Below are 72,089 nucleotides of genomic sequence, written 5' to 3'. Positions count from 1 at the left end.
TGACATTAACAGTGCTGAAGTAGAGCCTTGCAGGGCTTTGCGTTTCAGTTCCATGTTCACAGAATCATAGAATCACCAAGGTTGGAAGAGACCTCAAAGATCATCAAGTCCAACCTGTCACCACAGTCCTCAAGACTAAACCATGGCACCAAGTGCCACGTCCAATCCCCTCTTGAACACCTCCAGGGATGGTGACTCCACTGCCTCCCTGGGCAGCACATTCCAATGGCTAATGGCTCTCTCAGTGAAGAACTTTCTTCTCACCTCGAGCCTAAACTTCCTCTGGCACAGCTCGAGACTGTGTCCTCTTGTTCTGGAGCTGGTTGCCTGGGAGAAGAGACCAACCCCCACCTGGCTACAACCACCTGAAACCCCAAAGTAAATCGAGTCAAACAGTATAGACTCATAACATTTAAACTCGTCTGAATCATTAGTTGTTAGAAGTTGGGATTTCCCTTTCCCCCCCTCTTTTAAAATGATCTTTTAATGTAACATCCATCAAGAATCCTCCTCAGCTGAGCACAAAATTTGAAGTCTACTACTGAAATGAAATGCAAATAAAACATTCAACCAGGTCCAATGCAGCAAAGGGCTTAAGTATGTGTTTATCTTTAAACACACCTGGAGCCCCATTGGCTTTGACAGGACTACTCATATGCTTAAAGATAAGCCTGCTTTTGTTGGATTGTGAGGATGTAAGTGCTGGGGGAATCATTTTCATGCCCTCCACAAAGGGCTTTAAATCACTTCTGTTTAAGGAGAGCTAACTGGTTGGACCTAAACACAGTATCACAGTATCACTAGGGTTGGAAGAGACCTCAAAGATCATCGAGTCCAACCTGTCACCACAGACCTCATGACTAGACCATGGCACCAAGTGCCACGTCCAATCTCCTCTTGAACACCTCCAGGGATGGTGACTCCACCTCCCAAGGCAGCACATTCCAATGACGAACGACACTCTTGGTGAAGAGCTTTCTCCTCACCTCAAGCCTAAACTTCCCCTGGTGCAGCTTGAGACTGTGTCCTCTTGTTCTGGTGCTGCTTGCCTGGGAGAAGAGACCAACCCCTTCCTGGCTACAACCACCTTTCAGGTAGTTGTAGAGAGCAATGAGGTCACCCCTGAGCCTCCTCTTCTCCAGGCTAAACAATCCCAGCCCCCTCAGCCTCTCCTCATAGGGCTGTGCTCAAGGCCTCTCCCCAGCCTTGTTGCCCTTCTCTGGACACGCTCAAGTGTCTCGATGTCCTTTTTAAACTGAGGGGCCCTGAACTGGACACAGGACTCAAGGTGTGGCCTAACCAATGCAGAGTCCAGGGGCACAATGACTTCCCTACTCCTGCTGACCACACTATTCCTAATGCAGGCCAGGATGCTGTTGGCCTTCTTGGCCACCTGGGCACACTGCTGGCTCATGTTTAGGCGGCTGTCAATCAGCACCCCCAGGTCCCTCTCTGGTAGCTCTCCAGCCACTCCAACCCCAGCCTGTAGCTCTGCATGGGGTTGCTGTGGCCAAAGTGCAGCACCTGGCTGCAACACACCTAACAAACCAACAGACCAAGAATAACCTTTATGCTGAGCCACTTGACATCTCTAGAAATTGCTTACTGTTGAAGTTCCATTCTTAAAGAAAATAACAATCTAATTGTTTTTAAAATGAAATAGAGCTGTAGGGAAAGTGTGTTACTTCCATGTGGGAATTAAAAAGGAAAAAAAAATGGAGAAGAGAGACATAGCCAAGTTTAAGGGAACACAGTGTGCATGTCAGAAGGGCAGGAGAGTTAGGTTGATTATTAGATTTCAGCACTTGGAAGGAGAAGCAATGTGGTACATAATAGAACTCAGATTGCTGTTGGCTTTGCTGTTTTGCTGATGCTCCTCCGAGACTGACAAAACAGGCAGGTAGCAGAGCAATGTGGCCCTGCAAAATAACAATTGGCTGTAACACAGTGTATTTTGTCTGTGGATGTGAAAGAGCCTAAGACGAACTTCCTGAAATCAGTGGAAATGCTCTCACTGACTTTCAAGGAGCTTTGCCTCAGGCCCTGCACCGCTCATCTTGTCATACTCCACAGGCACTTGGGTCTGCTCAGACCTGCAGACCTGACAGGATCAGTACTGCACATCCCCTTGGAAGGCACACAGGCACTAGGTTTGGGATCTTATCCCTGCCCTTGGCATACACACCTGTGCCCTTAAAAAGGGGAAAAGCACTTCTGTCCCAGAGTCCTTGCATGTTTTCACTTCTTCCTGGTCCACGGTGGGCTGTGGGGACTCTGTGGACTCTGCCACACTGGTGTGGTCCCCATAAGTGGAGCAGTGGTGCTGCCTCTTCCTTTCTCTCCACGACCTCTCACAGTCCCCATGTGCCACTGGTGCTGGGGGCACCATGGGGATTTGCTTTCCAGTCAGTCTCAGGACTGCAGTGCAGGTGCAGCCCGTGCACGTCAACTTAATTCCTTCCCAATGGGGCTTGAAATCATAATAATAAAGAGCAATTGTTGTTGGTGGCTTTTTTAAAGTAAACCCAGAATTGCTAATACTTCACAAAAATATGGCTTTTTAAGCATCCCCACCTCTTTTCTGTGCCTCCTTAGGAGTCTAGGTTGGAAAAGCAATGGGAAATACAAGATAAGAAAGCCCTACCATCTAGGCCAAGCACAGCAATATAACATCTCTTCAGCGGTAATGACAATGGAGAAGGAACAGAATGCTGTCAGGGGATAATGGTGTCCCGCTGACAGCTAAATATGAAAGCCAAAGCAGAGACATTTATAAAATAAACAAGCATCAGGGAAGATGAGACATTTATTACAGAGCAGGAAATAGTGATTTTTAACAGTGGTCCATTCTGGTTTCTCTCATTGTTACAGAAATAAAGTGGTGTAAACGAATGCTTTGTCTCATGGATGTTTTATTGTTTCTCAGGCAATTACCACACTCTATTCAGTTTATTCCATGGGAGGGGATGGCAGTTTATGGGAGCTAGCAGGCCAGGAGGAGACGTGCTGCTTGTTTTGTGGCTAAATCTGTGCAGCCTTCTGACCACCACCAAAAGCAATGGCCAGGCTGTATCCCGGTGATGGATGATGTAAGCAGCTTTACATGATGCCAGAAAGATGTGCTGCAGCGGGGTGACGTCATTTTGGCAGCAGAGTCCGGCTGAAGCATTTTCTCCACCCCACCCCTGCACACGGTCATGATGTGGCTGCTTCTCCCAGTGATGCCAGCCACAGCAGTAAGTATGCACATGATGAAGAGAGGGGCTAAAACAACCACCAGAAAATGGCTGGTTTCTCACACAGTCCTCTGCCTTGTACCAGCTGCTCAGATGAGGGCTGTGCTGGAGGGACAACTGCAGGAGGGTTACAGTGAGGATGGAGACAAGGGTTTAAGATGCCTGTATCAGGAGGAGTTTCTGCCAAGAGGAGGGTAAGGAGGACCATACCTTTGGCCAGAGGGTAAAATGGCATTGAGACCATGACATAAAACAACACAGAAAGCCCTCATACGCTGTCATACCACATGTTTGCTCTCTGCAGGGTACCAGCCCTGCACGAAGGCTTCACAGACAAAAACATAGCAGCAAATGTAGAATAGGGCCAAACCAAAGAAAATTCCAGTTTTGCCTTACTGTAGTGAAAAAATCCTGCAAGAAAAGTTATGCTTCTTGCCATCAATATGCCAAACAGGGGACAAAAAAGAAAGGAGGAAGAATTTGGACATAATTAAGCAGTCAAGTTCATGTCTGGAATGAGGCCCATGCTGAACTCACACCCTTTTATTAACCTTATGGGGGTGGGGGGTGGGGGGTGCAAAATGCATTTAAAACATGGTAGAGTCATGGTGACAGGTGTATAGATGAAGAAGAGAGAACACATATTTAAGTTGTCAGAGGGGTGTGTGATTTAAAGCTATGGGATAAAATAAAACCTAAAATAATAACAAAAAGGAAAAAAAAAAGGAGAAAACACAGTTGACCACCAGAAAAACATTTTCCATGCTCATTTTCTGAGCTGTCTGGTGGTGTAACAACCTCTCAAGACTGCAGAGTATTTCTCATGGATTGTTTTGAAATTAAAAGCTGGACTGAAAAATGCAAGAAAATACTACTGAGTGAGAATAGATTAGATAGCATAATAGACCATTTCCCTCTCTAATTTCCATTAAGGTGATTAGTTGGAATGTTGCTTGCAGCATATTAGTGAGAAAACACTGGAAGCACAGTCATATAGTGGATCCAATATCTCAACATAATGTTTGCAGTAATAACAGTGACATAAAAATCCATCTCAGGTAGTTTATAACTCTAATTAGTGCCTGAGTGAATCACAATCTTTAATGTATGCATCTTGCAACACTCCCCAGGAGAAGAGATTTCTATCAACTGCTTAAAAGAAGAGGAGCAGTTCTAAACAGGGATTTGGTTGTGTGGTGTGCAAGGGCAATCAGGAAAATTAATCTGAATTAACTGAAGCATGAATTAAATTTGGATCCTTCTGCCAAGTTCCATTTTGCACATAATCCTCATTTGGAAGGAAAGTGTCTTTTGCTGAGTGCAGAGTATTTTGGCTCTCACTACATACCTGTTGACATTGATAGCCATGACCAGTTTAGAATGGATCAGCAGCATTGTCCAGGGACTATTAAACAGAGAATGTGTTTGCATTTTTCTGTGCTCATGGTTTGATGGGCAAGCTGCCAAGAATCTTAGCATTAACCACACAAAAACATCACCTCCTCTATGGTGGGAAAAAACCAGAATTGGCAGGGCTTGGTTTGGTTATTCATTCTGATCCTGAGGAACCATAACTCACATAGCGTAGCTAGGATGGCACAACAGGACCACGGGGCAGAGCAAAGACCATCTAGCCCCCAAACTGGTGTTGTCTCAGTGTGTTAAATAGATCACAGATGGAAAAATGATGGCTAACTATCTTGGGAAGATGGGAAGAGGTACTCTCCAATAGCATCAGTTTTTAAGATAACATTTGCATACTTTTAGAGTTTCTGCAGAAACATCTCCTCGTGTCCCTGCACCCAGCAGACACCAGCCAAAGGCTGGAGGGGTTATTTTAAGAAAGTGGTTATTTGGGAAAGTAGTGCTCACTGCTTAGTGTCTCTAGCTCTATTTTATACTGTAGTAAATTAACACCAGGAAAAGCAACCAACTAACCAACCAAAAAACCACCAGTAAAACCAAACAACCAAACAACCAAACCCAAACCAAATAGAAACCAACCAACCAACAACAAAACCCCCGGATGTACTGAGAGGGAAAACAAACCAACCAACCCTCAACATAACCCAAAACCCACCACTACCACCAACCCAACCAACCAAAAAAAACCCCAAACAAACTACCAGACAAAAAAATCAGCCAAACAACCAACGGGGAGAAGCAGGGGGAGGGAAAAAAAAAAAAAAAAAAAAAAGAAGAAAGAAAAAAAGAAGAAAGAAAAAAAGGAAAGAAAAATATTTAAAAAAAAAAAAAAGAAGAAAAAAAAAAGAAAAAGCAAATCCTAAACCGTACAAAAGCCTCTCCTGAGATGTGGATTATGCCAACGCCCAAGCTAGCGTCGCTGCCTCCCATGCTGCTCTCCGGACAGCGAGAGTTTTCCTCTCCCCGCTCCCTTCCACCCCCTCCCCGCCCCAGTTAAAGGTGTAGTGGAAATCTGGGGAGCGACTGTGGCTTCCCCCGACCCTGGGCCAGGGTCCTGAGCCACCGGTCCGGGCCGCGTGTCCTGCCTTCCTGCTCCCGGCTCCCCGGTACACGCAGGCCGGGAAACCCCGCCGGGGCTCCCGGGCAGCAATCCCGGCGGAGGGAGAGCGGCGCGATTCCAGGGGCTTCCGAGATGCCCTCGACCAGGACGGCTGAGTGGGCCCTGCACCGGAACCCCAGCTGGCACAGGCATCCTGGAGATGCCCTGACCGTCTCCGAGCCCACGTTGCCGAGGTGGGGAGGCTGCGGGCAGAGAGAGACAGCAGAGATCGACTCCACCAGCAGCAGCTCCGCTGACCCACCTCCCCGGACCGTAGACTTCACCGGGAGCAAGTAATGGAAGCTGATACCCTGCCGGGACCCATGCCCACCCCATGGCCGCCCTCCTCATCCTCCCTCTCTTCCTCCCACGCGGGACCGGCCGTGGTCCCGGACGGACACCGGGCAGCCCCCTTCGCGCCCTGCCGGTAGAGCCTCGCCGGCTCAGCGTTCTGGAGTGCGGCCCGGGAATAGGCCCCGGCCCGCGGAATTCTGCCCCGACGGCGTCCACCGGGATCCATCCCAGGGACCGCGGAGGGGAAATTGGGCGGGGCGGGCACCTCCCGGCCCTCCCCAGAGGGCTGTCCCGGCCTTCGAAGACCCGCCCATGAGCACTCCGCTCTCCCCACGCGGGATCGTCCCACGCGTGTTCATCCCTCTGTGATCGGGGAACACACGCTCCAATCTTGTCTTTCCGAGAGGGCAAGCGCGGGTCCCCACCGGCCCCAGCGCGGACGGAGGAAGCCACCGACTCCGGGATTTCCTGGCCCCCGGTGCCCGGGTGTGCCTTCCGCCCGGCAGTCCGGGGGACAACCGGGAGGCACCAGGCCAAGCCCGACCCCCGCCCTCGTCTCCCTTGGCCCAGATGCTCCCGGGGCGGGCGGAGAGCCGCAGAGGTTTCTATTCAGGACACAGACACAATGGGGATACAAAACCCCTTTATTTTCCTTTTTTTTTTTTTTTTTTTTTTTGTTTTTCCCGTGCGTGCCACCTCCCACGATGGGGCTGCAAGTCCCAGGCACACAGGGTAATTGGCTCGGTGCCTCTTCCCGGCCCCAGCACCCACGGTGATGGGCTCATGCCTCTCCCCGGCTAGGTTCCCTCCCAGCACCCACGGTGATGGGCTCATGCCTCTCCCCGGCCGGGCTCGACCGCAGCCCAGGACCTCTCACTGTCCCGCAGCAACGGCTAGAAACAGCTGAGGACAGAGAGGAACACAACTCACAGCGCCTGGGAAAAAGCGTGATCCTGGGTTTTGTTCAGCTAGGGGGAAACCGGGGGAGAAAATATAAATGTCAGGCTGAGTTCGTATTTTTTTCCTTTCTCTGCTATAGAAAAAGAGTGTAAAGCATATATATTTATTGTTATTATTTTTAAACGGGAAAAATAAAGAGAGGGAGAAGGAAAAAAACAACAACCCTAAGACAAGAAAAAACCAAGAAATCCGACAAATGCTGCTTTAACGTGCTCTTTGACATCCGAAACGAATTAATTTATCTCGAGTAAACACAATTGTGGGGAGATCAGTGAACCTCCAGAACACGTTTTATGGACTCAATGATGTGCCTCGCATGTGGGAGCACAACTAAAATGGCTTTAGGTGACGGTATTCTGTTCGTTGAAAGTATTGCCTCGCGTCTAGAAACTCACTTCGATACCAAACAGCTTAGAAACACTGAACAATTAAACGGAGAGGTGAATCATTTTAATAAACTGGGACATTTGACAGTTCTCCAACTGCTTTAAACTATCTCTTCGTAATGGCACGGTCGAATTTTATCTTCAACGAGAGACGATTTTGCGAGATTTGCGTTTGTCTTTTTTTTTTTGCACAGTCGATGCCAGGGCTTCTTTCTGAAAAATAAAAATCACTGAAATATTATTTTTCCCTCGGTTTGTCCGTAATTTTTTTGTTTGTTTGGTTGGTTTGGTTTGAGGTTTTGTTTGCTTGTTTGTTTTGGGTTTGTTTGTTTGTTTGTTTGGTGGTTTGGGTTTTTTTTTTTCTGTCATCGACAATCTTTGGACACCATAGCAGCTCAGGGCTACGCGAACGGAATAACCAAGTATCTTTCAGGTAAAGGAAGGAAAGCTCAAATACAGTGAATCAAATCGCACCGTCAGATGTTGTAGACGTTTTATTTGTGCCAATTCAAGAGATCGATGGCGGCGGGGATGCCCCGTTGCCGGGCGGGAGCGCAGCCGCACAGCCCGGCCGCTTCCACTGCGGCTGGGCCGGCCAGTCCCCAGCGCCGGCTGGAGCCTGGAAACGGCCTTTTGTTCCCAGGATCTCACGCCGGACCTTCGCCGATATTATGTGGTATTTTACGGCTGCTTTGGAAACCCAGATGAAAACGGTAGTGCCACACTCGAGAGGCGCTGGACCGCAGCCTCTCCCCAAACGTTGTTCGTGACTTCTTCCACGGGCAGGCAGTCGCTACAACGACAGAACCAGCGAAAGGACATCCGCACCAGCCCCGCACCTGCCCGCTCCTATCTTTCCGTCTTCCCTGCGCCGCGGGGATGGAGCTAGGCGGCCAGCGGCCGACAGCCGGCGGGCGGGCGCGGCGGGGAGGTGGGGGCACAGTCAAGCAGGGTGCTTGGCTTTGACTTATTTTCTTCTTTTTCTCCCCAGGCTCGGGCAGGCATCCTCTGGGTTTGCGGGTCAAATCGCTGGTGCCCTCGCTTTGCGAGGGGAGCATCCCTCGGTGCCAGTGTCGCCTACGGACATCTGTCGATAAAACCAGCAGCAACGCCGAGAGGCAGCAAACCCACCCCTGTTCCCTTTCCAACCCCCAAAACTGGAAAACTCAGACTGGGGAGCCCAAATTCGGGGACCCCAGACCCTACGAATAGGTAGCAGCTCCGTCCCAGAGCTGTACCACCCCCGGGGCAGCGGGCAGGCGCCCAGGCACAGAGCACTCCGAGGGGCTGAAGCCCGTCTGTCCCACCCCAGGCAGCGGCGAAAGGGGCTGCGAGTCTCCCGGGGCTGGCTAGGGCTCAGGGGTCTCCCCCTCGGTGTGTGCTTAGACTTGTCAGCGGCCCCGTCTCCCGGGCTCCGCGGGGGTGCCGGGCGAGAGCTGAGGAGCCGGAACTTCGCTTGGTTCCCCTTCACACGTCGCCATCACTCCCGCCGCAAGGGTGACAATCTTGCTGTTACTACCTGCTCTCACCCTCTCTGCTTCTTCCTACTTGCTCTCACTCTCTCTGCTTCTTCCTTCGACGACCCTCCGAGACCTGCTGGTCCCAGGCGGTGGCTGCTCGCTCGGGGCCAGCGGATGGGCAGCGCCCGGTGCCGCCGCCGCAGCCAGGCCGGCGATGGGCCGGCCCCCCGGCGGTGTCTGCGGAATGCGGACGGCAGTGGCACCTTTACCTCCCCCAACCGCAGCGGCGGGCAGCGGGGCACGGGGCAAGTGGTACTACAGCATGCCCCAGGTTGCATCCTTCACCTCTGGCTTTCAGGGGTCCTTTGAGATCTGCTTGGTCGGCCATGGTGGTGAGTTTTTACTTTATCCGCACAACTGCCTCTCCTCGGGGCAGAACGAGGGTCCTTCCCTCACCAGTCAGGTCGGCATCTCTAGGTAGCCAGTTGCTGGGAACAACTTAACACAGGAAAAGCCTCTTTTTCCCCATCAAATGCACACTGGGGGTGAGGGAAGGAGGATCTTCCAGGAGGCATGAAGATTGTGGAGGCCAAGGATCCAGCAGTCAGTCCCTTGAGTAGAGCACAGCCTTTTTGCCTCAGCCAGCCCTCACCCCCAGCAATCAGGGTACCACGCTGCACTCTGACCTGATCAGAGGGGTGAATTTGCTGCCTCACTCCCTGTAGCAGAAGCAGTGTCCTCATCCTCCTGCAGCCAGGCTTGGCTTTCCCTGGCATAGACCCTTGATCATGATAGTTTTGCTCCTGGTAAAGGCACAACTATCTGAGAAGTGGAACATTCCCATCAAACCTTCATGGAGGCACTGGTGAAATTTGGCAACAGCTTGGAGGAGATGGAGCTCTTGTCCCCACCCAAGAGGACACAGAGATGAAAGCACAGTCACGGACAGCTTGGCAGCTGTGGTTCCCCAACTCATCCATTGGGCTTTGCAGGGAAAGAGTGGGTTTCCTCCCAGGAGGCAGCACTGCCCTGCCTTGCACATCTCAGTGTGGGTATGTGTGTGGGGAAGACTTCAGATCTCCAAATAACTTTCCCTTCTTGGCCCTGTCCCATCCCAGTCATTGGCATGTCCTGGTGTCTTCCAGCCTGGATACTCTCTGCTCCACATTTGCTCAGGCCAAGACTGCAAGCTTGAATGCTACACAGTAACTTCATCTGTTGGGGTCTGTGGGAAAGACCAATGATGAAGGGTGGTACCTGCTGTGGCTGCCCATTGCTTGGACCTCTGTATCCCAAGTCCCTGTCAGAAAATCTCTGAGACCTTCACTTCATTCACTACCAAGAGGGGCATCTCCCTCCCTTCCTTCCTTCCCCCACGGGTGCTAAGTGACAACACCAAGGATGAAAGGAGGAATTGGGTTAATTCTCTCCGCCCCCCCCCCCCCCCCCCCCCCCCGTCAAAACATCCACAACCCTTGCTTGCCTTTCCCACTATTGTGACATAGTTTGGTGCTTCACTTCCTGGAGCTGTGCCTGGCTCTGGGAGGAGCTCCAAAGGATTTAGTGGCAATCCTGAGTGTGCATCTGATGGTTTCCATACCCAGCAGTTAAGCCACCATGAACCACCTCACTGAGTGAGTGCTTGAGGAAGCTGGATAAAAGCCTGTGCTGGGTGTTTCTGTGCACAGTGAGCACACAACTGTGCTCAAGCTTAAAAGAAAGCTTGGAAGGAAAAATGAGGTTGAGAAGCAGCTTATGAAGTCAGGCAATCTTCCACCATAGCAATTTTTTACTGTGACCCCCTCTGCCCTCATAGGTGAGGGAGGATACTGCAGGCACACTAAACACAGAGCTGCAAAGACTTTTAGCCATCCAATATGCAGCAGTTCCTGGGAACTGCTGCTGCTGCTCACAACGCTTGGCTCAGGCATCTCTGCTTTGCTTGCATTTAGCATTCATAAAGACAGAGGAAAGAAAAGGGCTTAGGAAGGCATGGAATTAGATGACTGCCTCAGTCACTGACTTAGTTCATATGAAGTCACTGTATGTGGATTCAATCAACCCTGCTGCATACACAAAGCACCCTACAAAACCCCTTCTCACATGGGGTGATGAACCAGAACCCTTGTAAAAGATGCCAAAGCACAGAAAACATTTCAGGAAAAGAAGAGACTAAGGAGAACTACCAATGTAAGAGGGAATTGTTAAGGTGCCATTCCCAGAAGAGCCTGGGTTACTGCCCAAACAGCTGAGAAACCAAACCCAACTGCCTTTCCCCTCCACGCCAAAAGCCCATGAGCTCTCACCAGTCTTACCTAAGGGAAAATGTCTTATTCCTCCTCTAGTGAGTTTGCAGGCATGAAAGCATGGCGTAAAATGCATCAGTCATGGTTGTTCTTAGTGTTATCCATGCTGTTAGTGCTCATTCCTAAACATATCCAAAGGAACACAAGTAGGGGAAAGAGAGATTTCTCAAGCTAACCTCTACCTGCTCTATGAGGCAAACTGGTACTTACTTTTTTTTTTTTTACCAAGCATCAACAGGTTAAGAAATAAAATGCATATCAGTGAAGGCTTTAGAGAGCTGTATTTAGATTTACAAACAACATTGTAACTGGATCAACAGGCTATAATTAGAATTTAATAATCCAAATGCAGGAGTAACACACCTGCTGCTTGAAAAATTGGAGCCTTTCTTTTGCAGTTCTGAACATTCAGCTCTGCAGATTGGACTCCAACTTGCCTGACACAATTACTGTCCTAGTGAGGCAAACAAGTTACAAATAAGAACAATAAGATCAACAATAGTCTAAGTCTAATACCATAAACAAAGGGAATAATCAGAACACCTCCTGCCCCGGTGCAGTCTGCACGACTGGGATAACCAATTAGCATGGTTATTGGGGGGAAAAAAATATATGCAAGAAAATGTTGTATTTGACAGACTTTCAAAAAGGCTTAAAGGCTGGCAAATAAATTACAGGCAATGCTATGAGATGCATCCATGACTATCAGAATCAGTCCTTGCATTTATTTCTAAAGTCCACCTGAGCCAGACATGACACTCAGCAGAACTCATGACAGGGGGGAAAAAAAACCCCACCCATGTAAAGCAGATTCTCCTCACATTGTATTAAAAGTATTTAGCATGAAGTGTGTAACAAAACCAAAAGGTTGATCCAAGGGATTCAACAAAGGGATTAAACACACGTGCGCCAAAATGGATACAGGCCCTGGGCTGTGTTGGTACCACAACCACCTCTGGCAGAACATGGGCACAAAGCAGACCCCTGGCAAAGCTTCTCCCATGGACTGAATGATGAATGCTGTGGCTCAGGCAAGTTTCCCGTCCCAGATATTAAAAAGGAGACCTCACCACTCATTTTGCTTGCTAAGCACACATTGAAAGAGGTTGACCACCCTGCTTGAGGCAGGCCCTCTTTTAAGCCATTGGCCAAGCTGGAGGAAGGCAGTCCTGCTTCCCAGCAGTGATGCTGTGGTGCTGCCATCTGTGACATTTCTGGTTTCCTGAGTGCATCTGGGATCTCTTTTCAATGAATGAAATAGTGGCTCAAGGGAAAGAGAGTACAGGGATCAGCAGCTCTGATCCCTGAGCGAGGGGAGTGACTACAGAAAGGAAAGCGATGCTTAGAGGAAATTTTCCTCCTCCATGCTCTTCTTTTTCTACAATGAGCATAATATATTCCCATTTTACTTGGAGCAAGCTAAGAATCCTATTTTAAAACTCATGCCAAAATTCAAACAGTAGTTCTGAAGGCATTGCATCTGTCTGAAAATAAACTGTGTGCTATTAGCTTTCATTTCCCATGGGTTTATTTCCACAGGGCAGGAATAATCTGGAACAGGATCTGGTGGAAAGTGATCAGCAGGGATGCCTCAAGTCAAAAGTTCAGTTGAGAGGATGTCATCAGTTAGTCTTTCAAGAAACCCCTGTCAGAAATTGTACCTTCTCCAGTCTGTTTTAAAACTGTATCTGGACTGCTTTACGTGCACAGACTCTTGTTTGGTTTCTTGAAGTGCCTGGAGATTGCTGTGACAAGTAATGGTGATGGGGAATGTTTACAGAGTCTTCAAGGTGAAAGGCTATGTGTATCCTATTAGCCAGAGGTGACTAATCCAGGGATGTTATGGGGATGAATGTAATTCATTGGTAGGACTCTGAGCCCTTCAAGTGTGTCAGGAACACCCATGCTCTCCTTGGGTGCTGGTACATACCCTCAGCCTGCTGAGCTGGCTGAAAGTGTGTAAAAATCAGTCCGTATGAAGAAAGCCAATTCCCTGTTGAGAGTGTTCCTGAAGAAATTCAGGTGTGTTGCTTATTCCAGCAAGCACACCCTGTAGTTCTGAAACAGGCCCAGGAGCTGGCATTTCAGTGTGAGGTGAGAGAATTTGAAGGGACCAGGTGTGCCTGTTTAGCTCTTTCCTCCTGGGGAAATCAGGATTGCAACAGCTCTCATGCATCATTTGGGAGACAGCCACAGTCCCGTTTAGGTACCTGGTGATGAAGATCCCCTAGAGAAAACCACCGAAAGTGCAGAGTTGAAACCTTCCCCCGAAGGGTGTCCTGGCTTTCACTGTTGGAGTATGCTGGCATGACACACCATAACAGTGTGTTCCAGCAGCTGCCAGCTCCTTTCCCTGTTGAAACAGAAGTTGAGAGGCTCTTCATCGCTGGCACTAATGCAGGGCCTGCATGGAGGCAGCTTGGGGAGGTTGGCTAGCATGCTATCATGTTTTCATCCTGTTATCATCTCATACCAGCCTAGAGATCAGAGAAGAGTGAGTGGGATCCAGATGAGATTCAGAGGAGAGATGAATGTTATCTCAGGTTCTAGGCTTTTATGGTTAAAACAACACTCCTCAAACTAGCTTCAGGCTGGCCAAGGGATGAGCCTGCAAGTATTTGCCATAGTTGCACTTGTAAAATGCAGTATGTCTGAAGATTTCCTCCCTTGCCTGCAAAACCAGGGACTGCTCTTTTAGTGCTATGTTATTAAAAAAAGGGCTCTCAAAAAGGAGGCAGAGTGCCTGGGAAAGCAATGGCAAGCACACACATGGCACAGTGTGCAGCAGTATACCTGACAGTAATTTTGGGCTCCTCTGTGTGTTGTCTTCTTGCTACAGTTCACAGCAGCTGACAATCCAGTCCCTAGGAACACACATCTGGTCAACTGACCGAGCATGGTCATCTCTTTAAGTGTTATTATAAATATTATAGGTTAGACTCGATGATCTCAAAGGTCTTTTCCAACCTGGTTAATTCTGTATTCTGTATATTCTGTATTAAGGCATCAGGCTACACGTTAAGAGGAGGCTGTGCATGACTGTGGATATGTTTGCCTGCATCTGGCGCCAGCAAATCACCAGCAAAGTCGCAGGAGCCCGCTGGTGACACCCCTGCTGCATTTACAGGCTTGGTTTCCAAAGAAGGCCTTTTACACCAAGTCGCTGCTGGCGAGCATGTGTCTGCGGGCAACGCAGGCTGCAGAGGCTGAGCGATCTGCGGGGCAGCTGCCAAACCTTCCCCGCAAAGCGCCGGCTCCCTCACGGCAGCCTGGCTTCCTAGCCCTTCCGAATCCGCCGGTTCGCGCAGACGATCGCTTTGGGTTATTCAAGCACTCAGCGGAGGCAAAGGGGCCATGGGCAGCCTCCTCCGGCGGCTGCAGCCGGGGACCTCCCGCGGCCGCTCCGCTCCTGCCGGCCCCCGCTGCGGGCCCGCGGCCGGCCCGCGGGCTTTGAGCCCCCTCTGGCGGCAGCTCGCCGCTAGTTAGGGCCGGCTGGGTGCCCCGCGGCCGGGCACGGCCACATCGCCTCCGCCCGGCCCCTGCCCTGGTGCCTGGAGCTTGGGACCTGGAGCCTGGGGCTGGAGGCGGCTGCAGGCACCCCATCTCCCTGCCTCCTGCTCCTAGGAGCTCTCGCCTTGGCTGATGTGCTGTTTCCTTTGCAAACTCCAAGAATCTCTCCTGGAAACCAGTTCAGAAGGTGGATAAAACTCGGAAGAGCCAACCCCAGCCTGGAGGCAGGTTTTCCCAGCAGATGCCTCCTCTCGATGAACTCTTGTTTCTTTCAAGGGCTTGCAAATACTTGAAATGATTTCCTTGTCACAGAGATACCATCTTTGGTTCAGGAAGTCCATGAACTGCAGATTGCTTGAGGCTAAAAGACCGTTCTGGGAAAATATCGCTCCACGCTTGCCCTGTTCTTGTACTCTTCCCTAAGCAACTGCTGGTGGAGACAGAGAAGGAGGAGGGGAGATGCCTGGCTGGGTGGATCTTACCCTGTTGTAGCTGTTCCCATGCTGCCCTGGGCAGGGCTGCCAGCACTGGCTGACGTGCTCTTTAGGAACCACTTTGCGATGGGGTTCTGCAGCCAGAGGTAGCTGTTGCCAAGGGGTCTCTTTTCACACAGTTGTTTGTGTTTTTTTTCAAAGCTGTGAATCCAGTGCCCTGGCTTTGCCACAATTCCCCACTTCTGCGACCCGGTGCAACTGTTTGCAGAAACCTGATGTAACCCCAGCTTCTTCAGCAAAGCACAGACTTCCTCTTAAAACAGACATGAGTCTCACTGTCTTGGTTTTCTACATGTCCCAGCCTTACAGCTCCTCACAAGGCCACCTTACACTTGCTGTTCATAAGAATCTGCATTCTGTTGCTTGCAGTAAGAAAATTCAACCAGGTTTTGCTGCACAGACTTTCTCCAAGCACAGCAGGGCCATGTAGCTGTTACTCATTCTTAACAGGGTTAATGCTTGCCTCTGTGAATATCCTGGGTATGTGTCATGCAGGGGACATGCTTAGCTGAATCTGTGCATCCATGAATCCATGCAGCGAGCTTGAAGTTACTCTGGAAAAAGAGTTTGGGTAAGAATGATTTGCTGTTGCGTGAACAGCTTGGATGTCCTGATCCTGACTGATTTATTTTCTGAGGTCCACAACAAAGCTTCAGCTTTGTTGCTCTGAACCTTCCTTTAGGAGTGTCCTGGGAAAAGGTGGTGGCCAGAAGTATCCCCAAGGAGAAGCAGACTCTGGGGTTTTTTTAATTCTAGAAGAGTGCTCACAGTTCAAACATTTGGGTTTAAATCTTCCATATCCTATAACTGCTGCAGGACTTGCTTTTGATAAATAGACCTAAAGGTAAAATAAATGTTGCATAGATGTTCACTAAGTGGACTGTAGCCTTTTTGCACTCTGATTGAGGCTGTGGCCATGGCAAGGACATTGGATGACTTCATGTAAATTGAAGACATTAATTCCATACAAAGGCTTAATGGGGTGGGTCCAGGTTACAGCCTTAACACAGCCTTTGTAATTTTTAGTACTCAGCTGAGCCCTCTTAAACATTTCTTTAAGGCACAGTATAGTTCTACCCTGGTCTGAGATTTCCCTCTGTAGTATGGGATGTTGTATATGCTACATGTTTCTCCTACAAGTCAGCAGAGAGCAGCAAATTCTGGGAGAGAAGCTAAGTGAGAGACAGGAGTATGGTTTGAGTGGTGAGTCTCCACAGCTAGAATATCTGCAATGGCTTATTAAAGGGGGGAAAAAAAAAAAGCTAATTCTGCTTTCATATCCATTAAACTGGGTTAGATGAGTTTAAATGAAAGCATGGTCTGACCAAATTCTGCTACAAATCAGCTATATAAAAGCATTAAGTTGCACGCTTAATTGGTATAAATGGCTTATTTCTGCTATTAGTGTTGGACTGCCAACAACCTCACTCTCAAATTACTGAACAAAAATGACGATCATTTCAGAAGGCTGAAAAGGTCCAGAACTACAAAGGGCACTTCCCAAGATAATTTGCTTTTACTTGCACAAACATCTGAGGACAAGGATGAAGACAGGGTCTCTGGACTGCTGGAAGGGAATTTCAGGAAGGAGGGTCTCGAGGGTCTCTGACCTTTGGCAACCCTCTTCTTATGCATTTGAAAAGAAATTTCAGCTACATGCAAAGCTCCTGGTTTCCAGATGCCTCCTCCATCCTGCAACATTTTGCAGGTTATAGCAAATCCCTCATTCAGTTTGGAAATGTGTTTTCAAATAGTGACCTGTAGTAAACCTTGGCAGCCCTCCACTTCCTACCCAGGTGAACTGGGAGAGGAATCAGTAAATGCCAAAAAAATGATTGTTTGCCTGAGAGTAGTATTCAGAGAGCCACATCAGCAGGTCAGGCACCAGACATGACTGTGTACCTCCTAAGCACCTAGGAGAGGATCTGTTCCCCTCTGGATGAAAGAGGGGTTTGAGCAGCTCAGGCATTAGCAGTGCAAATATCCCATTTGCTGGGTTGCAGCATCTTGGGTAGAGCAGTAGGATCCAAAATCTGTGCTCCAGCACCAGGGAGCAAGCAGCTAGGGGTGAGAGCTATGGGTCTTTTCCTCCCAACCAGATCTGGATTCTTCATCACAAGAAAGACATTTTGGGGTGGGTGCAGAGGGCCACAAAAATGATCAGAGGGCTGGAACAGAGGACTGAGATTTTACAGCCTCTCTGGGCCCCTCTTCTGATCTGTAACCACCAACTTTGTGATTTTATTTTTCCCCCTCATATCTAATTGGCTTTTTCCTTATCCTTGCCTCTTGTCCTTTTTCTGTCCACCTCTGAGAAAACTTTCACTCAGTATTCCCTGCATTCCTCTTCACATAGTTAAAGGTAGCAATTAATTTACCCCATAAAGCTTCTTTTCTCTGCACTAACCCATCCTGGCTTCTTCAAGGAATCTTCAGGGTTTCTTCAGGGAATCTTCTCCAGAGTGACCTTGACAGGCTGGACAGATGCGTAGAGTCCAAGGGCATGAGATTTAACACATCCAAGTGCTGGGTTCTACACATTGGCCACAACAACCCCATGCAGAGCTACAGGCTGGGGTCAGAGTGGCTGGAGAGCAGCCAGGCAGAAAGGGAGCTGGGGGTACTGGTTGATAGCAGGCTGAACATGAGCCAGCAGTGTGCCCAGGTGACCAAGAAGGCCAATGGTATCCTGGCCTGCATTAGGAATAGTGTGGCCAGAAGGAGCAGGGAGGTCATTCTGCCCTGTATTCAGCACTGGTTAGGCCACACCTTGAATCCTGTGTCCAGTTCTGGGCTCCTTAATTTAAGAAGGACATTGAGACACTTGGATGTGTCCAGAGAAGGGCAACAAAGCTGGGGAGGGATTTGGAGCACAGCCCTGCGAGGAGAGGCTGAGGGAGCTGGGGTTGCTTAGCCTGGAGAAGAGGAGGCTCAGGGGAGACCTTATTGCTGTCTACAACTCCCTGAGGGGAGGTTGTAGCCAGGTGGGGGTTGGTCTCTTCTCCCAGCCAACCAGCAGCAGAACAAGAGGACACAGTCTCAAGCTGCACCAGGGGAGGTTTGGGCTGGATGTTAGGAAGAAGTTCTTCCCAGAAAAAGAGATTGCCCATTGGAATGTGCTGCCCAGGGAGGTGCTGGAGTCATCATCACTGGAGGTGTTTAAGAAGAGACTGGCTGAGGCACTTGGTGCCATGGTTTAGTTGATTAGATGGTGTTGGGTGATAGGTTGGACTCGATGATCTCAAAGGTCTCTTCCAACCTGGTCTATTCTATTCTATTAATTAGTTATATTCTCCAGATGCCCAAATATCTTAGCAGACCTCTGCTGGAATCACTGCAGATAGAATAGAATAGAATAGAATAGAATAGAATAGAATAGAATAGAATAGAATAGAATAGAATAGAATAGAATAGAATAGAATAGAATAGACCAGACCAGGCTGGAAGGTAGTTGATAAGGAAGTGCATCTATCTCAATTTAATGAGTTGTAGCAAGCAGGAAAATTGTTAATTTAATTTTTTTTCCCCCACATAGTGTTCTTAAAGACTAGCTCATAGTTCAACTGATACATTTTGGTACAAGCCCCCCAAATAACTGCTAAACTGAGAAGCTAGATTGTAACATCATCAACAGGTAAAGCACATGAAGGTTAGCTGGTAAATCTGAGGAAGAAATGTGTCTGTCCCTAAAATACAGCAGTTACTGCTGCTGTTTATAGAATAAGAGATGGATGAGACACAAATACTCCCATTGGGGAGAGATAAGAGGCTGAGCAATAACCTCTTGAAGAGCACATAAGAGAGCAGCACGACAATGGCTGCTGCTGCAGTTCTCCTTTCTCAGCAGTTAGCCTGAATAAAAGAGATAAAGGCAACAATATCCAAAAGGCAGCATTCCAATAGTCCTCTCTTGCTCCATGCTGAGGGCTTCTGGAAGCTCTGTTGTGTGTGAGACACTTATTCTTCATCCAGACTTCTAGACTCAGCTATACTGTTGAGTGAAATAAGGCTCTCCTCAACTTGCAGCTTGAAGAGAGCAGTGGCAAAGCAAAAGGTGCCCTGTGCTGTATGATTCAGGAGGCTGTGCTTCTCCTCATGACCTGCTCTGCCAATACACAGCACTGCACAGGGACATACAGTCCCCTCCAGCCCTGCCTCCTCCCTCCAGTGTGTGGGCAGGACCTTTAGGGTTCATCTGAAATCTCCAGCAAGGAATCTATACAAATGTTTCTTCTATACAGATGTTTCTTCCAACTGCTCAGCCTTTCGGATATGTTTGTTGTATCTTCTCATTTAGAATCGTTTTGGTTGCAAAAGGCTTTTAAGACCATTGAGTTTAACTTTTAATCCAACACCACCATGCCCACTAAACCATGTCCCTGAGTGCCATGTCCACATGGTTTTTGAACACCCCCAGGGATGGTGATTCCACCACCTCCCTAGGCAGCCTGTTTCAATGCTTGAGCACACTTTCAGTAGAGAATTTCCCCCTAATATCTAATCTAAGCCTTCCCTGGTGCCATTTAAGGCCCTTTCCTTTTGTCCTATTGCTAGTTACTTCGGAAAGGAGATCAACATCCACCTCACTACAACCTCCTTTCATGTAGTTGCAGAGAGCAATAAGGTCCCTCCTCAGCTTCCTCTTCTCCAGACTAAACAAACCCAGTTCTCTTGGTCACTCCTCATAAGACTTGTTCTCCAAAGCCTTCCCCAGCTTTATTGCCTTCCTCTGGGCATGCATTAGATAAAAGATAAATCCCTTACTTTCCAGGCCAAACCTGCACTAGCTATTGCTCTACCCTGAAGTCTCATTTCTTAGAATGTAATACATGGTGAGGGGTCTGGAGCACAGCCCTGTGAGGAGAGGCTGAGGGAGCTGGGGTTGTTTAGCCTGGAGAAGAGGAGGCTCAGGGGAGACCTTATTGCTCTCTACAACTACCTGAAGGGAGGCTGGAGCCAGGTGGGGGTCAGTCTCTTCTCTGGGCGACCAGCAACAGAACCAGAGGACACAGTCTCAAGCTGTGCAGGTGAAAGTTTAGGCTTGATCTTAGGAAGCTCTTCACAGAGAGAGAGATTGCCCATTGGAATGGGCTGCCCAGGGAGGTGGTGGGGTCCATGTTCCTGGAGGTGTTTAAGAAGAGACTGGATGAAGCACTTAGTACCATGGTCTAGTTGACTGGACAGGGTTAGGTGATTGGTTGGACTTGATGATTTTGGAGGTTTCTTTCAACCTGGTTGATTCTGTGATTCTGTGTTTCTGTAACTAGCTGCCTTCAGCTGCCTGGTAGGATTCAAGAAATAACCCTCTTGAATTTAGATTCATCCTGCAAGTGAGCTGCTCCACCCTTATATCTCAGATTCCCAAGTGACTGTGGGGAAGGTCAGTGCCATTTAGATGGCTTTTTGCATGCAGCCCGAGCAGCAGGCAGCAGCATTGTTTGTCACTGGTGATGGGCAGCCTGGGTGCCAGTCAGTCTCGGGAAGAGCCACACAGCCCCTGGGTGCAGCCTGGTCTTTCTGAATCTGCTGGGTTCGTTACACATGGGGTCTGTGGCCTGGATGACTCACTCAGAGGTGGTACAAGGTTTTTATTTCTCTCTTGAGAAGAGTGGAAGAAAAGACATCATCCCACACTCAATTTTCATCAGAAATTCCTCAGAAAAGATGGGCAATTTTGCCTGCTTTCCTTTCTAACCCAAAGCATTTTGCAGAAGACACTTTCATAATGCAATCTTACTGTCATCAACCCAGAAAGGATCACACCACCAAGGAACTGTGGCTTAAACTGATTAAAAGTGTGAAGCTACACTTGATGGGTCTAGAGCTCGAAAGAGTTCTTCACTAAGGTGGCAAAATGTTGTTTACTGAATCACTCAAATGCACTTAGGAGCTATTCCCATGACTACTATAAACATTTAAAGGGGCAGCATTGCAAAGGGCAAGCTAATTAATGGTGTATTAGCTGAAATGGGTGGGAGAGGGTTTGAAAACTTCATCTGTGCCTGCTTAGAGGAAATCAGCAGAACTAAAAGAAATCTGAAGACAAGTGTCAATAAAAATGATGCCTCAAGGCATCTGTGAAAGTATCTTCCACCCTTTGACTCCACCATAGCTAATGTGTTGTAGGATAATGGAGTTAAAAATATTGTAAGAGTGCTTCATGCAAAAGGGGAAGAGAAATTATTTAGAGTGTCATTAGGAGAATTGGGATGAGAAAAAAAAGTGATGTTCAAGAGCCTCTGAGCCACCAACATTCATCCTTGTTCAGTCCAATTGCCAGTGATGGGAAGCAGAAAGAGGTGTCAGCACCCTACAGACTCCTGCTTGTGGTTTATAAAGTGCTGAGGGTAGAAAATACTGTAAGCAGTGTGCTTGGGGGATTAATAGTTCTTGATGACCTCAGAGCTGTTCCAAATACACGTTTGACCTTGTTGTTACCAGCAATATTTGCCCAGTTCCTACAGCCCACATAGGATGACTGCTTGTCTGTGTTGTGTTTAACTGGATGTGTATATGACACTGGAAATAAGATCAGCAGACATTTTCTTTTGTTAGTACTTTGCATAATGAGGATCAAGAGGGTTTGTGCCACTCACCCAGAAAGTCTCAGGTGTGTGCTGGTAGATATGCACCCAGATATGGCTGAGATTCCTGGGGCTTTTTAGTCTGGAGAAGGGAAGACTGAGAGGGGATTTAATAAATACCTATAAATATCTGAGGGCTGGGGGTCAAGAGGGAGGGGACAGGCTCTGCTCAGTTGCACCCTGTGATGCGACAAGGGGCAATGGATATAAACTACAGCACAGGAGGTTCCACCTCAACATGAAGATGAACTTCTTCACTGTGAGGGTCACAGAGCACTGGGACAGGCTCCACAACCAGAGAGGTTGTGGAGTCTCCTTCTCTGGAGACTTTCAAGACCCATCTGGATGTGTTCCTGTGTGGTCTGTGCTGGATTCTGTGGTCCTGCTCTGGCAGTGGGGTTGGACTCAATGACCTCCGGAGGTCCCTTCCAACCCCTAACATCCTGTGAGCCTGAGATCTTTACAGCTAAAAACTTATTACTGTATTTGAGAATTTTAGATTCCCTTCTTTTAAAGTGTTTATATATGTATGGTGCCACAGTAGAATCATAGAATCAATAAGGTTGGAAAAGACCTCAGAGATCATCAAGTCCAACCTGTGACCCGACACCTCATGACTACTAAACCATGGCTCCAAGTGCCACGTCCAAACCCCTCTTGAACACCTCCAGGGACAGTGACTCCTCCACCTCCCTGGGCAGCACATCCCAATGGCCAATCACTCTTTCTGGGAAGAACTTTCTCCTCACCTCGAGCCTAAACTTCCCCTGGTGCAGCTTGAGACTGCGTCCTCTTCTTCTGGTGCTGGTTGCCTGGATGAAGAGACCAACCCCTACCTGGCTACAACCTCCCTTCAGAGTAATAATACTAAAAAATCAAAATCATCTCTTTTAAAGAGTAAAGCAGACTTGTCATCTTGAAGGTAAGGGTGGGTTTGTTGGTTTGTTTTGGGGTCCCCCACCCGCACTTCTAATGGTGTAAAATTGCCCTGTTGACATGCACCACGATGCTCAGCTTTTATGCAGCATATAATCTCAGATACTCTGATGTTAATTACATTCCAGAGAAGCAGTTTCCCGATCTCTCTGCAGGGAGCTTGTTTGCCTTAAAATGAAACTACTGGGCTGAGATCGTCTCCACTATACCGGCATTACGTTCACTACATTAACTCAGTAAAGACTTTGGCATAAGACACGTAGCTGAACCTCAGTAATCCCCTTTGCTTATCTGGAAACCCAGGGCTCCTGCACCGTGTCTCATTTGCAGTGAGGTCTTATGCTGGTGACTCACTGTGATATTAACCTTTCCATTTGTTAGCAACACCCTGAAGCGTCGTCACGGCATTCAAACGAGCCACGCAAATAAATGAGCAATGTACACAGTGCCACGAGGTGACAGTGGCTTTGCTTTGTTTGCAAAGCCTTCCCTGGGCTGATTAAGAGTTGTTGCACTGCATCTGTCAGCGTTTGGTTTTACTTCTCTGTGGCCCTTTAGAAAGGGGCTGGAGGAAGGTTGTTTGTCCAGAAGCAGCTTCGTGTCCCAAATGTTTTCTCACTTAGCACATGGTTCATAGAGCAGAAGGAGCAGAAGGAGGGAGAAGTGCCTGCCACAGAGCTCTGCCGTGTTGGAAACCCCAACTTTGCAGCAACCAAACCCTCCAATGAGTGCTGCTTCTGCTTTTGACCTGTCTGAAAGCTTTTTGTTTAGACTCTAGAAGATGCTTAGAATGCTGTTCACACCATTCTAGGTGGTTGGCATGGTTCTCACAGGACCTCTAGGATTCTGACACAGGAACCTGCTGCACTGAAATGCCCTGTCACCCTCTGGTGTGGGTGGATGCAAACAGCCCTATGTGCATGCTTTCTCACTCACAGTAAGCAAAAGATGTGTGAGGTTGTAGTCACATACAGGTGCCTCTGTGGCTGTCATCAACCCTCTGTCTCTGAGGGGTGGTTTAGACCTAACCCAGGCTGGGTGCCCTCTGCTCTGTAGATTAATGGTGGCACGTGTGTGTGAGAGCCACTGCTCGTAGAGGCACTTCTGTGTCTTCTTACTCACTGCAGGAGTGGCTATTCTAATGGAGGATGTCCCTGCTCACTGCATGGAGGTTGGACTAGATGACCTTTGGAGGTCTCTTCTGACGCAAACCATTCTTGCACTCCTGGCTCCCAGGTGCACTAGCACATGAAACTCCAAGAGGCAGAAGACACCGAAGCTGCTTCTAGGCTGTTGCTGGTTGCTTGGGTTTGGGGAAGGGGTGAAAGAAAAGGAGTAAGTGAAGTCCTTCTACCTAGGGAATGATCTGGGAATTGAGGAGAGAGGATGAAGTAACTGCTTAGTATGTGAGTGAACAAAGGTTGGTCCTGCTATTTGCAGCAGATGACCATTGGAGGTCCTTTCCAACCCAAACCTTTCTGTGATTCTGTGATTTGGTCACCAGGTGAAAAAGACTCCCATCAAAGGTGTTTTCTGCCTGTGTGACTTTATCTTCACTAAAAAAAAGAAGAAAGAAGAACAAAGAAATAGAGATTAACACCCAAGGCCTGGCTGGTCCTGGGACATAGGAAGATTGCCTTTCATGAATGAAATGATGTGGCCACTTGCTTGGCTTTGGTGTGAGCAAAGAATGAAATAGGAAATGCTCTCAGTCAGGGTAGGAGTCCTGGACACCTTGGAATCCACTTAGCATTGCAAGCAGTGTCAGGATGCTAGTCCTGAGTGCTCTCAAATATTCCCAGAGGTTACAAGCTCAAGCACTTGACTTCAGTGAAAGCTTAGAGTTTTAAAGATGGATACAAAGGAAGCTAAACCTTCCCCTGGGGCATACAGTAGGTCCTACGCAGCCCATTAGTGCATTTTTCTCTCCATCCCAGCAGTGTGAGACGTAAGGGGACAGTGGGAAGAACAGGAGGTATCAGGGGAATAATATGGTTGGGACTGGGAGGAGAAAAATAATTACAGAGAGCTGGAAAAGCACATCTCTCTCATCCAGCAGGATGCATGTGCCCTGTACAAATGTCAGGGGTCTCTGCTGGGCTTGGGCCAACACTGCTTCTGGACCCTGCTGCAGGCTGAAATCCCACAGAGACAGGTCTCAAGAGCTTGAGGGATGGGAGGGTTAGAGGCCAGCATGGTGGGTGAGAGTCCTTTGAAAGTGCTCATAGACAGTACTACAGAAACCTCACTGACATTCCCCTAGCCTTCCTCACCCTGTTGGGTGTCCCTATGCCTGGGGATCAAATCTGAGGTTTACACTATCTTGAGATACAGCTTGATACAACTACTGCTGCTCCTTGGTTGTTTGTGGGGTTTGGGTGTTGGCTTTTTCGGTTTTGTTTGTTGTTGTGGTCTTTTCCTTGGGGTTGATATCAGCTTTATACAGAAACAAAAATGTTCTTGAGGAGCCTAGTTACATTTGTGCAGTCTGCAAATACTTCCTGAAGGGGTGTGCTAGAAATCCTTGTGAACATTCAATCCTGAACTCAACTTTTGGTGCTCATTGCCATAAAGTACTGCCAGGCTGAGGTCTTATCAAACAATATTCCCACCAGAATCAGTGCCGGATGCAAACAAACCCAAACAACTCTGCCCATTGCCATTTTGCTAATAGGGCACTTGCCATCCTTCAAGGCACTTTAAAAAGGGGAGGAGGTGCTACCCTATTGAATACTTGGCAGTACAGAGCATGCTGAACACAACAGTGTTTCACAGCAGGCAGGCAATCACAGCAGGTCTTTGACAACATGGCAGATGACTTAGATACATCTGCTGAACCAGAATACAGAGTTAACCAGGGTGGAAATGACCTTTGAGATCATCGAGTCCAACCTATCACCCAGCACCATCTAATCAACCAAACCATGGCACCAAGTGCCTCAGCCAGGCTCTTCTTAAACACCTCCAGTGATGATGACTCCAGCACCTCCCTGGGCAGCACATTCCAATGGCCAATCTCTCTTTCTGGGAGGAACTTCTTCCTAACATCCAGCCTAAACCTCCCCTGGTGCAGCCTGAGACTGTGTCCTCTTGTTCTGGTGCTGGTTGCCTGGGAAAAGAGACCAACCCCCACCTGGCTACAACCTTCCTTCAGGGAGCTGTAGATAGCAATAAGGTCTCCCCTGAGCCTCCTCTTCTCCAGGCTAAACAACCCCAGCTCCCTCAGCCTCTCCTCACAGGGCTGTGCTCCAAACCTCTCCCCAGCTTTGTTGCCCTTCTCTGGACACATTCAAGTGTCTCAATGTCCTTCTTAAATTGAGGAGCCCAGAACTGGACACAGGATTCAAGGTGTGGCCTAACCAGTGCTGAGTACAGGGCACAATGACTTCCCTGCTCCTGCTGGCCACACTATTCCTGATACAGACCAGGATGCCATTGGCCTTCTTGGCCACCTGGGCACGCTGCTGGCTTATGTTCAGCCTACTGTCAACCAGTACCCCCCAGGTCCCTTTCTGCCTGGCTGCCCTCCAGCCACTCTGACCCCAGCCTGTAGCACTGCATGGGGTTGTTGTGGCCAATGTGATGCAGAGTTTTAATGTCTGTTGAAAACCATCTCACTGCCCAAACGATGACCTTCTTGGTTTCACCTTTGTAATCCAGGAACATCAGGTAAAGCAAGGATTCTAACCTATGTATATTTTTATTGGGAATAATTAAACCTTGCAGCTGTGGTCACCAACTTGCCTTTCAAGCAGCCCCTTCAGAGCACTCCCATTTGAAATGGAAGTCAGGAAAAGTGCAAGTTTGCTGTCCATTAGCATGAACAGGAAATGCATGTCACAGAAATCTCTCTCCAGACAAGTACCAGTAACTGGATTTGGAATCTCTTGTGGTTAGTGGGATTTGCTTTTAAGAATCTGGGTTCAAATGTGTAATACAGCAATAGTGGGAAATGGTTTAGATTAAGAAAATAATATAAAAATAATTTCTGGATATGTTTGTTTTTTTAAATTAAATTTTCTCATTGTCACAAGCTCAGAGTCTCAGCCTGCAAATGGCTGAGAAGCTCCTGAGAATGGCTAAATACTTTACAGTCTTACCATGTACCACATCCCCTTTAATATCTTCGTGATCTGGATGAGGGGATTGAGTCAGTCAGCAGCAAATTTGCAGATGACACCAAGTTGGGAGGAGATGTTGATCTGTTAGAGGGCAGAAGGGCTCTGCAGAGGGACCTTGACTGACTAGACAGGTGGGCAGAGGCCAACAGGATGGCATTCAACAAGTCCAAGTGCTGGGTGCCGTGCTTTGGCCATAACAACCCCATGCAGAGCTACAGGCTGGGGTCAGAGTGGCTGGAGAGCTCCCAAACAGAGAGGGACCTGGGGGTGCTGATTGACAGCTGCCTAAACATGAGCCAGCAGTGTGCCCAGGTCACCAAGAAGGCCAATGGCATCCTGGCCTGCATCAATAATAGTGCAGCCAGCAGGAGCAGGGAAGTCATTTGGCTCCTGTATTTAGCACTGATTAGGCCACACCTTGAGTACTGTGTCCAGTTCTGGGCTCCTCAGTTTAGGAAAGATGTTGAGATGCTGGAAGGTGTCCAGAGAAGGGCAACAAAGCTGGGGAGAGGCCTTGAGCACAGCCCTGTGAGGAGAGGCTGAGGGAGCTGGGGTTGTTTAGCCTGGAGAAGAGGAGGCTCAGGGGAGACCTTATTGGTGTCTACAACTACCTGAAGGGTGGTTGTAGCCAGGAGGGAGTTGGTCTCTTCTCTCAAGCAACCAGCACCAGAACAAGAGGACACAGTCTCAAGCTGCACCAGGGGAAATTTAGGCTCAAGGTGAGGAGAAAATTCTTCACTGAGGGAGTTGTTCACAATTGGAATGTGCTGCCCAGGGAGGTGGTGGAGTCACCATCCCTGGAGGTGTTCAGGAGGAGATTGGACGTGGCACTTGGTGCCATGGTCTAGTCATGAGGTCTGTGGTGACAGGTTGGTCTCGATGATCTTTGAGGTCTCTTCCTACCTTGGTGATGCTGTGATTCTGTGAATAGAATAGAACAGGAGAGAATAGAATAGAATTCTATTCTATTCTATTCTATTCTATTCTATTCTATTCTATTCTATTCTATTCTATTCTATTCTAGTCCAGTCCAGTCCAGTCCAGTCCAGTCCAGTCCATTCTTGGGATCCAGTCTGCTGAGAATTTGGCCTAGAAGAAATCCTTGTAACCACGTAGGATTTCTTTGCAGGAGGGACATGTTGCTTGCATACAGCTCAGTAGGTCTTGGCTGCACAAGGCTGTTTCAATTTTTTATGAAAGGCTCCTTGAGATGAATTATTCAACACCTCTTTGTGTAAATAAAGTCCAGCTCTTCTTACTACCACTACTACCACTGCTAAGGGCACTGATACTGTTCATGGCTTGAAGTGTTTTTGAGTGATGGTTTTATTTTAAAGCTGAATGTCAAAGATCACCAACCTTGAACAGAATCCTGCAAACTCTGACTTACTAATGGCAGTAGGGAGTTTCAAGTAATTGGAAAATTTTAAACCAGTGAGCACTGGACAAAGCCTTAATTGACTCCTTGGGGAGAAAAAGACTTAAAAACTCAAAAGACACCCCCCTCACACCCCCCCCTAAGGATTACCTAGCATATATGGAGAGATCCTTTAAGCCATATGAAAAAGAAATTAATTGTTCTACAATATGCCCAGGGGTGACAACCATTACTGCCAGCCCCTTCTTTGGAACAATTTTACATTTCTCTGTTCATGCCTTGTGAGTCCAGCAGGCCTAGGGAGGTTCTTCTCTTCCTCTACTCTGCCCTAGTGAGAGCACAGCTGGAATGTTGTGTCCAGTTTTGGGCTGCCCAGTTCAAGAGAGACAGAGATCTGCTGGAGGGAGTCCAATGGAGAGTCACAATGATGATTAGGGGACTTGAGCAGCTCCTCTATGAAGAGAGACTGAGAGCCCTGAGGCTGTTTAAGTCTTGAGAAGACTGAGAAGAGATCAGATTAATGTCTATAAATATCTGAGGGGTGGGTGTCAAGTGGAGGGGGCCAAGCTCTTTTCAGTGGTGCACAGTAATAAGACAAGGGACAATGGACACAGACTTGAGCATAGAAGGTTTCACCTCAACATGAGGACAAACTTCTTTACAGTGGGGGTGACAGAGCACTGGAGCGGGCTGCCCAGATAGATTGTGTAGTCTCCTTCTCTGGAGACTTCCAAAACCACCTGGATACATTCCTGTGTGGACTACCCTGCGTGATGCTGCTTTGACAGCAGGAGGCTGAACTGAATGATCTCTGTAGGTCTCCTCTAGAGTCTGGGGGAGCTGGGGTTGCTTAGCCTGGAGAAGAGGAGGCTCAGGGGAGACCTTATTGCTCTCTACAACTACCTGAAGGGAGGTTGTAGCCAGGCGGGAGTTGGTCTCTTCTCCCAGGCAACCAGCACCAGAACAAGAGGACACAGTCTCAAGCTGCACCAGGGGAGGTTTAGGCTGGATGTTAGGAAGAAATTCTTCATAGAGAGAGTGACTACCCATTGGAATGTGCTGCCCAGGGAGGTGGTGGAGTCACCATCACTGGAGTATGGAGGAGACTTGATAGGGTGCTTGATGCCATGGTTTAGTTGATTAGGTGGTGGATGATAGACTGGACGCAATGATCTTGAAGGTCTCTTTCAACCTGTTCTGTTCTGTTCTGTTCTATTCTATTCTATTCTATTCTATTCTATTCTATTCTATTCTATTCTATTCTATTCTATTCTATAATGTTCTGTGATTCTATACCATTAAAGAAATCCATCCCTTAGAGTGGGCATTTTCCATCTGGAGAGCTGGAAATATTTCTGCTTTATCAACAAGAAACCATAGTTCAGACCAAGACGCTTTAAACATGGGTTGGCTCCAGTGGCAGCCCGCAGAAGCTGGCAATCTGTGTGCATTACAGCGCTGGCTGATCAATAGTCGTTCAGGGACAGAGCGGCGCATCGTCAACTGAGAAACATTTCAAGGCTTGATTAGTTGTGCTCCTTTTCCGCTGGGACTGTAGTGCAATCTTCACATATAAAGACATGTGATCTGAAAGCCTGAGGCAGAGCAACCCTTGTTTTCACAGGAGCAGCTTTTCTAGGATGTAAAAGCTTTCACATCCTCATCCTTGTTTCTCAAAGCTGTGTCTTCTCCACAAAAGCTTTATAAAAAAATAAGAAAGAGAGAGTGAGCTTAGGATGGCATCAACATCACAGCCTCTGCGAGGTAAAAGGGCATGTACAAAAATATTTTGGGCAGTCTTTCCTCATGCCTGCTTCATTCTGTCTCTTGTGATCTATGCTTTTCTTGGGGCTCTCATGTTTTCCCACATTGAAGGTAACCGGAAGGTCAATTTAAGTGAAGAATATAGGAAATTTCTGCAGGGTCTGTGGGACATCTCCAGAAATTTATCAGGTATGTACTGGAATTTCAGAAATGCCTTAACTGTGCAGGGAGCTACTCATTCACTTGCTATTTGAATGAGATTCTTGGCTTTTGAAGACATTCTTAAGGATACTAGTGGCTGAACCTGCAAACAGGATTTTCCCTCTGCCTGTTCCTGACTGCTGCTGTTTGCTTCGCTTCCATTGCTGTGATTTTTGGACAGCAAGCTTCTCTGCTCCCTGTGTTTCTGCCTGAAAAGACTTTTCCTGGGGTGCCTGTGTTCTTCCTTTTGCCCAAGTTACCTGAAGTCCTTAAAGAGCAGCTGAGATTCTTATATTTCCCTCTGATTGCTGGGAACTGAATCCTGCATCTCAAAAAGTCTCAGTTTCCTATTCTCAGCTCTGAGCTTTCCTACCCTCTGGTGATGGGATGCACAGATGGAAGCAGGTGCTATGCTGAACCCTGGACCTGGTGGTGCTGATGGAGGGGGTAAAGGGGAGAAGAAGGGGCAGAAACCCTTCTGGATCTGTGTCAGGGCTTAAACATGGGCTTGGACTTTCATTCAGGTAGCTGTGCTGGTAAATGATGTGCCTGGGGCAAGCATCCCTGTAGATAATGTCAGCTGCAGAGAGGGGGAGCAAGGGGTACAGGCTCTGGGATCCACAGCCAGCCACTGGGCAGTGCCACCTGAGTGGTTCATGTTAGTCATACACAGATGACCCCACAGTTCTAAGTGTCTTTGAGACAAAAGATGAGTAATCTCCTAGGGAATTAAAAATCTAACAGGACATTCAGGCTGGAAGCTGACTGTTCAATCTTTCTGCCCTGCTTCTTGATGCTTATTTTTGTGTCATATTTTGACTTTGTTGGATCATGGCTTGTTTATTGTTAGTTTCTTGATTTACCAAAGCCATTGGACCCAAGTGACTTTCAGGGTGGGGGGAAGGGAAGGATGAGGTGAATATCTTTTATTCTTTAAAACAGTACAAGAAAATGCTCAGTAAGCTTCATTGGAATAACAAACTGGCTGCTCCTTGAGCGGTGGTCTGCAAGCACTCACCGTATCCCCTGTTGTTACTGTAACAGATAACATGACAGAGAATGAGGAGGCATTTAGGGAAAGGATCTATGCACTGCTCAACACAGCTGAACGAGACTGGTTTGTCAATCCTAAAGATATTTGGACTTTCTTTGGGTCTCTCTTTTTCTGCTGCACAGTATTCACAACTGTGGGTAAGTTCAGAGGTAAAGTAAACCCCTGCAGAATTAATTGCTGTTGCTGCTTTCTGTGATGTGTTTCTTCCAAGGAATCATAAAAAGGCACTACCAAATCCCTGTGGGTTTTTCTCCTGTCCATTGGTGCTAAGTCTACAAGGGGTTCTTGCAAACACAGATTGCAGACATGTAGCTGTCACAGAGAAAAAGCCAGAGTTTAGTAACTAGTGACAGTGCACACTAATTAGCTGCATACTATGCCAGGTACTCCTACACAAGGTGCATACAAAATGACTATATTACAGTAAAAAGCAAGGTCCCCTTTCAGCCAAACCTCATCTTTCCCACTGCTGTGGGATAATGTGTTGGGTAATGGTTTCCTCATTGGAAGAGGTAATGCATTATGCATATATTGTTTTTCAGTTGCTTCCCTGCTATTTACGTGCAAGGCAGCTCTGTGAATCTCTGGCTCTGTAATTAGCCATTCTGCTGCTGTTCACACTTCTCTGGCTTAACAGCACATGGAAATGTTTAAGTCACACCTCTGAAATGTTTCATTCTGACTTCATCTTTCAAAAAAGAGGACCTAAGAATCAAACAGAAACATCTGCTCCGGGTCCGGCTCCCTTTGCATCACTGAATGCAACTCCTCACGCTCATTCCCAGAGCAACTTTTATCCCTTTGTTAATCTTTCACAAGTGCTGGGAAGTACAGACACTGACTGTTGGGGTTTGTCAGAATCAAAGCTGGGCAGGAAACAGTCCCACAGTGTTGTGTCAAATTACAGAGGCTGTCCAGGGAGGTGGTGGAGTCACCATCACTGGAGGTGTTTAAGAAGAGACTGGATGGGGTGCTTGGTGCCATGGTTTAGTTGATTAGATGGTGTTGGGTGATAGGTTGGACTCGATGATCTTGAAGGTCTCTTCCAACCTGGTTAATAATAATAATAATAATAATAATAATAATAATAATAATAATAATAATAATAATAATAATAATAATAATAATAATAAAAACAGGTTGGAAGAGACCTCCAAGATCATCGTGTCCAACCCCTCAACCAATCCAACCCACCTAAACAACTAAACCATGGCACCAAGCACCCCATCAAGTCTCCTCCTGAACACCTCCAATGATGATGACTCCACCACCTCCCTGGGCAGCCCATTCCAATGGGCAATCACTCTCTCTGTGTAAAACTTCTTCCTAACCTCCAGCCTAAACCTCCCCTGGGGCAGCCTGAGACTGTGTCCTCTTGTTCTGGTACTGGCTGCCTGGGAGAAGAGACCAACATCCGTCTGTCTACAACTTCCCTTCAGGTAGTTGTAGAGGGCAATAAGGTCACCCCTGAGTCTCCTCCTCTCCAGGCTCTCCAGGTTAATTCCATTCCATTCCATTCCATTCCATTCCATTCCATTCCATTCCATTCCATTCCATTCCATTCCATTCCATTCCTCACTACATTAGGATGCACCCAAAATCCCAGCATGGATATTCATCTTAGTGCAAGAGAAAAACTGGAGCTTACAAAAGAGCTTATGCTAGGTAAGGAATAGTGTGAGAGTTACCATGTTCACTTGGAGCATCTAGGAGACCCTTGCATGCTAAGCCATAGCAGAGACATGAACCTGTTCTGCTCACACTCATCTCCTTGCAGCCCCTGAGTTTGAAGACAGCCATCTAGGCTGTCAGAGACACATACTGAAGATGCAAACCCCAATCCTCACCCCAGTGAATATTTCCTAGCACAACCACAAGAATTAGGGACACATGAAAGAGGCAATTTTATCAGAAAGCTTTGGCTTTGTGGAGTCTCCCTCTCTTGAGACTTTCAAGACCTGTCTGGATGTGTTCCTGTGCAACCTGTGCTGGATTCCATGGTCCTGCTCTGGCAGGGGGGGTTGGACTCGATGATCTTTGGAGGTCCCTTCCAGCCCCTAATGTCCTGTGTGATCCTGTGACTTCAGCAAACTGCTGACAACATGTGTTGTTGAAAACTTCTTGCCTGGGTACACTTAACCATCTCCATTAACACGAGACTTTACAGATGTCCCCATACACACTGACCCAATTTACTGAATTCTAAACTGCCATTGTTTTTGGCCTTAAGGCACTGAGGATGAACACAACTTCCTCAGGTTCCAAGCTGAGTTTTGGGACCAGGAGGAAGCCTGTGACACTTGTTGCTAATAGCTGGCTATTTGCATTGGAGTGGATTTGCTGTTTCACAGAATTACAGAACATTAGAAGTTGGAAGAGACCTCCAGATATCATCAAGACCAACCCCCCCGCCAAAGCAGGAGCACACAGGGTAGTCCAGGTGGGAATGCATCCAGGTGGGTTTTGAAAGTATCCAGAGAAGGAGACTCCACAAACTCTCTGGGCAGTCTGCTCCAGTGCTCTGTTATCCCCACTGTAAAGTTTCTACTCATGTTGAGGTGAAATCTTCTGTGTTCAAGTTTGTATCCATTGTTCCTTGTCTTATTACTGTGCACCACCAAAAAGAGCTTGGCCTCCTCCACTTGCCCCTTACCTCTCAGCTATTGATAGACATTGATCAGATCCCCATTCAGTCTTCTCTCTCCAGACAGGGCTCTGTCTTCATAGGGGAGCTGCTCAAGTCCCCTAATCATCCTTGTGGCTCTCCTTTGGACTTTCTCCAACAGATCCCTGTCACTCTTGAACTGATGAACCCAGTATTTCCAGTATAAGAAACTGATAAACTACTTCAGCTTAGAGTCAATTTAGCTACCTACAATTACCTAGAATAAGTGAATTATCTACTCTGAAGATTGGTGGTCTGAAGGTTGCCTGGTGGCTCCACTAGGCTAGATTTCTGGTTAGCTAAATTTTAAGCACAAGATAAATGCTCCTCCTTGAAACTGCCCTGGGTATTTTTAATGCACAGAAGCTGGAAAATAAAATAAAATAAAATAATAAAATAAAATAAAATAAAGTAAAATAAAATAAAATAAAATAAAATAAAATAAAATAAAATAAAATAAAATAATTTTGTTTTAAAAGTAAATAAAATAAAATAAAATAAAAATAAACCAAAATAATATAAACTAAAATAATAACATAAGTAAAATAATAAAATTAAATAAAGGAAAATAAAATAAAATAATAAAATAAAAATTAAAATAAAAATGCAAAAATAATAAAATAAAATAAATAAAATAAAATAGTAAAATGAAATTAATAAAAATGAAATTAAATGAAATTAAATTAAGTAAAATAGAATAAAATAAAGAATAAAACAATATAAATTGAAATAACAAAATCAAACAATAAACTCAAAATTAAAAATGTAAAAATAGTAAAAATAAATAAAATAAAATAAAGAAAAATAAAATCAAATAATAAACTCAAAGTTAAAATAAAAATGTAAAAATAGTAAAATAAATAAAATAAAATAGTAAAATTCATTTTTATTAAATGGAATGAAATGAAATAAAATGAAATATAAAATAAAGTAAAATAGTATAAAATAAAGTAGAATAGAATAAAATAAAGAATAAAATCATATAAAGTAAAATAACAAAATCAAACAATAAACTCAAAATTAAAATAAAAATGTAAAAATAGTAAAAATAAATAAAATAAAATAAAATAAAATAAGGAAAAAGAAAATGAAATAATAAACTCAAAATTAAAATAAAAATGTAAAAATAGTAAAAAGAAATAAAATAAAATAAAGAAAAATGAAATTAAATTAAATGAAATAATGAAATGAAATGGAATGAAATGGAATGGAATGAAATGAAATTAAATGAAATGACTCTGTGCAATAACTAGTAGAATGAATCTTCCCCAGTTGCTTCAGCAGTAAGGATTACCATTCCTGGTTAGTGAGTATGGAACAGAGTGACAGAGAATAAATAGATTTTCAGGGCCAAAGGACAGACCACAACTGGGTTCAGACCAAAGGCGAGGGCACCCAGTAGTGAAAGCAACCATGAATTGACAAAGAAGGTGAAGGAAACCATTCCTCAGCATATGAGCTAACAATCTTCCATCTAGAAGCTCTTGGGAGATCATCTAGAAGAGGACAATGTTTTTTGAAAGGAGAGAAGGAATGCTTTATGTTTGTTTGGGTTTGGGGGTTTCTTTTGGAGGATGAGAAGAAAAGCAGTTGTTAAAATGTAATGCAGTTAATACATTGCTAATGATTTCTGCCACTGTAATGGAAAAGCACTAACTTCCAATTCAAGTTTCATATCCAGTATATCAGAGGAAGGAAATATGAATACTCAAATTGAATTTAGGGGAAAGGACATATTTTCTTGTACCATTTTATGTATCATACAGGCCATGTGTCTGGCAGTAATTCCCTGTTTGTTGTAATTGATATTTGTGGGCTTTGGTAAGCTAGAATAAACATGTATTTCCTCATGTGATAAACACATGCTCCTTCACTTGCTTCTTTGTCTTTCTGAGTGTGTTTAAGAGGATCAGAAAACCATGAAGTAAGTGCAATATCAATACAAGAGATGGCATCAGAGCTAGATCTGATGAACCAGGGACAGTTTCAAATTCTGGCATTAGCTGATTCTTCATCACAATTAGTTCTGGCAAAGAAATGAACTTTGTGTCATCAGACGACCATCCCAATCTGAATCTTCCCAGAAATCAGGGAGTGTCACCCCCAGAAATCATTCAGTACTGTGAGATCTGGAAGCTGGCCAGGAGGTGATCCCCCAGCTCCTCATGCACTGTCCATTGGCTTGCCCCGGCATCAGCTGTTGTCACTCTGAGCTCAGTGCTCAGCTTGACTTCCCATGGGCCCAAGATATCTCTTTCTGTTTTTCCTTTTGGATCTTTCTGAACACGGATTCCCAGTTCAGGAAATCTTCCTGATAACAGACTCAGCAGGAATAAACCTGCACACCAGTCCTGAGCTGGCCCAAACAGTTTGTTTAGGCTAACAGCCAACAAGGTGCAGATAAAATAGAAAGAGTTACACCAACAGAACTGGCAAACTCCTTAGTTCAAGTGCTTGAAGAGGCAGAATGCTTACATTTGTAACCAGCATTGGACACTCAGGGAGTTGAATAAGTTTCAAAGCAAAGACAAAAACCACCAGCATGTTCTGGACTTAAAAACTGGCTTTTACAATTGACAGCAATAAAAACCTCAGAGGATGTGAATACCTCATAAATCACAATGATTTCTCTCTCCCCCTTTCCTTTCTCCTCCTGTGTTTTTTGTTCAAGGTTATGGTAATACCTATCCTGTGACACGGATTGGAAAGTATCTCTGCATGCTGTATGCTTTATTTGGCATCCCTCTGATGTTCCTGGTCCTGACAGACACGGGAGACATCCTCGCTACTGTCTTGTCCAAGTCTTACAATGAATTCAGGAAACTGCAGTCCAAGATTCTAGCCTCTAAATTCTGTGCTGGGTTCACATGCAACAAAAGGGATGAACTGAAATCCAGAGCCCAGTCTAAAATAGTCATCAACGAGCCCTTGACTATTATGGAAGTGCTGAAAAGTCAGGCAGGCGTTAAAAGGAAGCCAGTCAAATACCGTAATGCCCAGATATTTGAAATGCTGATTGCCAGGGAAAATGAAGGCAGAAAGCCAGCAAGAAATACAAGCATTGAGAGGTGGAGTTCCTGCCCTGAACTAGCCAGAGGAAAGACAATGTCCAGAGTGATTGAGAATTTTGACAAGATTGGGCAACAGGTAGAAAAACTGGATGTGCCCATCCTGCTGATGGTGCTGATCATCTTTGTGTACATCTCCTGTGCAGCTGCTATCCTTCCAAACTGGGAAACTAGGCTGGATTTTCAGGAAGCCTTTTATTTCTGCTTCATCACCTTGACAACTATTGGATTTGGAGACACACAGCTGGAACATCCCAAGTTTTTCATGTTTTTTTCCCTCTATCTTATCATTGGCATGGAGATCGTCTTCATTGCTTTTAAGCTGGGCCAAGACCGCTTGATCGGTTTGTACAAGCAGGTGATTTCTTTTTGTGGGGAGAAAAAGGTGCCATCAAAGAAGGTATATCCCAAATAAGAGCAGTTGTGTCTCCTTTACTTGTGAGCACTGGCCAGTGCAACTCAGATGAAACTCTCCCTGTGAAGTTCTGTTGGGAGGAGGGGGGAAGAGGGGGGGCAGGAGGCCACCATATTTTATTCTGATTTCTTCTGAGAATCTGCTGTGAAATGGCTGGATATCCCAGGAGCCATTTGGCAAAGGCATTTCCAGGGAGTACTTTCCAACAGGGACTCACCTTCTAAAGAATAAAAGATGATGCATGATGAAGAAGCAGAAGGCTTTCCCTGCCAGTGCTCCCTGGCATCTTTTGCAAGGCTCTGACTTTCAAGGCTCTCCCTGCCAGTGCTCCCTAGCTCTGTCTTTCCGCAGCCTTTCTGTCCTCTCTCCCACAGTAAGGCAATTTAGAATGTTTTTCTTTAAGCACTTGTCCAAGACAGACCCAGATCACTGTCTCATCCTGTCACTTAGTCTGCAGCCAGGGACAGCCTGGTTGGGCTCGTTGGTACTGGGCCGTGCTGCTGCAATATGGTTTGTCATCGACAGAGAGACCTGGGGAGAAGCATGGACCCAGCTGCTCTCCTGTCATGATCTCATGTATTGCAAACTTTTGCACCTTTGTGCGGGCCAGAGGAATTGTAAAACAAAGGGAAGGAAGGACACCAACTTTTCACCTCTTTCTTTGTCCTCTGTCTGGAATTTTGTCAGAAAAGTTCTTCACGTGTTCAGGGCTGAAACCACTCCTTTTCCACCACGATTATGTGTACTGTACTCAGGCCAGAGTTGGTATGTATCTCATGGTGTCCTGCTGTAGAAGTGCTTATGACAAGTTCTGCTCCTGAGACAGGCACCTGGCAGAAGGCATGCAGCAAACCCAAAAGTGACTACAGCAGTGGAAAGAAGCTCCATCTCTTTACTGTCAAAGCAGCATGGATAATTTGGGGACACCAATCCCAGAAGACTTCACTCCTGATCTAGGTTTTACTCCGCACAGACTGCTTGACTTCTGGGAGTTCCTTGACCCACTCATAGAAAGCAAAGCCTGCCTGTTTCACTGAGCTGTGGTGAGGATCCTGTAGCTACATACCTGTGGAGCACAATAATATGTCAATAATACTCTTTCATCAAGGTTTTGCTTGTATCATGAATAAAGTGAATTGAGCTGCCAGTGATAGATAATGCTTTTCTGTCCAAAAAATACCCCACAAACATAAAAACTCTCTAAAAGAAACCACTGACTTCAATTTAGCACCTTTTAACTTGAAATTCCATGCATGCCCACTGAATGGGAATGACAGCTCTAGGTATCAGGTATGCTTGACTGTGGCAGAATGTACATTATTTGCCTTTTGAAGCTGAGGTTTTTCAGAATGCTTACATGGCCCCCATGTAGATGGCACTGTATGTTCAGCCCTTACTGGTAATCAGTTGTGATTCAGCACTGATGATGTGCAAAATATATAATGAAGGATGATATAGAGAAAAGTGCTTTGTAAGAATAACAATAAAGAATACAGCAGCTGGAAAAAAGTGCTTGCCATGACTTTGGCTTCACACACAAAGTCCCTCATGTCAGACCACTCTCACATTGCTTTATTTTATGGCTTTGGATTAGAATCAGTGTAGAACTTTGGATCCATGCCTGAGTTTTCAGGTATCAGTGAAAAGACTTGAATGACTCAATGGGGTTTGGATCAGAGAACTGCACTTCCTGCTCCTCAGGGTTTCCTTTGAGATACACCTAACCCTGCCACCATTAGCAAAAAATGGTCATTTGTTTCTCTCACATCACTGATATCTCATTTTTGGAGAGGAATTAGTCCTGAATTCGTCCCCTATAGATTTCTCATTGACATGATACTTCACACTTAACAAACTGAGGAAATTCTGGCTGGGCTTGGAAAAAGGGTTCTGCACCAAATCATTGTAATTCTGGCCAAAGGGGGGCAGTTAGCAGCTTTCCTTCATATAAAGTTTGTCAGTTTGGAGGGGATAAAAATGTATTTTGTAGAAGGAGAGAGAATGAATCACATCACCGTGACCCTCTAGAAAATGATGGTGCAGCTGCCTCTTGAATACAATGCACAGCTCTCATCCTTCACCTCCCAAAGGATATGTATAAATGGAGAAGAAAAGGAAACAAAACAAAACAATTATAGGCCAGGTTAAAGGATAGACAGAGAACAACTACCATATGAAACACCTAATCTAGCTCTCCAGTCTGGGAAGAGGCAAGAGACCAAAAGAGTGATGTGTATCATTAGGAGAGCAAGGAGGAGGGAAATAGGGAATGATGGATTGATTGCTAAACATCTTTCATTAGGAGATCCAGGGCTGCCAAATGAAACTCATGTGTGGCAGGTTGAAGAAAAGAAACAGAAAGAAGAGAAAATGGTACTTTCCACAACATATAATTAAGCTGTAGATACTCCTTGGCATGGGAGGATGCAGCAATTAGAAGTTCACATTAGATCAATGGGAGATAGGAGAAAACCAGTGAAAGAAAAACTTGAAAACCAATCATATATAAAGATAACACTTCTGGCTCAGTAATGACTGAGTTTCTAATGGGCAGAGGAGGAGGAAGCATTGCTGCAGACTTTCCTGTCCTTGTATTCTACCTTTGTAACCTGCTGTCTCTCAGAGACAGAATACTGCTCTGCATGGTCTTGTTCTGATGTGATTTCAGTGGCTATAATGCATCAAAACAGGTTGTTATATAGCTCACAAAATATTCAGTACATCTAATTTCTGAAGAGATGTTTAATTCCACATTTGCCTGCCAGGTAGACAAAGCAGCACATTCTGGTTCTGCAAAGTGCATCCCAGAAAATGTGATTTAGGCAACACAACACAGTCACCTTGCAGCAAATGGATATCAGGTAGTGATAGGATGAGGGGAAATGGAACAAAACTAAAGTGGGTAGATTCAGGTTGGATGTTTGGAAGAAGTTCTTCCCCATGAGGGTGGTGAGACACTGGCACAGGTTGCCCAGGGAGGTGGTGGAAGCCTCATCCCTGGAGGTTTTTGCAACCAGGCTGGATGTGGCTGTGAGCAACCTGCTGTAGTGTGAGGTGTCCCTGCTCATGGCAGGGGGGTTGGAATTGAATGATCCTTGAGGTCCCTTCTAACCATGACAATTCTATGATTCTAAAGTGAACACACTGACAATTCTACGATTCTAATTAGAACACACTCTTGAGTTGCTCACCTGAAGGAGAGTAGAGAGCTGGATGTGCATCTGAATGTCGGGGATAAAGATGTATTTATGTCTTCTCCTTGGGTGCACTGACCTCACACAAACAGCAATGTTTGGCCCTACCTTGCTTTCTTTCAAGGCTGGCAGATGGTTTCCCAGCTGATGGAACAGTACAGAGCACCCCTGTGCTGACAGCAAGAGCAGCACTCGGGTCTGTGCAGCAGGACCTGGCTGTTGCTCAGGAAATACAGCCACAGAGTTAATGAAAATGAAACAAAGTAGTGAGTGAGTCTCACCCATTTAGTGAGCCTCAGGCATACATATTTATGAGTTGACTGCTCTTATCATGGTCTAAATCCTAGAATTCACAGTCTCTACCCTGAGAAGTGTTTAGTCACCGAAATTGCCATGGAAATCAGCTCTGTTTGCATCAGAGCAGTACAAAATGCTGCTTTTGGTATCTTTTTCACCCCCTCGCGTTCTGCGTAAGGTGGTGGATTAGCCATGAAGGTCTTTGTGGAAGAACTTTTCTATGAGGAAAGACATGACTGATGGGGAAAGAGTTGCTTGATGTGTAACCCACAAAGGATATGAGTTATTACAGACCCAGCTGGAGTGCTTTACAGATCAAATGCACTTGGCGCTGAAGGATGCTGGATCAATCACTCCTGATTGGGCCAAGATGGCAGCTGTCACGAGCACTTAGGAATGGAGAGGAGGGTATCCTGGCATGGGAATTACAGAGGGAGGGATGGAGGAATGAGCATAAAGGGAGGAAAATAATCTTGGGGCAGAAGGGTTAGAGGGAGAAATTTACAGCAAAGAGCAGAGGAAGGAGTTGCTTTCTGTATAGACATAAATATGGTGAAAAGATGCTTTAGACACTGAAAATATGGTGAGGGCTGGTGTCCCTAGCCTGGAGAAGTTTTGTGCAGCCAGCCCATGGTCAGAGAGCCCTTCTTAGGTCAGCACAGTGGTTATGGTTGTTGGACTTCAACATGTCTCACCATCAGCAGCCATTGGGAGGGCAGAAAAACCTGTGCAAAGAAGCCTCCTGAGAGATAAAACAGTGGTAGAAAGAAGATACAGGGACTGGACTTTAAAGTAGTTAATGACACTATCAGAAATATTGCTCTTCTTCCCTGCTTTGTCATTTAAAGTCTGACAACCCATTCAGAAGCATTTTTTTTCCATGAGCAGTACGTCTGAGGACTCAGGAAATTCTTAATGGGATGTAGGAGTTGTCATCTGTGCACCAGTAGTTCAGATGCACTCCAGATTTCAGTGAGCTCAACCTTAATAACATCTGATAGCACTTTGATGGCCTTTATGCTTCTCCAACTCGTTCCAGGTGGAGATGCATCCACATCACAAAAACACTCTCATATAATGAATGCTAATAGCATGTGTGGTGGCAAGCTCAGCAGAGGCAAATGCTGAGACTCCAGCTGAGAGGAGTCCCTGCAGTACTCTTCACTTCCAGGTTCCCATCATACCTTGTGATCCTAATTTCCAGGCCACAGGGTGCATCATATGTAGCATGTGTGGCTGTTGCATGCAATTGAGAGTGGTTTGGGGAATCTAGAATGGTTGGTCTTACCATTATTTTTTTCCCTGGCTTCCACCTTTATTTCTGTGTACTATTTATTATTATCAATCATTCATTAATAACATTACCTGCAAAATTATTGTTACTGGTGGTAGTTAACCTTTATTTCTATATATTATTTATTATTATCAATCATTCATTAATAATATTACCTGGAAAGTTATTGTTGCTGGTGGTAGTGCACCTTTATTTCTATGTATTATTTATTACTATCAATAATTAATTCATAATATTGCTTGAAAAATTATTGTTACTTGTGGTAGTGCACCCTTATTTCTATGTACTATTTATTATTATCAATCATTTATCAATAATATTACCTGAAACAATATTGTTAATGGTCATAGTTCACTTTCATTTCTACGTATTATTTATTATCATCAATCATTTATTAATAATATTACCTGAAAAATTATTGTTGCTGGTGGTAGTGCACCTTTATTTCTATGTATTATTTATTATTATCAATCAATTGTTAATATTATTACCTGGAAAATTATTGTTGCTGGAGGTAGTACACCTTTATTTCTATGTATGATTTATTACTATCAATCATTTATTGATAATATTACCTGAAAATTTATTGTTGCTGGTGGTAGCTCACCTTTATTTCTATGTATTATTTATTATTCTCAATCATTTATCAATAATATTACCTGGAAAAGTATTGTTAATGGTCACATTTCACCTTTATTTCTATGTATTATTTATTATTATAATTAATTAATAATATTACTTGAAAATTTATTGTTGCTGGTGGTAGCTCACCTTTATTTCTATGTATTATTTACTATTAGCAATCATTTATTAATAATATTACTTGAGAAGTATTGTTGCTGGTGGTAATGCACCCTTATTTCTATGGATTACATATCCATAATTCATTAATAATATTACTTGAAGATATTACTGTTCCTGGTAGTAGTAGTAGTGATAGTACTAAACACTTCCACAGGCTGTGCTCAGCTGTGCTGCTGAGGGCTGGGCTTGATGACCTGTCGAGTTCCCTTCCAACCTCTCATGTACTGTGATACTGTGATGTTCTAAAAGCACCTTTACATTATTCAGTCAGGCTACTTTTCTCTTTCTTCCTTATCTTATGCGCCAAATACTGTGTCCAGTTCTGGGCCCCTCAGTTTAAGAAGGACATTGAGACACTTGAACATGTCCAGAGAAGGGCAACGAGGCTGGGGAGAGGCCTTGAGCACAAGCCCTACAAGGAGAGGCTGAGGGAGCTGGGATTGTTTAGCCTGGAGAAGAGGAGGCTCAGAGGAAACCTTATTGCTGTCTACAACTACCTGAAGGGAGGTTGTAGCCAGGTGGGGGTTGGTCTCTTCTCCCAGGCAACCAGCTCCAGAACAAGAGGACACAGTCTCAAGCTGTGCCAGGGGAAGTTTAGGCTCAAAGTGAGGAGAAAGTTCTTCACTGAGAGAGTCATTAGCCATTGGGATGGGCTGCCCAGGGAGGTGGTGGAGTCACCATCCCTGGAGGTGTTCAAGAGGGGATTGGACGTGGCACTTGGTGCCATGGTTTAGTCATGAGGTCTGTGGTGGCAGGTTGGACTTGATGATCTTTGAGGTCTCTTCCAACCTTGGTGATTCTGTGAGATATATGGCAGAAAAAAGCCCCATTTCTCAAGCCATCCACACTGACAACCTGCGTTACAACACAGGGCAAGGGAGATCAGGTTGCCCAGGATAAATTCCAGCTATCTTTGTTAAAGTACATCTAGGTGCAGATGGTGACAGAGAGACTAGGAATTCACTCCATCACTCACTGCAAGTAATAGCTGCGTGAAGACAACCATTCTCTCATATATGAGGCCAATATTTTCAGGATAGAAGCCCGAGGTCTGAGCGCAGACCTTCATGGATGATGAAGATTGTGAATGAATTGCTTGTGCATGCCAGGAGCTGGCTGTCTGCACGTGGTACTCATTAGGGAGTTTTAGGAAGTGCTTGGACAAATCTTGGTTGGCTTGTGTGTTCATGGCTTTGATTTGTATTTCTTTTTTTTATGCTTTGAGTTAAAAATTTAGACTCTCAATAGATAAAAATCTACTCTCCTCTGAGCTTAGTTCAGACTCACTCAAGCTGATAAAGCATTTAGTCTTTGGGCACAACCAGAATCCTCCTGAGACTGAACATGTGCCTAAAACTCCATGTTTGTGTATTTGGGGGGTGTACCAAAGCCCAGAAGGAATGGAAAGAAATGGGCAAGTAAGGAAAGGGAAGCAAATGGAAAAGAGAGGAGTCAGAGAGAAAAGAGTAGAGCTTTGACAAGGAAAATGAATGAGCGTGTTAAGCACCTACTGATATGAAACCAGGGTAATGATGTTAAATAATAATAATAACAATAACAACAACAACCAGGTTGGAAGAGACCTCCAAGATCATCGTGTCCAACCCCTCAACCAATCCAACCCACCTAAACAACTAAACCATGGCACCAAGCACCCCATCACTAATTACATTATCCGCTTCTGTGAAGCCCTGTGTGAACACGAAAACTGAGAGAGAAGACAGCATAAAATCAGGATATCAAACTGCCAATGGACTTGATGCACTGCTGGAAGAAAGTTATTTGATCTGCCATCTGATGTAAACTGTCATCATGCTCTCTGATCAGTGCCCTGCAGGGGAAGCCACTCCTTCGCTGTCTTTTGTTACCTGTGACAAAGGGTTTAAGCAGCGCTGTCAGAGCTGGAGGCTGGGGCTCTGACTGTGGGTACCAGGCACTCACATTCCACAGTTTTCCCACTTCACACTTTCCTTGTGGCAAGTAGTAGGCACTGCTGCTGCTAAAGTAACTGGGGAGTTTGGGGAATTCCTGGTACATATGAACCCTTCCCACCAGCTTGGTATGATGTGTGGGTTTGAGCTGTTTTTCTCTCACACTATCATCCAAAGTCTCAGGAGAGCTTTCACAGCCTAGATTTTACTCATGCTTAATGGGTAGTTTTCCAAGTGCACTTGCCAGCCAAAATCACAGGGCTGCTCTGCTTCTTGGGATATAGAACTGCAGATGCCTGGGTGAAAAACTTCTGATGCACTTAGAACAGAATAGAATGGAATGGAATGGAATGGAATGGAATGGAATGGAATGGAATAGACTAGACTAGAATAGAATAGAATAGACCAGACCAGGTTGGAAGAGACCTTTGAGATCATAGAGTCCAACCTATCATCCAACACCATCTAATCAACTAAACCATGGCACCAAGCGCCTCATCCAGTCTCTTCCTAAACACCTCCAGTGATGGTGACTCCACCACCTCCCTGAGCAGCACATTTCAATGGCCAATTTCTCTTTCTATGAAAAACTTCTTCCTAACATCCAGCCTAAACCTCCCCTGGAGCAGCTTGAGACTGTGTCCTCTTGTTCTGGTGCTGGTTGCCTGGGAGAAGAGACCAACCCCCACCTGGCTACAACCTCCCTTCAGGTAGTTGTAGACAGCAATAAGGTCTCCTCTGAGCCTCCTCTTCTCCAGGCTAAACAATCCCAACTCCCTCAGCCTCTCCTCACAGGGCTGTGCTCAAGGCCTCTCCCCAGCCTCGTTGCCCTTCCCTGGACACATTCAAGAGTCTCAATGTCCTTCTCAAACTGAGGGGCCCAGAACTGGACACAGTACTCAAGGTGTGGTCTAACCAGTGCAGAGTACAGGGGCAGAATGACTTCCCTGCTCCTGCTGACCACACCATTTCTGATGCAGCCCAGGATGCCATTGACCTTCTTGGCCACCTGGGTACACTGCTGGCTCATGTTCAGCCTACTATCAACCAGTACCCCCAGCTCCCTTTCTGCCTGGCTGCTCTCCAGCCACTCTGTCCCCAGCCTGCAGTGCTACATAGGGTTGTTGTGGCCAAAGTGAAGAACCCAGCACTTGCTAAATGCCATCATGTTGGACTCCACCAAGTGTTAATTAATTTTTCCGTGGTCATGTTTTCTCACTGGTTTTGGACAGAGTCCCCCATCTGAGTTCCCGGCATGCCCTCAGATCCTCAGGCAGAATCCAAGGTATGTGATGTGCTTCCTGGGACACCAAAGCTCAGCTGTTGTTATGGTTTAAGCCTGAATGGAACAGATTTAGATTGCCCCTGTCTCTTTTTTCCCTGGTAGGGGAAAGCAAAATTAGGCAGGAGAAAAGAGAGGTAAAACCAGTCTAGAATCAACTTGGAAATAAAAAGGTAAGCTTAACAAAACATAAAAGGCATTTGAGTAAAAGGGAATTTACAAAAGTATAAGGAAAAAGGGTGAATAAAAATATATACAGAACCAGGCACAGCTGGCAGAGGATTCTCTAGGTGCAAATGTGGATTCCCTTCAGATTCAGTCCTTAGGAGTTTGGATGAAACATGGAGCAGGACCCACCACATGCTTGCAGCAACAGCAGGAGCAACATCTCAGGCAAGTAAGGAGCAGGAGCAAGAGAGAGGGCACACGAAATGACTCCCCTTAAATACGCTTGGTGGACAGGAAGGGGGAGTGGAACAGACTTTGACCTGGGGACCCCTTGCCCTGGGAGGGGGAACACATTCTCTCTGCACACCTGGGTCAGATTTCTTTGTCCACCTGGGGGTTAGGTTCTTTTCACCCCACTCCCTCTGGGGCCTGACACACCTGTGATGGTTCACTTCTTCCTTAAGAGAAACATGGAGATTCCTTCTGCTGGCCTTGTTTTCCATTAAAAGACAATAGGGAGACAGAAGCACTGATATTAACAATGCTATAAACACACCAACTAAGGAAGTCATTTAATTAAATCTCCAGGCAATTTTAAAATAGGCTTTAGGGATGATGCTGAAATAACCACTTTGACCAGCCCTTGAGCTTAATCAAAGCCCAGTGCTTTTAAATCAGGTTAGTTTGTTAGGTTTGGGGTTTTATTTCATTTATAAGCTTTTACTTATGGGAACAGGAAACCAGGTTAGGAACTGTTCTCAGTATTCCTATTGTTTGGCAAAAGATGCCATAAAAAAAGCATTAGGGAGGCTGTTCCTGTTAATTCTCCAGCCTATCACCTCAGACAGAAGGATGTGAAGTGGTTGGCTTTGGTAAGAGCTTATTTGATCTAAAAACTTCACCTACTTTTTAGTCTGAAGCGCATCACCAAGGAGATACACACCAGGGAGATGTACAACCTTTCAGACTAGCTCAATTATAAATAAGGAGGACAAAAGATTTGGGCCCTGATGTTGCTTGCAGCAGTTTCAGAGGGAAACAGCTCTGTCAAAGTCAGTAAATTCATTAAATTATAAACCCAGCATAGGATGAGAGTCGGATTCCTTGGATTCTGTTAATAATCATTGTCACTGGTGTTTATTATTTTCATTATGGCCATTCCTTGGAGCATCTTAGATAAGGCCCTTCAGTAACCATCCCTTATCTAAGAGTTTCCAGCTACATGCCTGCCACAGCATGCATCTCTGTAACTAAAGCAGACCCTTATCACTTCCTGCCTGTGCTGGCTGAGCAAGAAAGCAAAAATCTTTATGGCGAGTGTACAAATATGTGTCACGGGGTGATTGAGGAGATCTGTGAAGCAGCTGCAGTGTGTTTCAAAAAGGCAGAAACCTAGTGAAATAGGAGCCCTGAATGCAGAAGCTGAGTGCAACACAATGAAATTTCATGGCAAGGAAAGCGTGTGTGTGTTGTCTGGATGTCCTGTTCCAGCTGTGTCATTTTTCACCCTACAGGCTGTGGTCTAGCTCATGGACACTTGAGCTGACCAATGCATTGGTTTGGGGGCATTAGTATTTATAACTATCTAATGTGATCATAAACCTCTTGCATGAGCCCTCTGAATGTTGAGAAAAGCATTGAGCTTGTCAGTGTTCAACTGTTAATTCAGCATTCAGTATGGAGAAGAGGAGGCTCTGAGGAGACCTAATTGTGGCCTTCCAGTATCTGAAGGGGGCTACAAGAAAGCTAGGGAGAGACTTTTTAGGGTGTCAGGGAGTGACAGGACTGGGGGGAATGGAACAAAACTAGAAATGGGTAGATTCAGATTGGATGTTAGGAAGAAGTTCTTCACCTTGAGGGTGGTGAGACAGGTTGCCCAGGGAAGTGGTGGAAGCCTCATCCCTAGAGGTTTTTGCAGCCAGGCTGGATGTGGCTGTGAGCAACCTGCTCAGAGCAGGTGTGAGGCGTCCCTGCCCATGGCAGGGGGGTTGGAACTAGATGACCTTTCCAACCCTAACCATTCTATGATTCTATGATTCAGTGATGATCTGGATAGCTCTCACTCAAGGTGCTTGCAGCTGCCTAGAAAACTGAAAGAGTGAGGTGATCCAACACAGCAACAGTTTGACAAGCACTGAGCAAATTAAACACTTTCCCTCTCAGAATTCCCTTTCAGAATGTGGAAAGAGAAACATGATTCACAGAATTATTGAGGCTGGATTAGACCTCTGAAATCATCAAGTCCAGCCTATGACCTCACAGCACCACACTGACTGATTTGAAAGACTGCAAATCATTGAGGATAGTTGATGAATCTAGAAGCCATGTGTGGCCATATCATGATATTGTGAAGATTATGTGATATATAGTAAAAGAAGTTGTACTCATGAGTCTTGTTCACAGAGGAGAGCTGCCTTTGAAGCAAGCTGGAAGAGGTGCAGAAAAGAGATCAGTCAGGAGAGCAACCACACTTGGATGAGTGTTACTTGCTGAGAAGAGACTGAGAGATTCTCAGAGGAGAAAAGTTGTTTCAATTCAGAGCCTGTTTGGTTTGCTTGCTGAAACATTTGTCAAACTTGGGCAGAAATATGCTAAGCTGGGAGAGACCTTCCTAGCAAGAAGGGCTTGAAACAACAGGATTTAAAGGAAAAGAAAGCAAAGCAGATTGTGATGTCTGAGAGAGAGTTGGACAGTGCACAGTATGGTAGATTGGAACTATCAGATCATAGAATCGATCAGGTTGGAAGAGACCTCTAAGATCGTCCAGTCCAACCTATCACCCAGCCCTATCCAATCAACTAGACCATGGCACTAAGTGCCTCATCCAGGCTTTTCTTGAAGCTCTCCAAGGACAGTGACTCCACCACCTCCCCAGGCAGCATATTCCAATGGCAAATCACTCTCTCTGTGAAGAACTTCTTCCTAATATCCATCCTGAACCTCCCCTGGAGCAGCTTGAGACTGTGTCCTCTTGTTCTGGTGCTGGTTGCCTGGGAGAAGAGATCAACCCCTATCTGGCTACAACCTCCTTTCAGGGAGTTGTAGACAGCAAGAAGGTCTCCCCTGAGCCTCCTCTTCTCCAGGCTAAGCAACCCCAGCTCCCTCAGCCTCTCCTCATAGGGCCGTGCTCCAGACCCCTCCCCAGCTTTGTTTCCCTTATCTTTCTTATGGATTCTGCTTTTTGTTCTTTTGATGGTGATAATGTGAAACAAAATGATGGTGGGGGGAATGATGATTGAAAAATTCTCCTTGTATCAGTGTAAGCTAGTTAGGGGTTGAGTGGGGGTTTTTCTGTTGGTTTGTGGGTTTTTGTTTGGTTTGCTTTGTTTTGTTTTAGTTTTGAATTTCCTCTGTCGAGTTGGAGCTACCTGTGAGTGCAAATGCCTTGTCTGCATTTTCATTCTTCAGGCTTCTTGATGGTTTGGGCTACGAGCACTCATTTGATCTCGGCTACCTTCAGCCACTAGATGGTGCAACGAGACCTCGTTCCTTCGGGAGGCCACCTGCCACCAGATGGCACGGCTGGGAGCTCAGGAGCTACGGGAAGGAGGGGGCTTGAGTCGATCTTCCCTTTTCAACTAAGGCCAACAGCCGCCTGAGACCGCTTCGGGATCCGGTCCAACTGCTTTGGTAACCAGAGGGGAACTTAAGACAATTCTATGCATTGTTAGGGACAAGTTTATTTGCATAGAAATAGTGGTGTTTGTAAGTGGAGACCTAAAGGGAGTAGCAGACGAATCAAGTTTAGGAAGGAAGGAATAACAAAATGCTTTCAAGTCCATCTGTTAATAGTTTTAAAGTGAGATCACAAAAATCACTGAATGTGATGCCCTACATGGAGAGAGCATAGGTTTTAGGGTGCTCCTCAATCATTTCTTCTTCTTTTTAAATCTTTTGTTTAGACTATTGGTTTATTTATGAGATGCATTAAAACATCTCAGATTTCTTAACCATGGACATATGAAAGGGCAAACTGAGGCACAGAAGTCTTAAAGCCACACAGCATCTCAGGACCAGAGCCAGAAACACAGCTGAGTCTGCTGACTCTGCAGTGGTACTGATCTCCTTGCATCTCCCTGATTCCTTTTCTGTTTCTCAGGAGGAGAAAAAGAGTTTCCTCTAGAGAAACCTGGAGCCTACTGGAGACAGCACATATTCCTCAGCCAGAGCCACTCAGACCTCTGTGGCTGTGAGCAACCTGATGTAGTGTGAGGTGTCCCTGCCTATCGCAGGGCGGTTGCAACTGGATGATCCTTGAGGCCCCTTCCAACCCTAATAATTCTATGATTCTAAAACATCTCAGAGAGAAAGATTTAGTTTGTAGTGCCAAAAAAAAAAAAAGTCACTTGACAAACAAACAACAAACAAAAAGGATACAAAAAGGACATAACAAACCACCACTCATCACACTAACATTAAAATAACAGGCAAAACAAACCCTGACACAGGCAGAACAGTGTTAACTTTAGGCTGTGTTGGAAGATAAGTAGGTCTTGGATGTCATGTCACCAAGCACATCCTGTGTAGGTGGTGGAAGATGTATAACTACTTCAGGAGTTCAATGGAATTGTGTTTGTTATGATTTGATAGGGTGCTTGGTTGCATGGTTTACTTGATTAGGTGATGTTGGATGATGGGTTGGATGCAATGATCTTGAAGGTCTCTTCCAACCTGGTTTATTCTATCCTATCTTATCTTATCCTATCCTATCCTATCCTATCCTATCCTATCCTATCCCATCCTATCCTATCCTATCCCATCCTATCCTATTCTATTCTACTCTATTCTATTCTATTCTCAGTTCAGGATTAGTAACAGCAAGAAAGAAGAAATAAATCCTTTAGTTCTTTGTTTTCTTTGAGCAATAGCTTCTTAAAATAAAGAAGCTGCAGGAGCTCACCCTTCTGCTTTCTAGAAACAGCTGAGCAACAAGAGTACTATGAGGTGGGTGGGAATATAGTTACTGCAGGAGTTTTGTTTGGACAAAGAATGCAGTTGGAAGTGAATCTTTTGCTTGACTCTACTTGCTGTACTTGGATTTACATCCCAGAGTGGGCACGTGGATCCCTAGGAAACTTCAGAATGCTCCCCAGGAATGTGCCTGAAACACTTCCATTGCTGATGGTTGCAGGGTTGACTGAAGCAAACCAGAACTAATCCCAAGTAAAACACCTGAAATAGAGACACTGGACAGGAGTCCCCTCTGCCAGCTGTGTCACTCTCCAGAGGTGTTCCTACTGTCCTGCTTTACCTGTTGCATTAGACATGAAGTAACCGATGATGGATCCTACTGGAGGAAAAGTCCAGAAAGCTGACCTCTGAAGGTGGTGACAAATGGTGATATTCAGCCTACCTAACTGGAATGAGTGGAGACAGACAGAGGCATGCATTCTGAGTCACGTCAAGACCTCCTGTGTGGTCAGAAGGGACAAACAGGCATTTCTAACCTACCTCTCAGTACCAATGAGGGAGAAAGGCCAGACAATTTTTCTTAATGGCTGAAACCACAAAAAACATTTCTGTGCCTGCATTCTAGCAATCAGTTATGCTAAGACTGTGAGTTAATGTTGCACATTAATGAGCATTTGTACCATGGCATCAAGCTCTTACTCCTGCCTTGCCTTTTCCCCTGTTTTCCCTTCCATCCCATGGCCCTTCCAGCTCATCCCTGCCCAGTGCTACCCACACTGCTTGTCATGGCACTTCTGCTTGTGTGGCCAAACTGGGAGCTGGATCTGGTTGGACAGTATCCCAAATGCACAAGTTTTCTTTTCAGGCAGATCAGTTCCCCCATCCATTTCACACCACACCCATGAAAACAGCTAGGGGAGAGGATGTTTTCACAACCATTCTTCAAAGCTGGTGTCATCACTGAGCACTTCTGGACATCACATAGCAACCTAGGGGTGAACTTCACACTGAAAGAGCATCCCTGAGATAGCCTCCTCAATGCACACAGTGGGTTTTGGTTTGGTTTGGGATTTTTGGTTTGGTTTGGTTTGGTTTTTGGTTTGGTTTTGTTTCTGCTTTGTAGTCCTGGCCTTTGCTGGAAGCCTCCAAATGTAATTTTTGTGCTACAGGTTATCTCTGCAGCAAGCTCAGCCATTTCCATCCCACTGCCAGCAGTGATTTTCCTATTCTGTAGCCAGTCAATATTTGAATTGGCAAGAAGGTGGGTGTTTCAAAGGACAGATAATCTTTTGTTTGTTCTCTTCCAACCTTGCTCATACTCAGCCCAGACTTCTGCTTAAATGTCGCTGGTTTCTCTTGTTATTACTATTTTTAGTGGAATTTAAGTTGCAATGGTAGAGGCCATGGAGCTTGAATCATTCCAGCTTATAACTTTGGTAGCATAGCTGATTATAACTGCATGAGGCAAGTCATGTAAATACCCAAAATGTCAGTTCCTGCACTGCAGCCCCTTCCCAGAGTAACACCGACCTTACCACTCTTTAAATGCTGCTCCGGCAGCTGAACTTTCCCTGCCCTGAATGTTGGAGGAAGTACAACCCATGAGGAGATGCAGTGGCTGCCAGCAATGGCAATGAATACACCTTGGATGACCTCGTTGAGACTGGGAAGGGAAAAGAGATGTTAACCAATGATGACATTCTCCTGAGTGTCATCTGCAGGCCACGGAGTACAGTGTGCAACGTTGGGGTACCTTTCTGCAGGGAGGGGGACACACATGGGTAAGGATCCCTGCCCACAGCCCCATGCTGCCTCTTTCTCCTTCCCCTGCAGCCTGCCAGTGCTGCACAGAGGTTTCTCTGTGTTTGCTTTTGAAGGAGGGGACAAGGCAGGTGCTGAGGGTGCAGAGTAAATACAGCAGCCACCATAGCCTCCCCCTGCCCCCATCCTCCCCACCTGCTTTCTCCCCTCCAGCCAACCTGACATCGGTTCAGACAGAAATCTGGACAGAAATTAATGTTGCTTAGAGCAGCATGAACTTGCCAGTGAAGGCTGAGAGAGAAAAGGAGAGCAATGGAGACCAGGTCATCATGCAGGCTGTGCTGATCAGGCTGCTGTGCAGAGCTAGGCAAGCACAAGGCTAAGCAGAAGGGGGAAAACTGACCCACATTCACCTCCCAGACGTGGATTTATTACTCTAGGCTTCATCAGCGTCCTCATTTGCATTTGCACAAGCTGTATCTGTGACTCTGACTTGGAGCTACACCAAGCCATATTCTCCCAGGCAGTGGTTATTGTCAGATAAGAGTAAAAGAAAACAGAAGCACAGCTCGTGCTGAGATGGTGGCTGTAAGTGTGCAGAACACAAGTCCAAGCGTGAATTTTGTTGTCTGCCCAGTTAATGTTACTTCTTTTCTTAGAAAGGAATGACTAGAAATCACTAACAAAATGCTCCAGAGTTATACTGGAGCAAGGCAGTTATTTTGGTATTTGGTAATGTTTGTAAATTAATTTGGTTTGGGCAAACACAGATTTCTAACACAGAAAGCTCTGTTCCCTAAAGGTACCACCTGAACACCTACCATAGAATCATAGTATCAGTCAGGGTTGGAAGAGACCACAAGGATCATCTAGCTCCAACCCCCTGCCATGGACAGGTACACCTCACACTAGAGCAGGCTGGCCAGAGCCTCATCCAGCCTGGGCTTAAACACCTCCAGGGATGGGGCCTCAACCACCTCCCTGGACAACCCATTCCAGGGCTTCACCACTCTCATGGGGAAGAACTTCCTCCTCACATCCAGCCTGAATCTCCCCACCTCCAGCTTCATTCCATTCCCCCTAGTCCCATCACTACCTGAGATCCTGAGAAGTCCCTCCCCAGCCTTCTTGTAGGCCCCCTTCAGATACTGGAAGGCCACAATTAGGTCACTTTGGAACCTCTTCTCCAGACTGAACAGCCCCAACTCCTTCAGTCTGTCCTCATAGAAGAGGTGCTCCAGCCCTCTGATCATCCTCGTGGCCCTTCTCTGGACACCTTCCAGCACTTCCAAATCCCTCTTGTAATAGGGGCTCCAGAACTGGATGCAGTACTTCAGGTGGGGTCTCACCAGAGCTGAGCAGAGGGGGAGAATCACCTCCCTCGACCTGCTGGCCACACTTCTCCTGATGCAGCCCAGGATGTGATTGGCTCTCTGGGCTGCAAGTGCACACTGAGAGCTCATGTTGAGCTTCTCGTCCACCAGCACCCCCAAGCCTCTCTCCTCTGGGCTGCTTTCCAGACAGTCACTGCCCAGCCTGGATTTGTGCCTGGGGTTGCCTCGACCCAGATGCAGGACCCTGCACTTGGTCTTGTTGAACCTCCTGAGGATGGCTTATGCCCACCTCTCCAGCCTGTCAAGGTCCCTCTGGATGGCATCCCTTCCCTCCAGTGTGTCTGCTGTACCATCAAAGCATTGTGTCTTAAATAGTATCATATAACCATGGATAACTCCTGGCAAGGCTTACATGACCCAGAAAGGTAGTGTTTAACATTGAAAAGATGGGGGGGATCTATTTCTATCTATTGATCTCCCTTACACATTCAGACCCAGTTCTCTTTCTGTTTCTGCAAGTCCTGTAAATAGAGCTGACAAATAGAAACAGAAGCACGTTATCTCTGTAATCAAATTGAGCTAAATCACATGGAAAAGAGTTTCTAATATTATCAGCCATTTACACTGAATGGCTTGCTGTCTCATAAAGAAATTAAAATTAATTACAAGACTTGATAAATACCAAGTGTGATATCCACAAGGAGAAGTTCCAGCTACAGAATATTGCTCTGCCTTCATAAACATTTTCATTAAAGCACTGTGAAATGGTCAGCAGAAGTGCTGCTTGGATTTAGGTACTCATGTTCAGCCTGCAGTGGAACAAACTGCTCAGCTTGCTGCTGGTTGGTAGAGAGGTGTTGCTTAGATGCATTACAGAAGCACAGAAACCACAGAAAACATCTGGTTGGAGGAGACCTCAAAGGTCATCCAGTCCAACCCTTGAACCAGCACTGAAGGGTCAACACTAAGTCATGTCCCTGAGTGCCAGGTCCACAGGCTGCTTAAACACCTCCAGGGATGGTGACTCCACCACTGCCCTGGGCAGACCATTCCAATGTTTGATAGTTCTCTCTGTGAAGAAATATTTCCTAGTGTCCAGCCTGAACCTCCCCTGGCACAGCTTGAAACCGTTTCACTTGCCGCCAAGGAGAAGAGGATGCCCCCTCCTTGCTCCAACCTTCCTTCAGGTAGTTGTAGAGAGCAATGAGGTCTCCCCTCAGCCTCCTGTTCTCCAGACTGAACAGCCCCAGCTCCCTCAGATGCTCCTTATATCTCAGAACTGCACACAGTACTCAAGATGTGGCCTCACCAGTGCTGAGCACAGGGGGAAGGTCACCTCCCTGTTCCTGCTGGCCATCGTGTTTCTAATACAAGTCAGGATGCCATTGGCTTTCTTGGCCACCTGGACACACTGCTAACTCATTTTCAGTCGATAGTCAACCAGTACCCCCAGGTCCCTCTCCCAGTTGCAGCTTTCCAGCCACACCTCCCCAGGTCTGCAGCTTACCATGGGATTGTTGTGACCCAGGTGGAGGACCTGGCACTTGGTCTTGCTGAACTTCATACAATGAGCCTTGGCCATCAGCCTAGGCAGCCTGCAGTCCCAGTTCAGGACTGGAAGCCCCTTAAGCTATGCACAGCATAACTAAATGACATGAAGGTAAAGTCTGCCCCAAGGAGATTCCAATCTACATCAAACAGGAGAGAGGCAGGGAAAACTGTGCTGGGGAGAACTGTGCTGAGGAGAACATGTCCAGAGAAGGGCAACAAAGCTGGTGAGGGGTTTGGAGCACAGCCCTATGAGGAGAGGCTGAGGGAGCTGGGGTTGCTTAGCCTGGAGAAGAGGAGGCTTAGGGGATACCTTATTGCTCTCTACAACTACCTGAAGGGAGGTTGTAGCCAGGTGGGGGTGGTGGTCTCTTCTTCCAGCCAACCACAGAGGACACAGTCTCAAGCTGCACCAGAGTAGGTTTAGGCTGGATGGTAGAAAGAAATAATACACAGAAAAAGAGATTGGCCATTGGAATGTGCTGCCCAGGGAGGTGGTGGAGTCACCATCAGTGGAAATGTTTAAAAGGAGACTGGATGAGGCACTTGGTGCCATGGTTTAGTTGATTAGATGGTGTTGGGTGATAGGTTGGACTCGATGATCTCAAAGGTCTTTTCCAACCTGGTTAATTCTATTCTATTCTATTCTATTCTATTCTATTCTATTCTATTCTATTCTATTCTATTCTATTCTATTCTATTCTATTCTATTCTATCACAATGGGGGGAAATGGCATCATTTAACCATCAAGCAGGAAATGATTTCTAGGTGCCAGCTGTTCATCTGCTTGCCAAGATTTTTCTGCTCTTCATGGGCTGAAGAAGAACAACAAAGCTTCTTTAATTCTTCTTCAGAGAATGCTTTTGGTGTCAAGAATAACATAAAAACATAACAAAGCTTGAGCATCAGCAGCAGAGTGGAAGCATCCCAGCAGCACAGAAGTGCCCAAGGACACACATTCAACCAGGCTCTGTGTCTATTTGTAGCAGCATGGTTTACTTTGGTATTCATGGACACGGCCACTGCACTTTCCAGCAGGTGCAGTAAATGCAATTTGTTGCTATGGATATTGATCCTGCCTCAGAGTCTAACTTTGAAGTTGTTTTGGGTTATCTGAAAAACAAAGGATGGCAGGATGCTCTGCCTTAACAATGATTGCAAATGATTTCTTTTATCCTTGATTCTTCCCTTTATTCCTTTGCTTTCTCTCTTTCATTTACTCCTGTGAAGAGACAGCCCATGCAAATATTGTGATCTGAAAACACAGGTGATGGAGGCAGCCTATTAAAAGCTCCTTTCATGTCGATGCAGGTTCTAGTAGAGCTCAATTATAGGCCATTTTTTTGCAAGAAGTGGAAGTTGGAGTACCTGAGTAGTTGTGACAAAGAGAAAGCACATGGGAAGGAAAATATACTGCCTTTAATGATAGGTGGCATTGAGGAGATGTTTAAGCCACACTTGAATTCAGAGTGAACCTGGAACAGTCCAGAATTCAAAAGATGTTCAGCTTCTAACAAAATCAAGGCTTGTTTACAAATACTCAGATGTGAAGTTTGCATTTTCCAGAACTCCTGTATTTTACAGGAACTTGACTCTCAGGTCCTTGATTCGGTCTCCTCTCTCTGAGGATCTGCTACAAAATGCTTTACAATATACTTACATGACAACATTAGAAGACAGAGAGAGAAAATGAAGTTTCTAGAACAACAGAGGTGTACTAATGGAAGAAAATTATCTCTGTGGGACAATTTTTCATCTGAAAACTGCACTGAACTCTCAGGCCTGCATCCGAATGGCTGCAATCCAAACACAGCTTTATTTCCCTGTTGCAGGATGGCTGACAGTATGTTGCTTAATATTTAACACCACATATAGCAGAAGGATGTGATTGATAGTTTTTGCAGGTATAAACAGGGAAGAAATTGCCAGTGTTCACACTGGGCCTGATCTATCTGATTAGATAGTGTTGGATGATAGGTTGGACTCGATGGTCTTTTCCAGTCTGGTTAATTCTCTTCTCTTCTCTTCTCTTCTCTTCTCTCCTCTTCTCTCCTCTTCTCTCCTCTTCTCTCCTCTCCTCTTCTCTTCTCTTCTCTTCTCTCCTCTTCTCTCCTCTTCTCTCCTCTTCTCTCCTCTTCTCTTCTCTCCTCTTCTCTCCTCTCCTCTTCCTCCTCCTCTTCCTCCTCCTCTTCCTCCTCCTCTTCCTCTTCCTCCTCCTCTTCCTCTTCCTCTTCCTCTTCCTCTTCCTCTTCCTCTTCCTCTTCCTCTTCCTCTTCCTCTTCAGAAGAAGAGGAGAGCCCCTTCAGAAATGATGTTACTTCAGATTTTGGCTGCTGCAGATCTGTAGTAGATGATCTATGGTGCCCAGGAGACAGAAAAATGGAGATACAAGCAAGGATGTGAGCAAAATGCAAGGAACCTTTAAAAACCAATAACATTTAAATTTGAAGCTCTGTCAGTTGCAGTTGTTCAGCATTGAACAATTATGCTCTGTTCATATTTTGGTCCTTTGTGGGTTTTTTTGATCAGGAGCTTTTTCTTACAGTGGTGGTTCACAATGTACCATTTCAAACAGACAGCAAAGAACTTTTTAAGAGGCTACCAGGAAAAGTTTTGGGGGAAACACCTCATTATGCAGAAGCAAATTAGCACCCACATCAGTTCTGCACCATTTTTACTGTAGGCAACCTGGATAGTTAATGATATTTATAATGACACTTATTGATCTAATTTGCAGCATTCACTGAATTGATCTAACCTGGGTTCCTCATAAAGAGAAAGGCATAGAAAGAAAAGTTAAAAATGAATGAAGAAATTCACTCTTGTTATGATCCAGAACTTTTTTTCCCCCTACATCAGGAAGCTGAACAATGAACCAGACCAGACTGGCAAGGAAGATATTAATCTTTGGCAAAAGACAGTGTGCTGCTCTGTCCATTTCCATTTGAATCCAGAGTATGCCCTCAAAATGGAGAAAATTGGATTTATGCTTAAAATCTGTGTTATAATTTTGGTGTGAAGCATTTGTAGTGCCTGGATTTCATCCCACTAGCTGCAGAGATTTCTGAGACTCATAGAATCATAGAATTGTTAGGGTTGGAAGGGACCTCAAGGATGCAAAGCCAGCTTTCCTTAGCCACAATTTCCTTTGATAAAAGCCAAACCAATGTAACCTGTAAACAAGCAAGTGCTTATCAATCAAGCTCTTCTTGTCCATAACTTCACACATATGATAGGACACCGGAAAGGCTAACAATCAAGCAAATGTCTCATGTAGAGCCAGAAAGCCCAGTAAAGGACCTGAAAGCTGAGGGGAAGAGGTTATGAAAATGGCTGTCCCTTAATTTAACTGAATGCAGCAAACAAACCTTTGGAAAATTAAAATGATAAAATCAGATAATGAATAACTATAAAAGCTCATTAGAACTTAGACGTGCTCCCCTCCAATATAATTATGGCTAATATGATTTCATCAAATGTCACTGAAGAGCTGGAAACTCATCAGGATGAAACACTTTTTGTTCCTTCTGCCCTTCAGTAAGAAGGTCTCATCAGGCTTTATAAATATTGACAATGACTGACTCTTCCTGCAGGGAGAGTCTGGTGACTGGGAAATGTGGATGCTTAATCTAATACCTAGCCAGCCAGCGTCACACACCAGCTGCGAGACAGAGCCCCTTGGCCTCACATTACATCACCTGGACATGGTGCCTACATCCCCCACATCTGCACAGAGCTGCTGCTGTCTGGCTCTTGCTTCTGCCCTCCCCTGTCAGCCCTAGATGCTTTGCAGGTTGGCCTGCTGTACCCAGCACATGAGATCCTGGAGCAGAGGAAGGACAGCAACACTGTTCCATGCCTCTAGTAACGTGCTGCTGGCAGGCACTTCAGTGGGTGGGACCTTCAGTGATGCTCAGAGGAGGGAAGGTAGGTCATCTCCACTCACATCTTGTGTAGCAGGATGCTAAACATTTGTCAGATCTGAATATCTAACTGTGGACCTTCTTTTCCCTAAAACATTTCAACTTTTCAGTGGTAAACTATCCTGCATTGGATCAAACCCTTCAGTTTGTGGTGAGCTGCCATGGCAAGCAAATGAACTGGACTGAGTTATGACCATGGGAGAGCTGGCCCCAGATATTTCATATCTGATTGGATTTGTTCATACAGAAAAAAAATGAAGAGAAAATGATTTAAAACTATATAGGCTATATAAAGCCAGGATTTTGTGACAAAAAAGATATTCCATGTCACAGGATCCCAATTTTACTGAACTTCTCTCTTTCCTTTTCAGAAAGGTAGAAATGCTATGCAGTAAAAGTTTAATACCCTGGAAGTCATGCACAGAGGATTCTCTTCACTCCTATTGTAGAAACCCTCCAGCTCACAGGCTCGTCCCTGGATAAAGATGGATGTACTGCAGGTTTCTGAATACAACATTCAACAAAGCATATTTGTCCTTCTTTTGGCTTCTATGGCCTTGTCCATCATGGTGCATTCTGATATATTAAAGGGGGGGAAAAAAATCTCCATCCAAATGAAGCCTTTTTAAGGCTTTCAGGGAAAGCTCTGGGCTAAGCTTAGTTTTCACTCTTCATGTCTTCATGTCTTCTCAGTTCAAACAAATGCATCTACTGACTCTGCAGTAGCTTCATTGCTTACAGTTAACTCTTCAACTTAGAATCATAGAATGGTCCAGGGTGAAAGGGACCTCAAAGGTCATCCAGCGTGAGCTCCACACAGTCAGCAGGGTTCTGCACATTGGCCACAACAACCCCATCTCTACAAATACCTGAAGGGAGGTTGTAGACAGACAGAGGTTGGTCTCTTCTCCCAGGCAACCAGCACCAGGACAAGAGGACACAGTCTCAAGCTGCACCAGGGGAGGTTTAGGCTGGAGGTTAGGAGGAAGTTCTACCCAGAGAGAGTGATTGCCCATTGGAATGGGCTGCCTGAGGAGGTGGTGGAGTCACCATCACTGGAGATGTTCAGGAGGAGACTTGATAGGGTGCTTGGTGCCATGGTTTAGTTGATTAGATGGTGTTGGATGATAGGTTGGACACGATCTTGAAGGTCTCTTCTGGTCTGGTCTGGTCTGGTCTATTCTATTCTATTCTATTCTATTCTATTCTATTCTATTCTATTCTATTCTATTCTATTCTATTCTATTCCCAACTAGATCCGGCTGCCTGGTGCCTCACTGATTCTTACCTTGAATCTCTCCAGGGAAGGAGCCTCAACCACCAACATCAAAAGGCTGAATCAGTTCCTTTCCTTACTCTGTGAAGAGGCTTGGTACCACTTGTTGGCTCCCAATGACTGAGTGGAATCTTATCTGTGAGATGCTGCAAACTCCCTTCTCCATGAGGGACCTTGCTCCTCTCTTCTCCCACCAGCATCAAGGCTGAGAGTGTTTCACTCACTGACTGCTTTATACCTGTGCACCTTCCTTTCCTACATGTCAGACACAGCTAATCAAGGCTTCTTGCTATTATATCCATGAATTGCTGCATTTGTTAACCACCTGACACCATGTCAACTTTATTGTGTTAGCATCAATCTTTGCATACAATGGCAAGAAGAAAGGCATATAAGAAAGTACAAGTGTAAGAAAGCGTTTTATTGAACTGTTTCCCCTGGAGGATCCATAGAAATCCTCTAGCACATGTGTCATTGAGAGCTCAACTTAGGAATGCTTTGGCCCTGTTATTGCTGACAGCAGATTTAATAACCTGGTTTGGTCCTTAAAAGAGGAATCTTGCATGAAAATGTGCATCCATAGGTCAGAACTTTCCTCTCAGCATGGAGCCTTCTGGTTCATATTTTCTTCCTTTTTTACTGAATATATTTAAGCCAGCTTCTGTTCTGACAGACTCAGAGTTCATTAATACTTTTGCTCTTTGTGACCCCATGGAGAACATCAATAAATACATTAGGCAAAGCTCAGTCAAACATAAATGTGCAGTTGCATCGCACACATTATGTGTGGTTTCACATGTCCTTGTTCAGCAGCACTGAAAATAAAACTACAGAGCACACTTTACACCTGAAATGTACACACAAGTCATGTATGTGTATGTTTATATATTGTTATAGTTTCAGGATGGGTGCCTTTAAAAAACACTGAGTGGAAGACCTCCAGGAGGTCCAGAAGGGCCCAGAGATGGACCAGAAAGGGCAAACTTTTTATTCTATCCCATAATTCTGCTATCTCTTTACAAGCAACCTGTACTTCTAGCTCTTTCTCTTTTCTCTCTCCCCTCTCCTCCTGGGAAAGTGTGAGTTCTTAATCAGGCATGGGGGAGGAATTTGGGTCTCACTGCAGCCCTGAGAGGCTTGGGTTATTTTCATGTGCAATTGTGACCTGTTTGGGCATACTGTAGGGGCAGAAAAGAGCACTAAACCTGGGTATTAAGGCATGGATGGGGGGTGAAGACTTTTCCTGGGATGCAGAAAGTGTCGAGGATTTCTATATTTTGCATTAGGGATTGAAGTATTCTGTATTATATATTTGTGTGTAGATACAATTCTGTATTTCTCTCCAATCCTATGAGAGTGTTTTAGTTTTCCTCCTTAGGGGAGTAAGATAAGATTCTGCCTTGCACTTTAAGATATATGTAAATACCACAGTATCACAGTACATTAGAGGTTGGAAGGGATCTCAAGAGATCATCGAGTCCAACCCCCCTGCCAAAGCAGCATCACCTAGGGTAGTCCACACAGGAATGCATCCAGGTGGGGTTTGAATGTATCCAGAGGAGACTCCACAATGTCTCTGGGCAGCCTGCTCCAGGGCTCTGTCACTCTCGCTGTAAAGAAGTTTCTCCTCATGTTGAAGTGAAATCTTCTATGTTCAAGCTTGGACCTGTTTTCTCTTGTCTTATTACTGTGCACCACCAAAAAGAGCTTGGCCTCCTCCACTTGACACCCACCCCTCAGATATTGATAGACATTGATAGATCCCCTCTCAGTCTCCTCAAGACCAAACAGCCCTAGGACTCTCAGTCTCTCTTCACAGGGGAGACGCTCAAGTCCCCTAATCATCCTTGTGACTCCCCATTGGACTCCCTCCAACAGGTCTCTGCCTCTCTTGAACTGGGGAGCCTGAAACTGGACACAGCATTCCAGGTGTGGTCTCACCCATGTCCATGATCATAGAATCCTTCACATCCTATGCAAAAACACCTCTCCCATTAAGGCTGTGGAAGGTTTAGAAAAGCTCAAAACACCAACAGAGCATAAGAAGGAGCACAAGCAACTTTGATAGCTTCCAACATGAAGTAGTAACCTTTGGTTTTCAGTTATGTCAGCACAGGACAGACACCAATGGAAATATGTCCCTTAGCAGCATCAATTTGTTCTCTTTCCACTTTTAAGTTTTATAAAGCAAAATAAAAACAGGATTCATGCTAAGGGAAATGCAAGTTTGAATTTGAAGGCATGGAAGCAGTTTTGAGGAGGGACTCATTTGCTCAGTGTTTTGGGGATCATTAGGCTGTAAGTGCAGCACAATGCAGCACAGTCCAAGTTTGCCAGGGATGGCTCTCATTGAGCATGGAGCTAATTAGCCCCTCTGAAATTCCTGCTCAATCCCGTGTGGATTTCTTTCTGAGAAACCTCAGAAAGTCAGTGTAAGAATTTCTTTTAATGCTTGGCATATTCAGTTACCCCTGTATTTTTCAGAGCAGGAGGAGTTTCACAGCCTTGAAGATTATCCACAGGTCCTTGCAGTTGTAAACACACATGTGATTCCTCTTTACTATTGCTGCCATTAATAAGAAAAAAGAAAAGTAAAGCTTTGATTTTTCTTTATTATTATTTCTAAAGCTAATGCTGATGATAAAAGGCTGTGTAACTACCCCAGCATTTCTACCTTCAGTGTCTGTAAGCACTACCACACATAGGAACATCATCAGTGAAAACAACAAAGCTGGTGAGGGGTTTGGAGGACAGCCCTGTGAGGAGAGGCTGAGGGAGCTGGGGTTGCTTAGCCTGGCAAAGAGAAAGCTCAGAGGAGACCTTCTTGCTCTCTACAACTACCTGAAGGGAGGTTGTAGCCAGGTGGGGGTTGGTCTTTTCTCCCGGGCAGCCAGCAGCAGAACAAGAGGACACAGTCTCAAGCTGTGCCAGGGGAGGTTTAGGCTGGATGTTAGGAAGAAGTTCTTTATAGAAAGAGAGATTGGCCATTGGAATGTACTGCCCAGGGAGGTGGTGGAGTCAGCATCACTGGAGGTGTTTAGGAAGAGACTGGATGGGGTGCTTGGTGCCATGGTTTAGTTGATGAGATGGTATTGGGTCATAGGTTGGACTCGATGATCTCAAAGGTCTTCTCCAACATGGTCTGGTCTATTCTATTCTATTCTATTCTATTCTATTCTATTCTATTCTATTCTATTCTATTCTATTCTATTCTATTCTATTCTATTCTATTCCATTCCATTCCATTCCATTCCATTCCATTCCATTCCATTCCATTCCTCTCCACTCTATTCTGTTCACCTAATACCCACAGATCTTCAGGGAAACCAATGACTCTACTTACAAAAGAACTAATGGTTGTACACCACAGTCCTGTCTTCTGCTGTTTGCTTCACTTTTTACTCCTTCCTTTCACCCATTCACCTCCTCTCCTGCCATGCTTGCAATGTCCATCATTTACTTCTGCTACCTCAAAGACTTTTTCTGAACAACTGTGAAGATACTGTTTGCCAACTGCTGTCTCAGGATCAAGCCTGATATCTATGCTGTAAACTCAGACTCTCACACTGATGTTTTTTAGCAGCCTAACAACATGTTTTCTCTTCCATTGAGCAGTACCATCAAGCAGCTGCAAAAAATTACAGGCTCTGAAATCTCTGTATTGTTCCCTCTGCTAGTGGTAAGGATCTGTTGGAGATGACTTCCCTTCCAAATGTGTAAACTGTGCTCCCCAGGAATACTCTGTATAACTCTGCTCCAACCAGGCACTGTTGGATTATTTCTAGGCATTAAAAAGATTTTCTTCAAACAAACACATTTAGGATTTTCCTAATAGCAATTTAAACCTAATCTGAGAATGTCTGGAAGTGGAAAATTACTTCTACATGCTGAGGATAGTGTTCCATTACCAGTAATTTATTGTCTTTAAGAGCATCGCTGGAACATTTATTGACACAACAAAACACAGACAGTTCTGGTGTATTGTAAAATCTCATTGCACTCAGCCATTTGTGACTAAGCACAGCAGTACAATTTATATTCCCAGGCAGGGCTTCTGGGCTTCTTATTTTCCCAAGTGTGTTTAGGCTCATATGAAGATTGGATGATCCAAGGGACCCGAAAAACAGAAACACCCCCTAAACCTCCCCCAAAAAGCCCTGTTTAAAACAATTGCCAACCTACAAGCACTCTTTGTGGAAGAAACTCAAATAAATTACTTTCCAAAGAAATCTGGCTGAAAAAAAAAATTGCTAAAGAATTTCCCAGAGTGTTTGCAGGTATTGAAGAGATTATGACAGATTTAATCCATCAAAGGCTTTCAGTTATTCTGCCTCACAAATCACGTTTCTCTGTGTTAAGGTTTATAAGTCAACAAGCTCATGTAAGATTTAAACTTGGCTTCTATCTATTTGCTTGACTCTAGAATATGAATGCCAGATAAGTACAACTTTTATTAAAGAGTTACACAGAAGAGCACTGTTAAGAATGTTTGGTTTGGGGGTTGGTTTTGGTTGCTTTGTTTGGTTGGTTTGGGTTTTGGGGGGAGTTTTTTGATACTTCAATACTTATTACTGCTAGCATGTTGTAGGGTCTTGCTCTGCAAAGTTGTATCTTGAAGTCAGGGATTATGCATGTGAGTAACTGTTAGGGATGCCAAAGCATATGAGGGGAAATCTTTCTTGAATTTCATCCACTCCTGGCTGTTCCAGAGGTACACAGAAAGAGGAGAGCCTGCTCTGGCTGCCAGCTGTTTTCTTCTATTGGAGGCAAACCTTTCACATAACCCCCTTCACTAACCCTTCTCTCTTGCATGTAGAGAGATACTTGGGTTGAGCTCAAACAGGAATTCCCTATGACTGATTCAATACCTGGCACAAGCATTTCCCTGCCCAGCAGTCCTGCTTTGTATGTTTCAGCCTCTGCAATTTTGCTTCATGAACTTTTTTGGCTTGGGAACTGTTGCTGTCTGTGAGCATTTCCTTTCTTCTGCCAACACAACAGCTGATGCTGAATGCATGTTCTGCTTCAAACCTGCCTCACCTCACTTCTATGATCTCTTTTGCTCAGGAGACACCCTGCACTCATGTACCCAGCCTTGGTCAGTTCTGCAAAATGACTCAGTGCTGGTGCAGGCAATGTTTAATTTAGAATAGAATGGAATTAACGAGGTTGGAAAAGACCTTAGAGATCATCGAGTCCAACCTATGACCCAACACCATCTCATCAACTAAACTATGGCAGCAAGCACCTCATCAAGTCTCTTCCTAAACATCTCCAGTGATGGTGACTCCATCACCTCCCTGGGCAGCACATCCCAAGGGCCAGTCTCTCTTTCTGTGAAGAACTTCTTCCTAACATCCAGCCTAAACCTCCCCTGGCGCAGCTTGAGACTGTGTCCTCTTGTTCCGCTGGTGGTTGGCTGGGAGAAGAGACCAACCCCCACCTGGCTACAACCTCCCTTCAGGTAGCTGTAGATGGCAATAAGGCCTCTCCTGAGCCTCCTCTTTTCCAGGCTAAGCAACCCCAGCTCCCACAGCCTCTCCTCTTTTGCTCAGGAGACACCCTGCACTCATGTACCCAGCCTTGGTCAGTTCTGCAGAATGACTCAGTGCTGGTGCAGGCAGTGTGTTATATTCCATCAAAAAGAAGCTGAATCCACTTTCTGACGTAGAGCTGTGTTGTGGCACAGGGCTTACAATGTGTGGGAAAGCAGGCTAATCTTTTAACCAGTTGACAAATGTTAAAGGTGAATAACCACTTAAACCAAACTGACCTTAAATCTTTCTGTACACTCTGAGCTACTGCACAGACTGAAGCTTGGGCTCAAAAAAGCAGGAAGGTATTTGCCTGTGAATCCCTCCCAGTGAAGCAGAAGCTGTAGCTTCCTTTCCACACAACTGCTCATGCCCTGCTTTGCCCTCAGGTTTCCCAGGACTCGTGGCTTGTGCACCATTACCATAACTGATGCACAGTGGCATCTTACTCCCACACACATATAGAAGCAGGCAACCATTTATTTGCACATGTCTGTGTGTGCATAAATAAAACCACAAACTGCATTCTTATTACTGACCATATTTCTTAATATATGGAGTTCAGAGTTTGTGCCTGGAGGGGACTTGCAGAGCCACCTGAAAGGCACCAGTTCCAAAAGACCTGTGAGTGGTCAATATAAACACAATTTACATGCAATGACTGAATTCCTCTGAGCTCCAGGGACAGGAAAGGTTTTTTTTTTTTGTCAGATGCCTTTTAGTTTCAGACAGATTTCTGAAGAAAATAATTAGGTTTGTAAAACTGAGGCCAGTACGCCTTCCCATTGATCACTCTATTAACAGTGGGTTGCCCTCAGGGCTGTGTTCACTGTAAACAGAATACCGGCTTGGAAAGGACAGAGGCGTTGTTCAGCCTAGTTATTTTCCAGCTTTTTGTGTTCTTGGTGGGCAGGCTTTTTTCTGCCTGTGAATGTGTCAGAGCTACGCCACCAACAACCTGTGGACAGTAATATCAGAATGGTTAGAAAAAGCCTGCCATGAAAACTGCTAAAATTATCTTCCTTAGCCATCTTGCAGCACAGTGGCTTTCCTGACATCTCGAGGAGAGCCATGCTTCATCCTCAACATCATGCTGCCCTTGCTAGTGTTTGCTATCAGGAGACAAAAGTCTTCTGGGTGCATAAAGCCAGGAGAGAAATGAAGATGTTCTGGTGTGTGACAAAGGGGACTATCCTTTCCTCCATTTGTGTGACAGGCAATAGTAACATAGCACTGAAAGACAGGAGGAGAAATCAAGGCCAGTGCTGACCCTTCCATCACTAGTCTCAAGTTTCTTTGAGTTAATTTTTCATAGCTTCATATAATGGTTTGGGTTGGAAGGGGCCTTGAAGATCATCTAGTTCAAACCCCACTACTGTTGGCAGAGACACCCTCTGCTAGGCTAGGTACCCTCTGCCTGGCCTTAAACACCTCAGGGAGAGGACAACCTCCCTGGGCAACCTGTTTCAGTGTCTCACCACCCTTACTCTAAAGAATTTCTTTCTAATATCCATCTTAAATCTACCCTCCTCAAGCTTCAATCCATTCCCCTCTTGTCCCATCACTACAAGCACTTTTCAAGTAGGTATAAAAGGTGAAGCTACACACCAGTGGCATATCAAGAAACCATTACACTGGTCAAGCATTTCTGATGTTTATTCTGCTGTTACTTATAGCTACTATACAATATGTAGCTAAATATTTCTCCAAATATAGCTAAATATCCTTCTCATCCTATAACATGCTAGCTTAAGTATTCCAGGCCACGTGTTTTCTGTAAGGGTGTAGAGAGGGAGCAGGGTAGGAGGTGATTTTTTTTTCCCCCAGATCCAGAAGAGCCAAATGTTTGTCTTTTTTCAAATAGACTAGACTAGACTAGACTAGACTAGACTAGACTAGAATAGAATTAACCAGGTTGGAAAAGATCTTTGAGATCATCGAGTCCAACCTATCATCCAACACCATCTAATCAAGTAAACCATGGCACCAAGCACCCCATCCAGTCTCTTCCTAAACACCTCCAGTGATGGTGACTCCACCACCTCCCTGGGCAGCCCATTCCAATGGCCAATCACAATGTGAATAGCAAAATAGTTTCAAAGGCGAATTTTAGTGGAGGGATTTCATGCTGTAACATGGTTGTTCTGAAATACCAACTATTTCAGACCCTCACTGAAACTCACATGAGTGTTGTTTCCCAACTATATCAGCTTTGGGGTTGCTTTCATGGTGTTCTGTTTCAATGTAAATGGTACAGAGGAAAACTGAAGGGACTGCACCTCAGAGTACTGCTGCTACTTTGGGTCAAGACTACGTGTGAACCATATTTTAGAGCAAGTGCTTGATGTTGAAGAGCTTTGCTTTTTAACAGGTTAAATTATTTACTGCATAGAGACATCCTATGCCATTTGGTGTTGCGGTCCAGGATTTTCTCCATGGCACATCTATAGATCCCCTGATATCTGTCACTTCCTATAAGTATTACAACAAAGCATCACCTTTTTATGTTCCTCCCTCCTTCTACTCCTCTTCTGCTGTAGCCTTCCTGCACCTCTAATAAGTCAGTACCTGCTGCCACAGCTTCTTGGTGCAACGAGGAAATGGCTGCCCTATGCTCCCACGTTAAAATTAACATCCTTCTTTCTGTGCAAAGGGGAGCAAGTGATGTTTTACTTCTTTTTGACAGAGACACAAGCTCTGTGATGTCTCTTTTTCCCTCGGGCACCTATTCTCTGCCTTGAGCCTTGCTAGCTTTAAAGATGAATCCCTTGTATGCCACAGACTTGGTTAGCACAGACATAATTGTTCAGTTAAAGAAATGTTTAGCATTGTAGATTAATTGATGTAACCCTCTTAAAAGCAAATTTTCTGCTTTCTTTCCTCTCTCCTCTGAACAGCCCATGCCACAATGAACAATCCTGTACATAAATACACACATTCACATGTACATTTCCTGTAGGCTACACGACAGGAGATTAAAATACAATGCATATCCCTGGTGCCTGGAGAAGAGGAGATGCATTATTCAGTGGAGCTAACTACCACACAGTCTTACTACAGAGTAATTAGTAGCATGACTGTCGGGCACAAAGGAAGGAAAAAAGTCTTGAAAGAGCTACAAAGGTTGAAAAAGCTGACTAAGTATATTACTTGTTATTAGCAAAACTTAAGCTGCCAGGTATCTTTCCCAACCTAAACTGCAAGAATTATTTATAGCAGGAATTTTTCCCCAAGAGCAATAGCTACAAATGATTAATTCATACCCAAAAAAAAAAAAGAGGCTGAGATAATTGTGAGTTATTGCAAATTAAAATCCAAGCACTAAAAATACATGGAAATCTTTAAAAGAGACAGTTTTAAAAGGGATTACTTTTCCCAAAGAACCCAGCATTTCTCAGCCTGGATGGTGAGAACCACAGAAATCACACAGAATCACAGAATCATCAAGGCTGGAAGAGACCTCCAAGATCATCAAGTCCAGAAGTGGTTTTCAGCAGTAAAGGGGCCTAGAGGCAAACCATCCAAAAGTCACTTCACCCCTGTGCTTGCAACAACAGCATGCAACTTCCCATGACAGCATCAAGGACATCTTTCCACAGAGGAATTTTCAGCTGAGGTCAAAATTTTGGTTGCTAATAAGTACTATTCTCCAACGTCCTTTGTAGAATCATAGAATCAATAAGGTTGGAAAAGACCTCAAAGATAATCAAGTCCAACCTGTCACCCAAGACCTCATGACTACTAGACCATAGCACCAAGTGCCACATCCAATCCCCTCTTGAACACCTTATAGACTGGGGGTGACTTGCAGGCTCATTGCCTGCATGCTTGTGGCTGGTGTATTTGTCTGGGTGTATCATTTAGCTAAGCAGGCTTCATGGCACCACAGAGATGCCATTCAATCTGGCAGTCAGATAGCAGATTAAAATGTTTTGTCACCAGCCTTATTATGCTCCATGCCTTTAAGCCTATGTCCTAAAGGCTTAGGGGTGTTTCACTCAGAAGGGAGTGTTTTTAAGGTCCTAAAAATGCTGATTCCTAAATAAATACATGCTTTTGGGAACTAATTTCAGAATTTGTAATTATTTCTTCATAAAAATTAATGAAGTAATAATGGTGTTAAATCTGGGTGAAATAAGGACATGTATATTTTAATATATATATATATAGAGAGAGAGAGAGAAGAGAATAGAATAGAGTAGGATAGGATAGAATAGAGTAGGGTAGGATAGGATAGGATAGGATAGGATAGGATAGGATAGAATAGAATAGAATAGAATAGAATAGAATAGAATAGAATAGAATAGAATAGAATAGAATAGAATAGAATAGAATAGAATAGAATTAACCAGGTTGGAAGAGACCTTTGAGATCATCAAGTCCAACCTATCATCCAACACCATCTAATCAACTAAACCATGGCACCAAGCACCCCATCCAGTCTCTTCCTGAACACCTCCAGTGATGCTGACTCCACCACCTAAAGCAAATAAAAGGTAAAGACTGAACAAAAGAGATGGAGCTGAGCAGCCTTTTTCAAAGCATGACATTTTGCTCAGCTGTTCTGTTCAAGTAACAACTGGGAAAAAATCCCATGGCTTCCCTCCCACCCTTTCCCCCTTTTAGATCAACCTTAGTTAACAATTAATTCAATATAATAGTAAAGAGTTCAATAGGAAAACCAAATTAGCAGCTTCCCAAAAGTAATTGCTGATTTGGCTGTGGTCCTATTCCTTTTATGGCTGTTCTTCAGTAGATCACTGATTAAAGATAAATGAGTATCAGTGAAAATAAGAGTTATCTGCCTGAACACAGTTCACATCTGCAGAGAGGCAAATCTAGCAGGTTCCTGATCTGTTAACTTCCTAGAGGTAACCACAATTTCATTGTCTAGATCAGTACAGCAATAGTATGTAGATGGATGCAAATGCTCTCATGCTTATCTATGCTAATAGTGCAGGCATGGCTTTGCATATATATTTTAGCATTATTTAGCAAATAATCAATTGGCTGAAGACAAGAGAAACTAGGACAGTAGAAAAGAGGAGTGAGGTAAGGTCCAGCAAGGCAAGGTAGCCAAATGCTGTCAGTGTGAGTGTTGGCACCACAGTGGTAGGCAGATGCAGAGTAGAAATATTCTAGAAGACAGGAGAGGCAGGGGGAAGGGGAGGTCTGCTCTGGCAGTTATATGATGCACAGAGAAGCAAGTTGCTTCTACAATCATGTCTGCCATCAGAAATGACTGCAAAAGCATCTTACGTCTCTCCATACCTACATTCTGAGGGGTGACAGAAAGAGCAGGGTTGCTGTCAGTTAACACCCCTATGAACTGCTGTGAACATGAAATACCCAGCCCCCTGTGGTCCTGGTAGAATACTGCTGTTGACCTTTCACTGACATTCATTGATGCTGCTAACCAGAGCTGGTGATCCCTTTCTCCTTTCAAACCCCACCTAAGTTCTCAACTAGATGATG

The 72,089-nt window shown here is 45.2% G+C and overlaps 1 protein-coding gene across 1 annotated transcript; it reads left to right on the top strand.

Annotated features, from left to right (window-relative positions):
- Positions 1 to 29,925: 29,925 nt before the first annotated feature.
- KCNK18 (potassium two pore domain channel subfamily K member 18) lies at positions 29,926 to 49,885 on the top strand. The gene is made up of 5 exons (XM_009909418.2): positions 29,926 to 30,142; positions 31,199 to 31,345; positions 36,545 to 37,341; positions 46,109 to 46,161; positions 49,735 to 49,885. The coding sequence occupies exons 1-5, from the start codon at positions 29,926 to 29,928 to the stop codon at positions 49,883 to 49,885; spliced, it is 1,365 nt and encodes a 454-aa protein (XP_009907720.2).
- The last annotated feature ends 22,204 nt before the right edge of the window (positions 49,886 to 72,089 follow it).

The sequence above is a fragment of the Dryobates pubescens genome, chromosome 8 (assembly GCF_014839835.1).
Source record: "Dryobates pubescens isolate bDryPub1 chromosome 8, bDryPub1.pri, whole genome shotgun sequence".
NCBI lineage: Eukaryota > Metazoa > Chordata > Aves > Piciformes > Picidae > Dryobates > Dryobates pubescens.
The sequence above is the reverse complement of the archived record's forward strand: the minus strand, read 5'-3'. Positions and strand labels throughout refer to the sequence as shown.

Bases quoted from the DNA above. Each gene is read 5' to 3' on its own strand.
- KCNK18 (XM_009909418.2), top strand. From the start codon at position 29,926: ATGGCATCAACATCACAGCCTCTGCGAGGTAAAAGGGCATGTACAAAA. The intron at 37,342-46,108 runs GTATATCCCAAA...GGTTTTGGACAG, and splicing joins AAAAGGTGCCATCAAAGAAG to AGTCCCCCATCTGAGTTCCC. The intron at 46,162-49,734 runs GTATGTGATGTG...TTCATTCTTCAG, and splicing joins ATCCTCAGGCAGAATCCAAG to GCTTCTTGATGGTTTGGGCT.